A 71,774-nucleotide genomic window follows, 5' to 3' on the forward strand; every position below is an offset into this window, starting at 1 on the left:
CAAGGTTCTATTTATCATTGCCCTTATTCTGATTGTAATTATTTTATACATGTTTATTTCAAGGGCAAGACTGTTCACCCTTCTTTGTGGCTGGGTGAATGCATGTAGCTGGTGCTTGTTGAATTAACCCTTGATGCCCATGTACTGTCCTTTGTATATCAATTCTCACTGATTCTTTCTGAACACTTTCATGGTGAAGAGCACATCTCTGCCTGTTAAAATTTTAAGAGCTCAGGCTCTGAATTCAGTAGGATGTTTCAGTTGCCTCTCAGCCACAACCGAAGATCTAACTACTTCATTTCTCTAAACATGAGTTTCTGCATAATTAAAATAAGATTAATAATAGCATGCACTTCATAAGATTATTCTGAATATTAAATACAATAACATACATAAAGCTTTTAGAAAATAACAGGGTATGGAGTTGTACCATGGACCCAATAAATATTAGCCATCATCGTTGTTATTGTTGCTGTTGGTAATTACATGTCTGCCCACATGTAGGTCTTCTTTTCATCCTTTTGAGCTACTCAGAATAGGCCTCGATTGCATACCAAAAAGTTTAAAGGCAGTTCAGTTCTTTGGTTTTGAGACTTCTTTGGGCTAAACATTCTCTGTCACTTAATTGCTTTGAAAGCCTAGCACAGTACCTGGCACATTGTAGGTGCTCAATAAATGTTTGTTAAATAGATGTTGACTGTATTGTAGGTCAACTATATCTCAATTAAAAAAAAAAAAAGGAATAGACCATAATGTAGCCTCCCCATTGTCTTTTATGCTGAATGTGCTTGTACTTTGTTAATGTATATTTTAAAGCATATGGTCCAGAACTGAACTTGTATTGCAGAGGCTGGGGTGTTAGGATGCAGGCTGTGATAGGAGCCACTTACTCAGTGTGCATGTTTGGGTTCTTCACTGAGAGCTTTGAAAAAGAACATCATCAACAAACTCTGAGTCATTGAATACTGCAGGGGCAGAAAACATCTACAGTAACTGAATTGTCAAAATTCTCAGGGATTCCCTTACCCTAGTGAGACTTAGTGGGTCTATTGAGAGTTAATTACTCGCTTTGTTCTGGTCTCACTGGAAAAAACATAGGAATCAAAGGAATACATTTTTTCCCCATTGTTTAAGAGCCAGAGAATGTTGTGAAATGTTAAAAACAACTTCTCAGTTCACAGAAGTGTAAGTCTAATTATGCCACTTAGCACTGGAGACCATGTAGTTAGTTCTCAATTGTTGATTCTGAGCATTGAAACATGTATTTTTCAGAGAATAAATATGACATCATCTCATTAAAGAAAAATTAGAAAAAAACCCCAGGGGGCTTCTGGGAAGATGGTGGCGTAGAAGGACGCTGAGCTCACCACATCCTGCGGATCACTTAGATTCCACCCACACCTGCCTAAATAACCCAGAAAATCGCCAGAAGACTAGCAGAAGATTCTCCAGAGCCAAGCGTAGACGAGAGGTCCACGGAAGAGGGGCCCTTCCCGAAGCAGATCTCCAAAGGAAAAGCGAGCTGAGCCTGCCCCTCCCACCCCTGTGCACCTTGCCGATCCACCCCAGCTAATATGCCAGATCCCCAGCACCACAAGCCTGGCAGTGTGCAAGTAGCCCAGACAGGCCAGCCACCCCACAGTGAATCCCGCCCCTAGGAGAGGGAAAGAGAAGGCACACACCAGTCTGACTGTGGCCCCAGAGGTGGGCTGGGGGCAGACATCAGGTCTGACTGCGGCCCCGCCCACCAACACAAGTTATTCAAGACAGCTGAGGGGAAGTGCCCCGCAGTCCTGCACCACTCCAGGGACTATCCAAAATGACGAAACAGAAGAATTCCCCTCAAAAAAACGTCCAGGAAATAACGACAGCTAACGAACTGATCAAAAACGATTTAAACAATATAACAGAAAGTGAATTTAGAATAATAGTCATAAAATTAATCGCTGGGCTTGAAAACAGTATGAAGGACAGCAGAGAATCTATTGCTACAGAGATTAAGGGACTAAGGAACAGCCAGGAGGAGCTAAAAAAAATGCTATTAATGAGCTGCAAAATAAAATGGAGACAACCACGGCTTGGATTGAAGAGGCAGAGGAGAGAATAGGTGAACTAGAAGATAAAATTATGGAAAAAGAAGAAGCTGAGAAAAAAGATAAAAAAAATCCAGGAGTATAAGGGGAAAATTAGAGAACTAAGTAATGCGCTAAAGAGAAATAATCTATGCATAATTGGTATTCCAGAGGAGGAAGAGAGAGGGAAAGGTGCTGAAGGTGTACTTGAAGAAATAATAGCTGAGAACTTCCCTGATCTGGGGAAGGAAAAAGGCACTGAAATCCAAGAGGCACAGAGAACTCCCTTCAGAGGTAACTTGAATCGATCTTCTGCACGACATATCATAGTGAAACTGGCAAAATACAAGGATAAAGATTAAATTCTGAAAGCAGCTAGGGATAAACATGCTTTAACATATAAAGGGAGACCTATAAGACTCGTGACCGATCTCTCTACTGAAACCTGGCAGGCCAGAAAGGAATGGCAGGAGATCTTCAATGTGATGAACAGAAAAAATATACAGCCGAGAATCCTTTATCCAGCAAGTCTGTCATTTAGAATAGAAGGAGAGATAAAGGTCTTCCCAAACAAACAAAAACTGAAGGAATTCATCACCACTAAACCAGCCCTACAAGAGATCCTAAGGGGGATCCTGTGAGACAAAGTACCAGAGACATTGCTACAAGCATGAAACCTACAGACATCACAATGACTCTAAACCCATATCTTTCTATAATAACACTGAATGTAAATGGACTAAATGCGCCAACCAAAAGACATAGGGTATCAGAATAGATAAAAAAACAAGACCCATCTATTTGCTGTCTACAAGAGACTCATTTTGACCTGAGGACACTTTCAGATGTAAAGTGAGGGGATGGAGAACTATTTATCATGCCACTGGAAGTCAAAAGAAAAATTAGTGTCATGAGCTTCTCTGTATATAGAATTTTGAAGTCTTTCCTCATTTATTATTTAATCTTTTTAGGTATAGGTTTGTATGTAGCAGAAAAAAATGTCAATGAAACGGAAGTACAAAAGTACAGAGGGTGAAAGTCCAGTATGGCTGTGGAAGCCTGACATATTATCAGAATTCCAGACTGTGCTGTCTTCAGCACCCAGCTTCAACCTCAAGACCTCAAAGGGCTGCTAGAGCTCTATACCACTGCTGTCCAGGCAGACTTTATGCCACATCGGAGATGTTCTGTGTCTGTGCTGAACAAATTGGGAGTGGCTGTTGAGCAGTGAAATGGGCTAGTGAGACCAAGGGACTAAAATTTAAAAATTTTTAAGTTTTAATACGTTTCAATTTAAAAAACTGCATGTGGCTAATGGATGCCCTATTGGACAATGCCACTCTTAGCATTTCCTCTATATCCCAGGAGGCAGAAAACGGGAAAAAGGAAAGATAAGCTAATCACTTTCTAATTTAGAAGATTATCCAAAAGTGCCACACGGCAATTTTGCTCTCATCTTATTTGATTGAAATTAATCACATGGTTATCCTTAATTGCAAGGGAGACCAGAAACTGTAATCTTTTATTCTAGGTGGAATTATGTTTAGCTAAGATCAGGGTTCTGTTCTGTTTCTAAGGAGATGAGTTTGGAAACAGCCCATGGGCCCATTAACTAGTGAATAGATAAGGAAGATATGTTCTGTATATACAATGGAATATTACTCACCCATAAGAAAGAATGAAATCTTGCCATTTGCAACAACATGGATGGAGCTAGAGAGTATTACACTAAGCAAAATAAGTCAATCAGAGGAAGACAGATACCATATCATTTCACTCATATGCAGAATTTAAGAAACAAAACAAACGAGCGAAGGGGGAAAAAAAAAGAGAAGCAAACCAAGGAACAGACTCTACTATTAAGAACAATCTGATGGTTACCAGAATGGAGGGGGGTGGGGGATGGGTTAAATCGGTGATGGGGATTAAAGAGTGCACTCGTGATGAGAACCAGCTATTGTATGGAAGTGTTGAATCACTACATTGTACGTAATACTACATTGTATGTTAACTAACCAGAAATTAAAGACTTAAAGAGAAAGGGGAGAATGGATGCAATAGCATATATTCTCAGGCAGTATATTACATACCAATTTCCTGAGCAATTAAAAGTTTTCACAGGGGCGCCTGGGTGGCGCAGTCGGTTAAGCGTCCGACTTCAGCCAGGTCACGATCTCGCGGTCCTTGAGTTCCAACCCCGCGTCGGGCTCTGGGCTGATGGCTCGGAGCCTGGAGACTGTTTCCGATTCTGTGTCTCCCTCTCTCTCTGCCCCTCCCCCATTCATGCTCTGTCTCTCTCTGTCCCAAAAATAAATAAACGTTGAAAAAAAAATTAAAAAAAAAAAGTTTTCACAAAGGTTGTTTATAATGGCTTGATAATATCAACAGTCTGATTGTAGCATAGTTTACTTAATCATTCACCTATTTTTTATTTATTTATTTATTTATTTATTTATTTATTTATTTTATTATATGAAATTTATTGTCAAATTGGTTTCCATACAACACCCAGTGCTCATCCCAAAAGGTGCCCTCCTCAATACCCATCACCCACCCTCTCCTCCCTCCCACCCCCCATCAACCCTCAGTTTGTTCTCAGTTTTTAATAGTCTCCCATGCTTTGGCTCTCTCCCACTCTAACCTCTTTTTTTTTTTTTTTTCTTCTTTTTCTTTTCCTTTTTTTTTTTTTTTCTTTTTTCCTCCCCCTCCCCCATGGGTTCCTGCCAAGTTTCTCAGGATCCACATAAGAGTGAAACCATATGGTATCTGTCTTTCTCTGTACGGCTTATTTCACTTAGCATCACACTCTCCAGTTCCACCCACGTTGCTACAAAAGGCCATATTTCATTTTTTCTCATTGCCACATAGTATTCCATTGTGTATATAAACCACAATTTCTTTATCCATTCATCAGTTGATGGACATTTAGGCTCTTTCCATAATTTGGCTATTGTTGAGAGTGCTGCTATGAACATTGGGGTACAAGTGCCCCTATGCATCAGTACTCCTGTATCCCTTGGATAAATTCCTAGCAGTGCTATTGCTGGGTCATAGGGTAGGTCTATTTTTAATTTTCTGAGGAACCTCCACACTGCTTTCCAGAGCGGCTGCACCAATTTGCATTCCCACCAACAGTGCAAGAGGGTTCCCATTTCTCCACATCCTCTCCAGCATCTATAGTCTCCTGATTTGTTCATTTTGGCCACTCTGACTGGCGTGAGGTGATACCTGAGTGTGGTTTTGATTTGTATTTCCCTGATAAGGAGCGACGCTGAACATCTTTTCATGTGCCTGTTGGCCATCCGGATGTCTTCTTTAGAGAAGTGTCTATTCATGTTTTCTGCCCATTTCTTCACTGGGTTATTTGGTTTTCGGGTGTGGAGTTTGGTGAGCTCTGTATAGATTTTGGATACTAGCCCTTTGTCCGATATGTCATTTGCAAATATCTTTTCCCATTCCGTTGGTTGCCTTTTAGTTTTGTTGGTTGTTTCCTTTGCTGTGCAGAAGCTTTTTATCTTCATAAGGTCCCAGTAATTCACTTTTGCTTTTAATTCCCTTGCCTTTGGGGATGTGTCGAGGAAGAGATTGCTACGGCTGAGGTCAGAGAGGTCTTTTCCTGCTTTCTCCTCTAAGGTTTTGATGGTTTCCTGTCTCACATTCAGGTCCTTTATCCATTTTGAGTTTATTTTTGTGTATGGTGTGAGAAAGTGGTCTAGTTTCAACCTTCTGCATGTTGCTGTCCAGTTCTCCCAGCACCATTTGTTAAAGAGGCTGTCTTTTTTCCATTGGATATTCTTTCCTGCTTTGTCAAAGATGAGTTAGCCATACGTTTGTGGGTCTAGTTCTGGGGTTTCTATTCTATTCCATTGGTCTATGTGTCTGTTTTTGTGCCAATACCATGCTGTCTTGATGATGACAGCTTTGTAGTAGAGGCTAAAGTCTGGGATTGTGATGCCTCCTGCTTTGGTCTTCTTCTTCAAAATTCCTTTGGCTTTCGGGGCCTTTTGTGGTTCCATATGAATTTTAGGATTGCTTGTTCTAGTTTTGAGAAGAATGCCGGTGCAATTTTGATTGGGATTGCATTGAATGTGTAGATAGCTTTGGGTAGTATTGACATTTTGACAATATTTATTTTTCCAATCCATGAGCAGGGAATGTCTTTCCATTTCTTTAAATCTTCTTCAATTACCTTCATAAGCTTTCTATAGTTTTCAGCATACAGATCTTTTACACCTTTGGTTAGATTTATTCCTAGGTATTTTATGCTTCTTGGTGCAGTTGTGAATGGGATCAGTTTCTTTATTTGTCTTTCTGTTGCTTCATTGTTAGTGTATAAGAATGCAACTGATTTCTGTACATTGATTTTGTATCCTGCAACTTTGCTGAATTCATGTATCAATTCTAGCAGACTTTTGGTGGAGTCTATCGGATTTTCCATGTATAATATCATGTCATCTGCAAAAAGCGAAAGCTAATCATTCACCTATTTCAGGCCTATTAGGTTTACTTAATAACTTATTCAGTAAGATTTAATGAGCATGTACTATGTGCTGTGCATTGTTCTAAGTGTGAGGGATATACAGCGATATATCAGATGGAGATATTTCTGCCTACATGGAGGTGAACATTCTGTTTTCTGGGGGTGCCTGGATGGCTCAGTTGGTTAAGTGTCTTACTCTTGATTTCTGCTCAGGTCATGATCCCACAGTTTGTGGGATTGAGCCCCGCATTGGTCTCTGTGTTGACAGTGTGGAACTTGCTTGGGATTCTCTCTCTCCCCCTTTCTCTCTGCCCCTCCCCCCTCTCAAAATAAATAAACGAACATTAAAAAAACATTCTGTTTTCTGAAACTGCTGTGGTCTGGATCAGCATTGCCAATAGAATTTTCTGTGATGATGGAAGTATTCTATATCTCTGCTGATATATGGTAGTCCCTAGCCATGTGGGTAATTAGTATTTGAGTATGCATAACATCCTGAAGAATTGAATGTTTAATTCTATTTAATTTTAACTGGCTTAAATTTAAATAGCTCCATGTTGCTGGTGGCTACCACATTGGATATCCCGGGTCCACACACTTCTGCTGCAAACTTGTGGCTATTTCTCCAGATCAGGGGCAAGATTGTTCCTGGGCCCCAGGACCCTGACAGATCTGTGGATGACTATTTTTAGGTCTTAACTCTCTGGAGCCAGCTCTTTTGACTGTATTGCAGTTACAGTTGTTTTCATACATTTATTTTTTAACTTCTTTTTTTTTTTCTTAATTTTTTTTCTTTCAACGTTTATTTATTTTTGGGACAGAGAGAGACAGAGCATGAATGGGGGAGGGGCAGCGAGAGAGGGAGACACAGAATCGGAAACAGGCTCCAGGCTCTGAGCCATCAGCCCAGAGCCCGACGCGGGGCTCGAACTCACGGACCGCGAGATCGTGACCTGGCTGAAGTCGGACGCTTAACCGACTGCGCCACCCAGGCGCCCCTATTTTTTAACTTCTAAACTGGACTTGTAATTGATTTATGTACCACAATTATAATATTAGAGAATCTGACTTGGACTATATTTATCTTCACCAATGAACTTTACGCAGTCATATGTTTTTATTATGTTAATTAGCATCTTTACATTTTAGCTTGTAGAATTCTCTTTAGTATTTCTTGTGAGGCATCTCTAGTAGTGATGAACTCCCTCAATTCTTCTCATTTGGGAAAGTCTTTCTCTGCTTTGTTTGTGAAGGGCACATTTGCTGGGGTTAGTATTCTTGGTTGACAGTTTTGTTCTTTCAACATTTGGAACATATCATCTAATAGCTCCTGGTCAGATGTGTCTTCAGGCTGTGCTCTCCAGTTGGAGGGTGGCACTGACCATGCTTGTGTTTGGGTTGGGTCTCAGGCTGCCTCATGAAACTGGGTGGGAATAGAGACTGTGCTCCATGGTCACATGAGGTTGCTGGTTGGCTGGGGCTGCAGGCTATGATCTGTGATTGCGCTGGATCCCTGCCTGGTCAAGGACACAGGCTGTGTTTAGCAGTCAGGTAGGCCTTTTTGCTGGACTCTTCTGCTAGGTGGGGTTGTAGGCTGGGGCTCTATGGTTGGGCAATGCTGTAGGCTGGGCTCTGAGGCTGCTCAGGGTTACTGTTCAGGTTCCCTGGTTGTGCAGGGCCAGAAACTACACTCAACAACTGGACAGGGCTTCTGGCTTGGCTCCCCGCCTGGGCAGACCATAGGATGTGCTCATGGCTGCCAGATGTCTATGCTCATGCTTCCCAGAGGGATGGGACTGGAGGTTATACTCAGTAGTTGGGCAGGACTATGAATTTGCTCCTTTTCTCTGTTGAGCTAAAGTATCTTATGGTTTGCCTTGCTGTCTGTTTTTATCTTATTTTATTTTTCCTTCCCTTCCCCTTTGTTCATCTGTTTTGTTTCTCAGATTCCACACATGTGTGAAGTCATGTGGTATTTGTCTCTGAGTGAGTTATTTTGCTTAACATAATACACTCTAGTTCCATCCATGTCATTGCAAATGGCAAGATTTCATTCTTTTTGATGGCTGAGTAATATTCTGTATATATATATGTATGTGTGTGTGTGTGTGTCTCCCCCACATAATCTTTATTTATTCGTCAGTTGATGGACATTTGGGCTCTTTCCATAATTTGGCTATTGTTGCTAATGCTGCTATAAACACTGGGGTACATGTACCCCTTCAAATCACTACTTTTGTATCCTTTGGATAAATATCTAGTGGTGCAATTGATGAGTCATAGGGTAGTTGTATTTTTAACTTTTTGAGGAACCTCCATACTGTTTTCCAGAGTGGCTGCACCAGTTTGCATTCCCATCAATAGTATAAGAGGTTCCCCTTTCTCTGCATCCTGGCTAGCATCTGTTGTTTCTTGAGTTGTTAATTTTAGCTATTCTAACAGGTATAAGGTGGTATTTCATCATGGTTTTGATTTATACTACCCTGATGATGAATGATGTTGAGCGTTTTTTCACGTGTCTCTTAGCCATTTGTATGTCTTCTTTGGAGAAATTTCTGTTCATGTTTTTTGCCCATTTCTTAACTGGATTATTTATTTTTTGGGTATTGAGTTTGATAAGTTCTTTATAGGTTTGGATACTAACCCCTTATCTGATATATCATTTGCAAATATCTTCTCCCATTCCATAGGTTGCCTTTTATTAATTAATTATTTATTGTTTCTAATGTTTATTTATTTATTTTGAGAGAGAGATAGAATGCATGTGAATGGGGGGGCAGAGAGAGAGAGAGAGAGAGAGAGAGAGAGAGAGAGAGAATCCCAAGAAGGCTCTGTGCTGTTGGTACAGAGCTCAACCCCATGAACCATGAGATCATGAACTGAGCCTAAATCAAGTCAGACACATAACCAACTGAGCCACCCAGGTGCCCCCTGTACGTTGGCTTTTAGATTTATTGATTGTTTCCTTCCCTGTGCAGAAGCTTTTTATCTGAGTGAAGTCCTAATAGTTCATTTTTGCTTTTGTTTCCCTTGCGTCTGGGGACATGTCTAGTAAGAAGTTGCTACGGCCAAGGTCAAAGAGTTGCTGCCTGTGTTCTCATCTAGGAGTTTGATGGTTTCCTCTCTCACATTTAGGTCTTTCATCCATTTTGAATTTGTTTTTGTGTGTGATGTAAGAAAAGAAAGTGGTCCAGTTTCATTCTTCTGCATGTCGCTATCCTGTTTTTCCAACAGCATTTGTTGAAAAGACTGTCGTTTTTTCCATTGAATATTCTTTCCTGCTTTGTCAAAGATGAGTTGACCATATAGTTGTGGGTCCATTTCTGGGCTCTCTATTCTGTTCCACTGATCTACGCCTCTGTTTTTGTGCCAGTACCATACTGTCTTGATGATTACAGCTTTGTAATACAGCTTGAAGTCCTGAATTATGATGTCTCCTGCTTTGCTTTTCTTTTTCAACATTATTTTGGCTATTCGAGGTCTTTTCTGGTTCCATACACATTTTAGAATTGTTTGTTCCAGTTCTGTGAAAGTGCTGGTGTTATTTTGATAAGGAGTGTATTGAATGTGTAGATTGCTTTGGGTAGTATAGACATTTTAAATGTTTGTTCTTCCAACCCATGAGCATGGAATATTTTTCTACTTCTTTGTGTCCTCTTCAGTTTCTTTCACAAGTGTTCAGTAGTTTTCAGAGTCCAGATTTTTCTTATGTCTTTGGTTAGTTTTATTCCTAGGTATCTTATGGTTTTTGGTGCAATTGTAAATGGGATTGATTCCTTGATATCTCTCTCTGCTGCTTCATTGTTAGTGTATATAAATTCAACAGATTTCTGTATATTGATTTTATACCCTATTGTGTTGCTGAATTCATGTATAAGTTCTAGCAATGTTTTGGTGGAGTCTTTTGGATTTTCTACATAGAGTATCATGTTTGTGGAGAGTGAAAGTTTGACTTCTTCCTTGCAGATTTGGAAGCCTTTTCTTTCTTTTTGTTTTCTGATTGCTGAGGCTAGGACTTCCAGTACTATGTTGAACAATAGTGGTGAGAGTGGACCTCCTTGTTGTGTTTCTGATCTCAGGGGGAAAGCTCTCTATTTTTCCCCATTGAGGATGATCTTAGCTGTGGGTGTTTCATGTATGGCCTTTATGATGTTGAGGTATGTTCCTTCTATCCCTACTTTCTTGAGGGTTTTTACCAAAAAAGGATTCTATATTTTGTCAAATGCTTTTTCTGCGTCTATTGAGAGGATCATATGGTTCTTATCCTTTCTTATATTAATGTGGTGTATCTTATTGATTGATTTGTGGATATTGAATCATGCTTGCAGCCCAGGAATAAATCCCACTTGATCGTGGTGAATAATTCTCTTAATGTACTATTGGATTCTATGTGTTAATGTCTTTTTGAGAATTTTTGCATCCATATTCCCCAGGGATATTGGTCTGTAATTTTCCTTTTTAGTGTGATCTTGGTCTGGTTTTGGAATCAAGATAATTCTGGCCTCATAGAATGGGTTTGGGAATTTTCCTTCCATTTCTCTCTTTTTTTTTTGAACACTTTCTGAAGAATAGGTATTAACTCTGATTTAAATGTCTGGTATAATTCCCCTGGGAAGCCACTTAGCCCTGGACACTTGTTCATTGGGAGATTTTTGAACGCAGATTCAATTTCTTTGCTGGTTATGGTTCTATTCAAAATTTCTATTTATTCCTGTTTCAGTTTTGGTAGTGTATATGATTCTAGGAATTTATCCATTTTTTTCCAGATTGCTTAATTTGTTGGCATATAAATGCTCATACTATCCTCTTCTAATTGTAATTCTATGGTGTTGGTTGTGATCTCTCCTCTTTCCTTTGTGATTTTATCTGTTTTGGGTCCTTTCTCTTTTCTTTTTGATAAGTCTGTCTAGAGGTTATCATTTTTGTTAATTCTTTCAAAGAATCAGTGCCTACTTTGTTGATCTGTTCTACTGTTTTTTTAAAAATTTCGATATCACTTATTTCTGCTTTAATCTATATTATTTACCTTCTTCTGCTGGTTTGGGGCTTTATTTGTTCTTTTTCCAGCTCCTTTAGGTGTAAGGTTAGGTTGTGTATTTGAGACTTTCCTTACTTCTTGAGTAAGGCCTGTATTGCTATATACGTCCCTCTTATGACTGCCTTTGCTGCATTCCAGAGGTTTTGTACTGTCATGTTTTCATTTTCATTTGCTTCCATATATTTTTCATTTTTTCTTTTACTTCCTTGTTGACCAGTTCATTCTTTAGTAGGATGTTCTTTAATCTCCATGTATTTGTAGTCTTTCCAATTTTTTTCTTGTGGTTGACTTCAAGTTTCATAGTGTTGTGGTCTGAAAATATGCATGGTATGTCTCAATATTTTTGTATTTGTTGAGGCTTGATTTGTGACCCAGTATGTAATCTGTTCTGGAGAATGTTCCATGTACACTTGAAAAAAAATATGTGTTCTACTGCTTTAGGATGAAATGTTCTGAATATGTCTGTTAAGTCTATCTGGTCCAGTGTGTCATTCAAAGCCATTGTTTCCTTGTTGATCTTCTGCTTAGATGATCTGTCCGTTGATGTCAGTGGGATGTTAATGTCCCCTACTATTATTGTATCATTATCAATTAATTTATTTTGTTATTAATTGATTTGTATATTTGGCTGTTTCTAGTTGGGGCATAAATAGTTACAATTGTTGCATCATCTTGTTAGATAGACCCTTTTATTATGATATAGTGCCCTTCTTCATCTCTTGTTGCAGTCTTTGGTTTAAAGTATAGTTTGTATGATATAAGTATAGCTACTCTGGCTTATTTATTTTTATTTTTTTGGTGTCTGTTAGCATGATAGATGGTCCTCCATCCCCTCACTTTCAATCTACAGGTGTCTTTGGGTCTAAAAGGAGTCTGTGATGGGCAGCATATGGGTGGGTCTTGTTTTTTCATCCATTTTAATACCCTATATCTTTTTATTGGAGCATTTAGTCCATTTACATTCAGAGTGATTATTGATAGATATGAATTTAGTGCCATTGTATTATCTGCAATGTTGCTGTTCCTGTAGATTGTTTCTGTTCCTTTCTAGTCTTTGTTGCTTTTGGTCTCTCTTTCTTTCTCAAAGAGTCCCCTTTAATATTTCTTGCAGAGCTGATTTAGTATTCACAAACGCCTTTAGTTTTTGCTTTTCTAGGAAACTCTTTTTTTTTTTTTTTTTTTTTTTTTTTTTTTTAATTTTTTTTTTTCAACGTTTATTTATTTTTGGGACAGAGAGAGACAGAGCATGAATGGGGGAGGGGCAGAGAGAGAGAGGGAGACACAGAATCAGAAACAGGCTCCAGGCTCCGAGCCATCAGCCCAGAGCCCGACGCGGGGCTCGAACTCACGGACCGCGAGATCGTGACCTGGCTGAAGTCGGACGCTTAACCGACTGCGCCACCCAGGCACCCCTCTAGGAAACTCTTTATCTCTCCTTCTGTTCTGAATGACAGCCTTGCTGGATAAAATATACTTGGCTGCATATTTTCCCCACTTAGCATGTTAAATATATCCTGCCACTCTTTTCTGGCCTGTCAAGATTCTGTGGGCAGGTCTGCTGCTAACCTTACATGTCTACCCTTGTAGATTAAGGACCTTTTGTCCCTAGCTGCTTTCAGAATTCCCTATTTTTGTATTTTGCAAGTTTTGCTGGTATGTCTTGATGTTGACCTGTTTTTGTTGATTTTGAAGGAAGTTCTCTGTGCCTCTTGGACTTGATTGAATCTTTCCTTCCCCATATTAGGGAAGTTCTCAGTTATAATTTGTTCAAGTAATCTTTCTGCCTGTTTTTCCTACTCTTCTTCTTCTGGGATTCCTATGATATGGATATTATTGAGCTTTATGGAATGACTGAGTTTCCTAAGTCTATATTTGTGATCTAATAGTTTTCTTTTCCTTTCCTTTTCACCTTCATTATTTTCTATAATTTTATCTTCTATGTCACCTATTTGTTCCTCTGCTTCTTCCATCCTCATTGTGATCACATCCAGTCTGTTTTACATCCCAGTTATAACATTTTTTATTTCAGCCTGACTAGTTTAAGGTATTTTATCTCTGAAAGGTTTCTCTGGTGTCATCTATGCTTCTTTCAAGCCCATGTAGTATTCTTATGACTGTTTTTCTAAATGATTATTCAGATAATATTGCTTATATCTGTTTTTAGTAAATCCGTGACTGTGGCTGTGATTTCTTCTTGTCTTTCTTCTGGGGAGAAGTCCTCCATCTCATCATTTTGTCTAGGTTCCTGTCTTTTGCACGTTGAAGTGTTGTTTCCTGCTCCCGAGGGTAATGCTATATTAAGAAGGGGTCATACACTGTCCAGGGCCTCGAGCTTCAAGAAGTGTTTTTGGTGTATGCTGTGTGCACACTCTGCTGTTGTGCTGTGGCTGCTCTTTCCCACAGGTCAGTCCCCTGCAGAGTTCCTCCTTGCCTACAGTGGGGACTGTTTGGACCTTTAACTAGGTGTGTTTTGATTTGTTTGTTAAAATAAGCCTGATTGAAAAAAAAAAGGGCTGGGGATGCCTGGGTAGTTCAGTCAGCTAAGCATCTGACTTTGGCTCAGATCATGATCTCATCGTTCATGAGTTCAGACCATGGAGGGGTTTTCTGCTGTCAGCACAGAGCCTGCTTCAGATCCTCTGTTCCCCTCTGTGCCCCTCCCCTGGTTGTGTATTCTGTCTCTCAAAAATAAGTAAACATTAAAAAAAAAAAGCCTGATCCAAAAAAGAGAAAAGGAAAAGGAACAAAAACCCAAGCAAACAGACAAAAAACAATAAGCCTGATTCCAAAGAAAAATGAAGAAAGAAGAAAAAAGAAGCCTGATCCAAAAAAATGAGAAAAGGTAACAGACAAACAAAAAACTCTAATGCTGATTTCAAAGGAAAAAAAAAAAAAAAAAAAAAAAAAAAGCCTGGTCCTATCTTCACCAGAAGTGAAGCTTACACTTTGGAACACTCCATGATCAGTAGATTTGGTGCATGGGTGCGGCCTATGCTGGTCCTCTGGGGGAGACGCCTGCTGTGTTGGCTCACAGTCAGACCTGCCCCCTGTCGATTACATTGTTATCACCACCATCATTATTGAAGGAGAGGGTGAGGCACTGGGGACCCTAAGTGACTTATACATGAATCCATGAATGTTAGAATTGGAAGGTACGATGGGGGTGATCTAGCTTAACTCTGTCATCTTATATAGAGGAAGAACCAGGGGAGAGCAGGAAGTGGAGAGGTGAGTGGCATACTCAGATTAGTAGTTAATCAGTTATGACCAGAGCTAGTGCCCAAGTGTCCTGACCCCTGTCCAGTCCTCACTTTCCTCTATCTTCATTCTCCTTTCCATTCTTAGTCGTTCAGTCTGGAAAAAAGTTCCCTTTATGTCCTTCCTTTAACTTTCTTCTCTTACTGCCTCATTGTTGGGTGTCAAAACTTTATAGAAATGTCGCTAATGGAAGCAGATTTTGAACCTTTCTGAAGTCAAGTTTAATTGACAGTTTCACCCGAGAGAAAAGAAATTCCATGGGGAAGTTGTTCCCTTGATTATAGTGTGTGGCTTAGTTTATTTTAAATAGTTCAAGGATCTAAGCATTTAATCAGAACCCTTCGACTCAGTGGGTGGGTATGTTTTCTACATAAAACACAGCATCTTAAATTCTCTGAGTTTGCTGATTCCTGTGGCTTTTATTTGTTTCTTAGATATTATCCAAATATCAACGCAGATCCAGATCCTCTGAACTTTGCTCTTCTGTGATTCATCATAGATGCCATCATTTGTTTTCTGAAAGCCCCCAGGAACATGGTGTTTTGTTACTGGGGACAAGACCTGATTCTCGAATTGCAGTAGCAACAACCATCCAGAGCCATCAGAAGGTAGCTTAGTGATTTCCAAGTTATTAACCTGGCAAGTATCTAGTGTGTGGCTTTGGGAAGCAATTAACCTCTGTCAGCCTCTGTTGCCTCATTTGTAAATAGAGGAGGTTTGAGTAAAAGGTCTAAATATTTTCAGCACCACTCTCAAGGGCTTAGTTGAGTGTGACCTGAACTTTGCTCACTGGACCCTTCAGTGAGAAATCAGCTAGGTGGGGAATATTAGCCAAAGCACCTTACTTTTCCAGGGACCAGGATTCCTAGAGAGGAAAATAATGCTGCACACTATCCTAGCATCTCCAACCAGATCGTCACCTTGAAAACTGTCTATTCCAACAGAGTGACTACCTTCATGCTGAGCTAGAGGCAATTGAGTACACTTGAGATCCATCTGACCCAATTCCTCGTTCCAAGGTAGAATGAAGCCACACCAGATTTTGTGACTTCAAGGTGGGTGATATGGCTGGAAATAAGGTGCAAAGTCTTTAAGCAACCATAGGATATTGGGTAAGTCAGGCTCTTTAAGCCACAGGTGTTCATTTATAAATGAGGTAGTTTGCTTTGAAGATTTTTTGGGGAAGGGGGATAATGAATTCCATTTACGTATTTATTTTTATTGTGGTGAAATTATCTAAAATGTAAAATTTGACAGTTTAATGTCCTTTACAGTTTTGGGATCTAGTTACAGAGCTACCAATATAAAGAATCTATTAATTGCTAAAAAAGAAATATGATAAGTTACTGTAAGAGCACAGAGGAATGGATACATTATTCTTACTGTAGTGAGATTCGTCTTGCAATTAGAAAGAAGGAATACTAAACACAGAGAAGGAAGAAAGGATCTCTTTGGTTTGGAAATAGCTGTGTAATAGTCATTTGGGAATGACAATAAGGGTGCAAAGCAGACAATGGCCAGTTCAAACAGGACCTGGACTCCATGCTAAGAATATTATAATTTAGGCTGTGGGCAATAGGGAGATACTGATAGATTTTTATGTAGAGAAGTATCATGACCAGATTTACACTGAAGGATAATCACCAAAGTATTTTCCAACGCTCAGGGAAGAGAAGGTACAGATGGGTTGGAGTATTGCTGAACACACCGGAACTGGGTTGGAAGGTGGATAGTGTTGGAAGAATGAGGAGAGGGTGAAGGGGAGCTCCGTGGTGGGAATAGCAGGGTGGTCTGTGGGACGGGGAGAGGGTGTGAACAGAGATGAGTCAAAGTTTGGTGGGTAAAAAGGTGATTGCTGAGGTGGCTCAGTCTGTGAAAGTCTTTAAGTCAGAGGAGTCCAGGTTTCCCCCCAGCTATTGCCATGCCTGGGGAGGATCTGAGGAAAGAAGGATCTAGGACATAATTTTCTGGCTGCAGTGTGCAGGATGGATAGGCAGGAGCATCTGAAGACGAAGAGGTGTTGGTAATTTGGGCATCTGCTGACAGTGTGTGAGAAGGGGTGGCGGGAAGAATGGAGAGAAAGGGCACACAGGGGGATGGTTTAATGAGAAATGAATGGGCTGTGATGATGACTGGTATGGGCATGAGGGAAGGCATGGGTCAAATGTGATCTCAGCTACAGCCTGAGCAGCATGGAGGGTGAGGGTGTGATCAGAGTGTCTTCCAGGTCACACTTGCCTGTAGGTCTCCTGTTTCTCCATAGTTAGTCTTATCAACTGCAACCCTAATCTCTGTTCAAATCCTTTTCTTGGGCTTGTGAGTGAGGCTGTGGTAAAAGGTGAGTCTCACACTCTTGTCTCACACTCTTGGGGAGTCTCACACTCTTGTCTTCTAACCATCCATTCACTTGATTTTCCAGGGTGCTGAGATGGTTTTAGATATTCCTAATGCTTCTAGGTGCTTGGTTTTCCCAGCACTGCACCTGTTGTCAAGGGCCCTGCACTGATGAATTTAGCAATACTGCCTATGCTTAGCATAGGTATCAATGTAATTTCTCTGCTGTACCTATATTCCTGGAAACTTTAGCTCTTGGATGGGCAGGTTTTATTTTATCTGTCTATCTATCTATCTATCTATCTATCTATCTATCTATCTATCTATTTTGCTTTGGTGGATGTCTGATCACCTTTTCCTGGCTTTTTTCCTCCTGTAGATGGACTTTAGTGTAATTATATAAATTACAAAGAAAAATTCCATTGGAAATGATTAAGATTGCTTAAATTTGTAGATAAATTTAGGGAGAGTTGAAATCTTTATGTTGAATTTTATTATTTAAACTTGAGTTTATAAAAATCACTTTGGGTGGATATATTTTGTCGTTTATACATGAATTTTTTGATGTTACGTTAGTATTTTTATGGTTTTCTCTGCATAACTTCTTTGTAAAGGGAATATTTTTCAGTTCTTTCTAACTCATAACTATATTTTGAACTTTCTTAATATTGCTATGGTTTTCAGTTTTTTCCTTTTTCTTTTTAAATGTTTATTTATTTATTTTGAGAGAGGGAGAGAGAGAGAGAGAGAGAGAGAGAGAGAGAGAGAGAGAGAGAGAGAATGTGTGCAAGTGGAGGGGAGGGGCAGGGAGAGAGGGAGAGAGAATCCAAGACAGGCTCTGTGCCTCCATGGGGCTTGAACTCACGAATCATGCGATCATTACTTGAGCCAAAATCAAGAGTTGGACGGTTAACCAACTGAGCCACCCAGGTGTCCCAACTATGCTTTTCAGATTTGTTTGTTTGTTTGTTTATGTATGTATGTATGTATTTACTTATCTATTTATTTTCCTAGGTTCCTATCTTAGGAGGTTTTGCTTCCGAGAAACAAAAACCCATCAAACTAGTTTAAGCAAAGAGGGGAATTTATTTGAGGAATAAGGGACTCAATCAGAGCCCGATGTCAAGGATCAAGGATACTCTGCATCTCTGAAATGCCACGGTCTATTTTTCTACTATTTTCTTGCTCTTGAATACTAGTTTCTCAATGTTTTCAGGTTTGATGACTTTATTTAATCTTAAACATTTTCTTTCTTTGATGAAAATGGTATCTATTTAATATTTACAACTTGATGTTCTGATATACATAATGAAATGATCACTGCAGTTAAGCTGATTAACATATTCATCTCCTCAGACACTTTTTTTTTTTTTTAAATGAGAAGTCCTGTATCTGTTCTCTTAGGATATTTCACACATCACCATGTCCTTACCTGATGATTTTCGACACACACGGCTCTGTTCCCATCTGTCTACATCACTGGCTGTTGTTTCTTTCTGTTGATTTAGGTCCTTGCTGTTTAGGTACACTTTTACTTTTTCAAAAGAGTATTTCTTGAAAATTTCAGGGATAAGGGGACATGCAAGGAGGATAAATTTTAGAGCAGAGAAACAAGATGTTCATACTATTTATCCCTTATTTCTCATGGTTCGTATGTGGTGAAAATATTCTGAATATGGCACCTTAATCTGAAGAATATTGTTTTGCATCATATGACATTGTTAGCATGAGTGTATTCTGTGATCCATACTTCTGCATAGTCTGAATAGATAGATGTAGGTGTGGAAAAGGTCCCCTGTTCCAGGGGATGACTCTTGTTATGATAGGTTGAAGACTGGTATAACTGAATGAAGAAAACTGTACTTGATCTTTTGGGAAGAGAAAAATTATCAGTGGGAAGATGTTTCCCAGGGCAGAGATGAAGGAAACAAGGAATTTGGGAGCACAAGCGTGTCACAGGGATCCCTAGAGAGCTTCACTGAAGATAGTAAAAGTGCATGCTATGAACCTGAATGGCCCCTCAAATTCACATCAACTGGTGGTGAACTCGAAAGAGCCCTGGCTGAAGTCTGAAAGCCAGAATTCACCACTTTCTGTGTGATTCTGGTTAAATAACCATCTCCCTGAGCCTTAATTTTCTATTATGCAATTGTTGTTAGGTTGCTAATATTTAATGCTGAGTGAGTACATGTGGGCTAAATGAATGGATTGGTGATTAGTGTATTGTAAAGTAGTTTACACTGTCTAACGTGCTATAAATGAGGAGAATTGGTTACCATCTATGTTTGTTTTATTGCAGGTCTCTCATTACCTGTGCCCAGAACACCTGATTAGATTCCATGGCGAGTACAAATAACGTGACCGAGTTAATTATCGTCGGTCTTTTCCAGGATCCAGAGGTGCAGAGAGGGTGCTTTGTGGTGTTTCTTCTGGTGTACCTGGCCACAGTGGTGGGCAATGGTCTCATTGTTCTGACAGTCAATGTCAGTAAGAGTCTGCGTTCCCCCATGTACTTCTTCCTTAGCTACTTGTCCCTGGTGGAGATCACTTACTCCTCCACTGTTGTCCCTAAATTCATGACAGACTTACTTGCCAAGATTAAAACCATCTCCCTGGAGGGCTGTGTGGCTCAGATATTCTTCTTCCACTTCTTTGGAGTTACTGAGATCTTCCTGCTGACGGTAATGGCCTATGACCGCTACGTGGCCATTTGCAAACCCCTTCACTACACAACTATCATGAGCCGGTCTGTGTGTCGCCTTCTGGTGGCTGGATCCTGGCTCGGGGGCTTTTTTCATTCCATGGTCCAGATTATTATCACTCTCCAGTTGTCTTTCTGTGGTCCCAATGTGATTGACCACTACTTCTGTGACCTCCATCCGTTATTCAAGCTTTCCTGCACTGACACTTCTGTGGAGGGGGTTATTGTGTTGGCCAACAGTGGATTATTTTCTATCTTCTCCTTCCTCCTCCTGGTGTCCTCCTATATTGTCATCCTGTACAACCTGAGGAACCATTCTGCAGAGGGGAGGCGCAAAGCCCTCTCCACCTGTGCCTCTCACATCACAGTGGTCCTCTTGTTCTTTGGACCTGCCATCTTCCTCTACATGCGGCCTCCCTCTACTTTCACTGAGGACAAACTGGTGGCCGTGTTCTACACAGTTGTCACCCCCATGCTGAACCCCATCATCTACACACTCAGGAATGCAGAGGTGAAAAATGCCATGAGGAAGCTGTGGGGGAAGAGAATGAATTCAGGGAGGGACTAAAAATGAAAACATGAAAAAATTATCATGTCTAGGGGGTGACCAAATATGCATTCTGATTTCAGTCAAGTCTGAGGGATTGAGGAAAAGTTAACCTGTTTGTCTATATATACATATATAGATTTATATATTTATATTTTGTATTTAGATGAGCCCCTTATATTCCATTGCAGTAATCACAGCTGCACAAATTCATTGCTGTCTGTAGTTTGGAGAATGTTTTGGAGAAGAGCTTCATCTCTTCTCTTCTTCTGTTGCCCATTGTTGGAAGCACCACAGCCTTCAGGGAGGGATTACCTAGACTGTGAATTCCCACCCTGTTGTTTTCTACCAGTGCAACCTTGGGTTCATTCACTTTGCCTCTTGGTGTTAGCATGCTGTGGGGTGTGGAAAGTCTGTGGCACTTGGACACAGAAGTTTATGTTTTGCTTTGTCCTTCTCTGATAGTGTTGTGAGATCTTGCGGGAGTCCCACGGAGGCTTTTATACTTCATTTGGTACCCCTGCTTTATTTACCTGATTCTAATGCCTGAAATTCCTCATTATGAGCCTTATTTCACAGGAATAAGATATTTTTAGAATGGAAATGTCTCTTGGATGTGAAATACAGTGAAGGTATTGTTAACCATTAATTTAGACAATTTTAGAGGACCTTTTTCTTTCTAGACAGTTGCTGTCTGGGCACTGGGGTGTTGCTTAAGCCAGATACAGCTCATTGCCTGTTTTTGTATGGCCTAAAAACCAACGTGGTTTTTATACTTAAAAAAAAATCAAAGTCGAAAAATATTTGTTGATATATGAATATTATAGGAATATAAGGTTTTAGTGTTCATAAATAGGTTACTGGGCTATGGTCATGCCAATTACTTTTTCTCTATGGTAGCCTTTGTGATATAGTAGCATGGTTGAGTGGTTGTCATGGAGACTGTATGGTCTGCAAGGCCTAAAATATGTCACTCTTTTCAGGAAAAGTTTGGCAACCCCTGACTTAAATCATATAACATGTATTGCTTACTCGACAAAAAGTTTGGGGGCCAGCAATTCTAGGGTTGTTTTCTTAATTCTGTGATGCCAGAGCACCTGGTTTGTGTGTCTTGAATTCTCTTGGCTGCCCCCCTGCCCCCTGGCAGCAGGACGGCTACAGCACATCTAGGTATTATATGCTAATGTGAGGGGAAGGAGGGGCTCTCATTTTATTTGGGAAATATTTCCAGAGACCCCTCAGAACAATTCTTACATATTTTTTTATTGGCTAGAACGGAAAATTGTCTTATTTCTTACCGCGTGTCCATGCCTAGATGCGAGGGAGGCTGGGAGAGTGAATGGTGGTAAAGAGGAATGGGATTATGTTACCAGTTTAGATTAGACACTGTGTTTCTCCTGGGCTGGGCATATCGGTGCTTGAACAAGGTCAGTGTTGTCATTAGGAAGAGATGTCTGCCATGGGGAGTGTTGGTAGATGTGATATCTGGGAGGGTAGTGCCCCTGGACATAGTGGATGGATTTGAATTGGTGCCAGAGTGACTGACCAAAATCCAGCTCAATCACTTGGTGGCTCAGCCTCAGGCACGTGACCAAAACTCTTGATCCAGGGTCCTTGGCATGCACGCGTGGGTCAAGCGCAAGAAACCTTTTCCATAATGTAACAGTTTTCCTGTGAATGCATCTGCTTTAATTTCCCTCTAGGGAATGAAGGAATGAAGCCCTGGGCTGAGTGCCTGAGGGTTGTGAATAGAAGCCAAACGATCCTACTATAGGTCAAAATAAATTCTATCATTTAAGGTCTGTATATCCTGAGATGAGTATTCCTAGTAAATAAATCGTATTTTTATGCATGGAAGAGACATTTGATAGCATATGGAGATTTGAGTGTTTGGGATACATAGTGAGGTACTAAAAACATTTTTAAATCTAACATCTTGCATTATTCTTTTTCTTCCAATTACATATCTCTGCAAGGCTGAATTTTCTCCATATGTTTCAACAAAGACAACATACCCAGCAGATTGAATACACAAGCCAATGTGAGAATTCAGCTGTATCTCTTAAGCCAAATATTAAGGGTATTTGCAAAAACTCAAACAATGCCATTTTGCATTAATTATTACCATTTGCATTAATTATTTTGTCATAATTATTTTCCACAAAAGACATTATGTGATTGTAAGCAGAAAGAAAGAAAGAAAAAGAAAGAAAGAAAAAGAAAGAAAAACCAGACCACCTGCAGGTCTTGATGGCAAGGATGAGTCTCGTTTGCATATATAGCTCTACATGCAGAGTTCTGGGCCAATTCACTGCAAATAAAGTCACCAAGCAGCAAGTTGCTAAAAATTCGCTACTTCACTAATTGGCAATTTGCTAATTCCCCAAGCATAAATTTGCTAACACTGAACTTCTGATTAATCGGACATATATATCGATTAAGCCTTTATAAAATTCATGGCACTTATGTTTTGCTGCAGCCTGTGATGAGCAATATATTTGGGGGAAATTTTTGTGTGTGTTGAATTTCAGCTTTTTTGGAAATAATAAATATCAAGAATTTTATGTATCTTTGTTTCTCTCTTCCAACTAACTGAGTTTTCAGTCTGGTCAACTGCCTTTGCTACATGTCTTCATTTTCGGTTTACCTTCTTGAGAAAGGGACACAGGTACAGGGAGCAGATGAGGGGATGTTTTCACATGTGTTAGCCAAGCCTTCCTGTTTCAGGTTGAGTTATTCACCCTAGTGTTTTACTCCTTCTTGTGTCTATGCCCTTTTCCATGTAATCTTGAAGTTCTTTCCACTACATGTGGAATGTACTTTTCTATCCCTTGACTTTGGCCTCAACCGTATGACTTGCTCTGGCTGATGGAATATGAATGGACACGACAGCTTGCTGGTTAGAGCCTAAAACTTAAGGGGCCTCATGTGTCTCTTGCCTCTTGTGTCCCTTTCGCCATCATGAGATGATGTCCCTATCACCTGGGCTGTAGAATGACACACGTGGAGCAGAACTTCATCTGCCCCCCCCGAATTGCAGCCTGACACAGAGCTGCCCAGCCAGCCTGCAGACACACTGCACTGATGTGGGAATGAATCCTCACTGTTGCACACCTACTGAGGGTTTGTGTTTATTCCGTTTCAGCAGAAACTCACTAGAGTTGAATGGCAAATACACATATCAAAGAAGAGCACAAAAGTCATGCTTACGGCACATTCTTTGTTTTCTTGAGAATGCGCATGGACACGTCCTTCCCTGCTGCCTTGGAGGTTTTACTCTTGATTTGAACTATTTGGAAATAGTGTCTGCAAATTTTTGCCAGTTTGGCATAACTCTATTTCTCAACTTCTGTTTTATGGATTTGTTGATCTAGATTCATTGAATGTTGATTTTCTGTGTGTTTTACAATTCAGATTTTCCAAGGCTGCTGCTTTTTTTTTTTTTAAAGTTTATTTATTTATTTTGGGAGAGAGAGAGAGAAAGAGGCATGAGCTGGGAGGGACAGAGAGAGAGAGAGGGAGACAGAATCCTAGGCAGGCACTACTGACAGTACGGAGCCTGACTTGGGACCATAAAATCATGACCTGAACTGAAATCAGGAGTCAGGAGCTTAACTGACTGAGCCACCCAGGCGCCTCCAGATTTTCCAAAGCTTCATTGATAGTAAATGCAGTAGAGTAGATCAGAGGTGAAGCATGTGTTTGATAAATTAGTAGTTCAGTGAATTGGTCATTTGCCTAATACCTAAATCTTTGAATTGGTTAATTATCTGAATTAGCTGTTGGTAATTCAGTTAGTGGCAAACTTCTAGATGCTGAAAGATTTTAGAATTACTCTGCTTTAGTACCTAGTGTGATGAATGAAGAGGATAGGCACTCAATAACTACTGAGTGGATAAAAGATGTCAAAGTTGTGTCAACACTATCTATCTTTATTGTTTTGGAAAGGCTTGAACTAGATGTGAGATGATTTGGAGCCAGAGAAGCTCTGTCTTGTGAATTACTTTTAGTTGCAGTATAGAAGGGATGTTAATCTATTACCTTGCAATGAAAATATAACAACTTTTCAAATGCATGAAAATACCCTAGAGCCATATTTAGGATTATTATAGAGCAATTGATATATTTTATATCTGCATGACATCTTGTGTATAATTCACAGCCCTTACATATCAATTATTTCATCAGAGTCTCTTAGTAATCCTGTGAGGTCAATGAAATCTGAATCATTCCCAGTGTACATTTTTGGAGTTTGAAACATCATTTGGATTAGGATTTATCTGCTAGGAACAGAATCTGAAACAAGGTAGAAGTCAAGAGGTAGACAATTCAGGATGGAAATGGTCTCTCTTGTTTCTCCATCCTTGAGTCATCTCGCGACCCAAGACGGCGCTGTAGATGCAGCCATAATGACAGCATTCCTGGCATCAGGAAAGAGAAAGGGACAACATAAGTGCATCATGTCCCCTTTGTTAAAGTTGCAGGGGCACCAACTGGGTGGCTCAGTTGGTTAAGCAGCTGACTTCGGCTGAGGTCATGGTTTTCACGGTTCATAGACTCGAGCCCTGCATCTGGCTCTGTGCTGACAGCTTGGATCCTGGAGCCTGCTTCAGATTCTGTGTCTCCCTCTTCTCTCTGCCCCTCCCCAGCTCATACTCCATCTGTCTCTCTCTCTCAAAAATAAATAAACATTAAAAAAAATGAAGTTGCAAGGGAGGCTGGGTAATGTAATTTTTCATTCCACCTGGGTATGTGCCCAGATAAAAATTCAGAGTTTGTAAAACTATAGAAAGAAGAAAGAGAAAACAAATGTTGTGGGACACCAGCAATCTCTGCTTCTGAATAAATCAGGCACAAAACTTGAGCACAAACTCAAGTATACTGACACTGGGATCAGATGTTCCTTCCATTGTAGTTACCCATCCCAGCTAGTTTTTTTCTTTTTAATTGAGATATAACTTATATTCCGTGGAATGCTCAGACCTTAAGTGTACAACCCAATGAATTTTGATAGATTTATATAACTGTGTAACCTAAGTCCTAACCAAGGTGTAGAGTATTTCCATTACCCCAGAAGCTTCTTTCATGACCCCTTCCAAGCAATCTCCACTTCCCATAAGCAACTGCTGATCTAATTTCTATCATCATGGAAGTTTAGCCCCTTCTTAAACTCAGAAAGCAGAATCATAAAGCACGTACTCTACTGTGTCTGGTTTCTTTTCACTCAACATAATGTTTTTAAATAGTCATTGTGTTGTGGGTTACAGTAGTTTGTTCTTTTTGTTTGGTGAATAGTATTCCACTGTATACATATACTACAACAGAACAAAATGTATTCCCCTGTTGGCGGACATTTGATTTGATTTCTGCTTTTGGCCATTGTGAATAAAAGCTGCTATAAACATTCTTTGACATTCCCATTTTTATAAAAGCATAAACCAATAGAGCCATGTATTTATTTTTCTTGTAAAATACCTTTTTGGAAGAAGGACTATATATATATTCCTAATTCTGAATAAATCTGTACATCATTTATAATGGTCGGGTTTGATTAGAACTGGAGAGGTGAGGGATTAACCCATAGACAATGGGCGAATCTTTATCAGGTTATGAAATGAAATGAACCCCTTACAACAAATGCAATTTAGGTGAACAAACAGTTTTATACCACAAACATTTTTTTTTTTTTTCAACGTTTATTCATTTTTGGGACAGAGAGAGACAGAGCATGAACGGGGGAGGGTCAGAGAGAGGGAGACACAGAATCGGAAGCAGGCTCCAGGCTCTGAGCTGCCAGCACAGAGCCCGACGCGGGGCTCGAACTCACGGACCGCGAGATCGTGACCTGGCTGAAGTCGGACGCCCAACCGACTGCGCCACCCAGGCGCCCCATACCACAAACATTTTTAACAAATGTGTTTCTTATAACAAATATTCATAGATCACATTAAAAAATTATCTCCCTTAGATTTTTTAAACTGAATATTTCAATATGGAATATATTTTTTCTGATAAAGACTTTCACAGAAAGTCAACTTCATGATGACCCATGAGAGAATAAATACACGTTTTACTTCAATATTTGGAGCTTCATGTAATTGTTTCCTATTAGAGCCCCATTTGGAGTAAATACCTAGTGAAAATTAGGTAAATTTATTTTTTTTACATTTCCTATTGATTCCAAAGTTATGCTACCAACAAGGAAGTCTGAGGTTTTATTATCCAAGTCCTGCTTCCCATGGGGTTGTCTGCCTGATTGGGAAGGGGAAAGGTATAGCTCTTTGGGAGCAGCCTTCTCTCACTTGATCATGATGACTTCCCCTCTGGTATCTCTCACACATGGTGACCTCAAGGCTGAGATGCCAGAATTCAAGAATACCTGGGAGGCAAGTTTACTTTACTCTTGTTTTAAATCGGGTGCAATTGAGACTCTGTGGCTTAGTCTCAGCATTTCCAAGTCTGAGACCAAAGGGTGAGCAGATCCTCTGTCTGGAGTCTCCTGTAAGATATGAGCTCTGGTTGGTAGCTGGGTCTTAATTCTTTCTGAATGGCTAACTGAGGAACCTGCAGGAACTGACTCTTCTCCGGACATTATTTAAATCTCTGTGTTCAGTACAAAAGGAGGAACCTTTGGTGAGAATAGCAGAGCCACAGAAGCGTTGGGGTGAGTTTTGTTTTGTGAGCATGTGCTTCTTTGCATGTCATGATTATAATTCCACTTTGGAAGCAAAGGGAATGTTACCATGAGGTGCATGGCATTTTATGAAGTGCTTTCATATTGGTCTGGTCTTTTCGTGAGGCAATCACAGTGCTAGGTATTGGGATTCAGAGATGGAGAGGCTGTGGTCTCGGCCCTTGGAGATCTTTATTCTTTAGATATTTTCTGAATACCTACAGAGTACCAAATACTGTGCTAAAAAGGAGAGAGGCTATGGAATATCTCTACCCACTGTTAATTCCAGTTTTTATTTTATTTTTTTATTTTATTTTTTAAGGGATATTTCATTTCTATCTTTATTTTTCTTTTTTTTTCAATATATGAAGTTTATTGTCAAATTGGTTTCCATACAACACCCAGTACTCATCCCAAAAGGTGCCCTCCTCAATACCCATCACCCACCCTCCCCTTCCTCCCACCCCCCATCAACCCTCAGTTTGTTCTCAGTTTTTAAGAGTCTCTTATGCTTTGGCTCTCTTCCACTCTAACCTCTTTTTTTTTTCTCCTTCCCCTCCCCCATGGGTTCCTGTTAAGTTTCTCAGGATTCACATAAGAGTGAAACCATATGGTATCTGTCTTTCTCTGTATGGCTTATTTCACTTAGCATAACACTCTCCAGTTCCATCCATGTTGCTACAAAGGGCCATATTTCATTCTTTCTCATTGCCACATAGTACTCCATTGTGTATATAAACCACAATTTCTTTATCCATTCATCAGTTGATGGACATTTAGGCTCTTTCCATAATTTGGCTATTGTTGAGAGTGCTGCTATAAACATTGGGGTACAAGTGCCCCTATGCATCAATACTCCTAATTCCAGTTTTTAAAAAGTACTCCCTACCCCCAGTGTGGGACTAAAACTCATGACCCCAAGATCAAGAGTCACACGCTGTACTGACTAAGACAGCCAGATGCCTCCCCCTCCGCTCCCCTGTATATTCACTGAATGCTATCTCATGGCAGGTGCTTCAGTTGGCACTGGAGATGGAGTGGTGAGTAAGATACAATCTGTGCCTCCAGGAAGTTCACAATTTACTGGGGGCAGATGGTCACATAAAACAATTACATTTTAGTGTGGAAAGTGCTGTAATTTGAAAATGTCCTGTGAGAAGAGGACCACTGATTGTGAATTTGGAAGATGGATTTCCTATCTCAGAAGAATTCAAGGCAACACAGAGGATGGGAACTTAAGTTCTCTTGGGATGGGCTGGGGGTGGGATCTATCTCTAAGTCAGGTAGTATCTTCATGCTACAGTTTAGACATTGGGTCTCTGAGGGGTTAAAGAACTCTATCATCTATCTATCTATCTATCTATCTATCTATCTATCTATCTATCTATCTATCATCTATTTATCCATCCCTCCATCCACCCATCCACCCACTTATTTTTAATAACCGTTTAGACATCACATAGATACCACCTGAAGAAACCTGATGTAAACTTACGAGTCTGGACTGATAGCAGTGCTTCCTTTCATAAATGGCTTCTTGGTAAAATACCCCAGCTAGGCTGAGAGTTTGGTGCTGGCCTCTTCTCTCTTTGTCTCTGAAGGCATAAACTCTATCAGTGATTTCCTTCTGGCTCATGGTGGTCCTTCACCAGCTGAGCCTACCCCACTTGCTAGAGGAAGGAAGCTTTGTGGCATGAGTGGATGTCATGTGACTCCTAATCTCAGAACCCCAGAACCTCACTGTATGAGGGGCCGTATTGATACACACAGATCTCAGCCACTTTGAACAAAGTCCAGCATGGATGAGGACAGTGTACAAATCAGTCAGTGCACAATCTTGCTGAAGCCCTGGGGTGTTGAAAGGCTGGAATTAGAGAAGGTTGTGTCAGAGCACGAGTAGACGCTGTGGGCAGAGGGTGTTTATACTTCTCTTGCTCCTGGGGGGGGGCATATGATAGGAGGTATCAGTGAAGAGAGGAGTTGTGTATGGGTTGAGCTGGACCTTTGGAAAGGGATGAGGTCACCAAGTGACCAAGTGTAGAAGGAGGGAAAGGAGGAGAAGCAGAAATAAGAATGCTGAGTGTCAAGAGGTATATTTTCTGAAGAGTCTGAAGGGTAAGTGGAGAGGTGAGAATCATGTTCTGCAAACCAAGGATGGAAAGGGGACAAGAGGAAGTGGTATAAAGAAAAACTGCAGGCAAAAGACAACTGAAATCATTCACAGGCCATAGAGAGACCTTTAAAACAGAGACAGCAACACTGTCCTTACTGCCACCATCATCTGAGGGGACATTCATCTCCTAATAGGTGCCCCCTCCTCTGGTCTCCTCCCATTAGTCCAACCTCAATATACAAAGGGATTTTACTCTCCAGCTGATGAACATTCCTGAAGATTTCCCGTTGTCTGCAGGATAAACCCCCAAGTGCACAACAGTCCTTCAGGAACTAGTGCTAGACTCTGTCTCCAGTTTTATTTTTTATATTCTGCCCTTTACTCCAGCCACACGTGGGTGGATTTTCATGACTTTGTACACTCTTCTTTTTTGGACTGTTCTTTCCTTCCGTACATAACTAACTAAAGTCTACTCATCTTTCAATATCCAGCTCACAGATTGGCAAGGGATTAATACGTAATCCATGCACTTAATGAGTCTTTTGTATCATTTCAGATCACCCCACACAAATTACTGCCTCCTGTGGCAACTTCATGGCTCGCATACACAATGTGACTGAATTCATTTTCCTAGGACTTTCTCCCAGCCGGGAGGTGCAGAAAGTTTGTTTTGTGCTATTTCTGCTTTTGTACACAGCAGTTGTGCTGGGGAATTCCCTCATTGTGCTCACTGTCATGACCAGCAGAAGTCTTGGTTCTCCCATGTACTTCTTCCTCAGCTGCCTGTCCTTTGTGGAGATCTGCTACTCCTCTACTACAGCCCCCAAACTCATCTCAGATTTGCTGGCTGAAAGGAAAGCAATATCACTGTGGGGCTGCATGACACAGCTTTTCTTTATGCACTTCTTCGGTGGTGCTGAGATCTTCCTGCTCACTGTGATGGCCTATGACCGCTATGTGGCCATCTGTAGGCCCCTCAACTACAGGACTATCATGAACCGGCAAGTGTGTGCTGTCCTGGTGGGAGTAGCATGGGCGGGGGGCTTTGTGCATTCCTTTGCCCAAATCCTCCTGCTCTTCCACTTGCCCTTCTGTGGCCCCAATGTGATTGACCACTATTTCTGTGACCTGCTTCCCCTGCTCAAACTTGCCTGCTCTGACACCTTCCTCGTCGGTCTGCTGATTGTTGCCAACGGGGGGACCTTGTCTGTGATCAGCTTTGGGATCATCTTAGCCTCCTATGTGGTCATTTTACTCCATCTGAGGACTCGAAGCTCTGAGGGGCGGAGTAAAGCCCTCTCCACCTGTGGGTCCCACATCACCGTGGTTACCTTATTCTTTGGGCCCTGCATCTTCATCTATATGAGGCCTTCCACCACCTTGTCTGTAGACAAGATGGTGGCCGTGTTCTACACTGTCATCACACCGCTCCTCAACCCTGTCATCTACTCCCTGAGAAATGCTCAAGTGAAGAAGGCCATGAAGAAACTGTGGATCAGGACAATGAAGCGAGATGAGAAATAGAGGCTGACTCTTGGTATTGATCCTTGGGTTTAGAATGATGCTGCGTCCAAACTGAAGGGGCAGAATGGGGTGAAGGAAAGGTCACAGCACTTGTTATTTCTGGAGTAATTCTAATGGTCTCATCTCCAAACACTGTATTCAAATGACCTGTGAGATAGTTCCTCTTATGGATATATCTATAACTTGATTGCCCATTTTCTGTTAGATGTTTAGATTGTTTCTAATTTTTTTATTGCTATAAATAACACTGTGTTAAGTATTCTTGAATGGAAATCTTTATACTTCTGAAATTCCGTTTGACTCACTTGCTATAATGAATTTACTGTGTTAAAAGGGATAATGACCTTGATGTATAGTGTTAAATTGATTCTTAGAAAGATTGTAGGGGCATCTGGGTGGCTCAGTTGGCTGAGTGTCCAACTCTTGATTTAAGCTCAGATCATGTTCTCACAGTTCGTGAGTCCCAGCCCTGCCTGGGGCTCTATGCAGTCAGTACAGAGTCTGCTTGGGATTCTCTCTCTCTCTCTCTCTCTCTCTGCCCCTATCCTGCTTGCGTGTGCTCTTTTTCACTCAAAATAAATAAACTTTAAAAGGGTTGCAATAACCTTTCTTGTGAAAGTACTCTTGACAAATTAAACACTGTCATTAAGCATTTTCTTGATGGCAAACAAGATTTTACATAGTCTCAAAGTATCTCCCCATAAGATACTTCTTAATTGCAAAAGACAAACATGACTCTACAGTCGAGAAAACTGGAAGACATTCCCTTAAACATTTACTCAAGTAAACATCATCAGTATTGAGACTGGAGAGGCACAGGATAACATTGCTGTGGTATTCTTGCCACAAATACACAATCTGAGTCTAACCATGACAAAATATCAGGCAAACCCCAACTGAAAAATATTCTGCAAAATTAACAGCCTGCATTCTTCAAAATATGAATAAGAGATTACAGAAATTTTCCAGATACAGACATAGGTAATTAGATGCAACCTGTGATCCTTGATGGGATTCTGTACTGGATGAAGGTCATTAGTGAGCACAAGCTGTGTTGAGGGGACGATAGAATTGTATCAGAGTTATTTCCTGATTCTGATAATTGTAGTGTGTTTATGTCAGACAATGTCCTTGGATTGGGGAATTATTTAGTAAGGTATCTAAAGGTAAGTGGGCATTATGTCATCAACTTTGAAACATTTCAGAAAAATTTGTTTGCCTACCTGTCTATCTAGTGAGAGAATGAATGGTAAAGAAAGTGTGGCAAAATGGTAATATTTGGGAAATTTGGATTAAGTGTATACAAGAGTTCTTCGTATTATTGCAACTTTTTTGTAAATCAAATTATTTTAAAATATAAAATTAAAATTCTTTGCAAATTAGATAGCTTATGTGTGTCTATGTGTGTGTGTGTGTGTGTGTGTGTGTAGGGACTTTTTAAATGATTTTTTTCATAAGTTTATTGTTTATTTTGAGAGAGAGAGAAAAAGAGAGAGTGCACAGGGGAAGGGCAGAGAGAGAGGGAGAGAGAGAATCTCAAGCACGCTCCACACTGTCAGCACAGAGCTCCCTTGGGGCTTGATCTCATGGAAACATGATTCTGACCTGAGCTGAAATCAAAAGTTGAACGCTTAACCACTTAACCGCTTAACCAGCTGAGCCATCCGGACACCCTTCCCTTAGCATTTTGAATATACCATTCCACTCTTCCCGGGCCTGGAAGGCTTCTGCTGAGAGAGTCAGTGATGGTCTTGGAGGTCTCTTGTGTGAGAGAATTTTTTTTCTCTTGCTGCTTTTAAAATTCTATCTTTGCTTTTAAACAGTTGCATTATAATGGTCTTGGAGAAGATCAATTTTGCATTGAAATTTTGGGGTGATCTGTTAGTTTCATGAAGTTGGATGTCCAAACAACTCCCCGGATTTGGGAAGTATGCAGCCATTATTTCTTTAAATAAGATTTGTGCCCTCTTGTCTCCTTCTTGGACTGCAGTCATTCTAGACTGTTTCTTTTAATGATATCCCACTGCTCATACAGGCTTTCTACACCCTTTTATTTATTTATTTATTTATTTATTTATTTATTTATTTATTTATTTTTTCTGTGTTCTCCTTTGGATAAATTCAGAAGTCCTTTTACTCATAGATTTCTTTCTTCTGATCAATCGATTCTGATGCCAGTGTTCTCTTGCATTTTGAACTCTTCACTTGGTTAGCTTGCCTGTGCTAATCATTTCACAATGTGTATTATATACCAGAACAGCATGTTGTACATCTTGAATACACACAATTTTTACTTGTCAACCCTACTTCAATAAAGCTGGAAAAATTAAACCAAATATTAGTTATCTGTATTACTATTCTAAGCAGATGATGTGTGCGTGTGTGTGTGTGCATGTGCATACCTGTGTGGTTGTGAGGCAAGGAGGTGTGATGTAAGGTAGGAAAGAAGTGCTCTCTCTGTACAACCTTTAGGCCAGCAGAAATGCACGCACAGGCCACTATTTATGTTTCTCCATTCTGTTCCACCAGCCTCTGGGACTCCCAGAAGTTCTTCACAGGTTCTGACTGTAAGCCAGATGTGAATGATATTGAGAGTTTTCAACATTATTTTCTTCTCCAGAGGTTTTTTGGTTTTTCGTTTTGTTTTGTTTTGTTTTGTTTTGTTTTTTAGTGAGAGGTTGAGAAAGGCTGAGCCCATGACAGTAGCCAATGCCATTTAGTATGCAAATAATAAATTAGGAAGTTACTGATGTATATGCAAAAGGATTTAACATAGGTTTCTTTTTAAAAAATTTTTTAAAAATGTTTATTTATTTTGGAGACAGAGCATGAGTGGGGGAGGGGCAGAGAGAGAGGGAGACACAGAATCCGAAGCAGGCTCCAGGCTCTGAGCTGTCAGCACAGAGCCTGACGCGGGGCTCGAACTCACAAACCGTGGGATCGGGACCTGAGCCCAAGTCGGTCGCTCAACCGACTGAGCCACCCAGGTGCCCCTTTAACATAGGTTTCTTAAAACAGTGATAATTCCTGGAGCTTTAGAAAGAGGAGTTTGAGTTTTTGTGGTGTTTCAGGTGGATTATGGTTAGGAGGAAGAAAATGTATGTGTACTGCTGATTCATAATTTGTCCCAAGCCAGAATTTGTTGGAGCAGCCTTACTACCCAGAGCAGAAACAGATGGGGCACATTTCCTACTTTGGTTTCCCACTACCTGTTCGTTTCTTAATGGGGCACCAGTGGCTGGTGACATATTCTGTTTGGGCAGGAAATGTTACGTGTAGACATTTGACCCAGATGGACAGTTTATTAGTTGTGTAATTTTGAACAATTCTCCTGGTCTTTCTGAGCCTCAGTTACCTAATCTGTTGAATGGCAATAGTAGCTACTATAGTAGAGTGTTTCTTTGACTATCTGAGGTGTTAGAAAGAAAGAAAGGTTGAAAGACACAATACTGCCCAACACAAGTGTGATGTGTTGTTCCTAGGAGACTAGCCTTAGCGGTTAGGGAGCTCTAGTCTTCCTGAAGCCCTTGAACATGAAAATCATATGCTGACAATTTGTGGTAAAACACTTAGGGCTTTAAGATTGAGCAGTTGGAAGACTCTTGTGCTAGGAGTCAGGAAGGAGCTGGGTTAGCCAGTCTACCAGTGCATGGGGCAACTGCACAATAATTTTTCCTCTTTGGCTGTCTTCCCACCTTTAAAGTGAATAATGTGGACAAGGTGATCTGCCAGGCCCTTCCATGTCTAGCATTCTCTGATCAGGTGACATGTTGGAGTATGTGTGAGAAGTGGTCCAGGTCCACTGGGTTAAAGTCTCCCTGGCATCATTGGTCCCATGAGGGGTGAGGTCAGAACAGGCCACCCAAGAGCCTCTTGAGAAAGTCTGTGGTGGGGTCAGAGGGCTATTGTTGATATTGAGTTCTTCTCTGCCACTTGCTTGAGGATGCACTTGCCACTTGCTAGAGGGAAACCTCTAGGGGGCAGGACAAGAGGGGGTTAATCATGTGGGGCAAGTAGACGTACCAACCTTATAATTGGATTAATTAGAGCTATGTTCCCTAACCTCTGAAGGAAGCAATTGGGACGTTGACTTTTGCTCTTCTCAGAAACTCCCCAGACAGGAGATGCTACAAAGTTCAGGGAATTCAATTCTCTGATGGAAGTCTACATCTCCTACACCTTAAATGCTCCCAGCACACATTTTCCCCAAACCTCATTCTAGTGGATTTTAGGGTGGACTGGCCCTGTTCCATTCCCCCTGTAGCTGTTTTAGTGAGAAAGTTATCAAGTGCTGGAGGTGGTGGCGTTGATGGCACCTGGTGAGTCCATAGGGGAAGATCAGAATTTAGTGGTGCCTCTATGTGTGGAACAGATTCAGAATCAGCTCATTCACTGAACCCTTACCACAGATGGGCAGACCCTCAGGCAGAGTCTTTCACACACACATCGGCACCATGCTGGTGTTACTCTGGCGTCCACACACTTTCACGTATGGGGAGGCTTTCTTAGATTTGCTCACTCAGCTGGTGGGCAGACCTTGGACATCACCCTGTTAAAGTCTTTCCTGCCTGCTTAAATGACAGGGTGAGAACATAACTCTCTAGCATGGCTGAGAGCAGGTGTTATAGTGATTCTCACCAGAGCTGCTGGTAACATGGCCAACGTGGAATGGTTTGCCAAGCTAGTTTTTAATTCACTACTGACTCATGCATTTTTGAGAAATTTTTTTGAAAAATTCGAGGGGCCTGGCTAAGACATTCTCACATCTGGTCTTCTCTTGTAGAAATGAAGGCATTAGCCCATTTGAGCCTGGATGGAGATTAGGCTATACAGAAGCCTACCTTTTCCTGAGGACCATCTTGAGTCAAGATTTCCAAGTTTTAGATCAATGAGTGCTAATATAAACCTTTTGTTTCTCTGATCAGTTTATCTATAGAGGTTGTTAGTGAAACAAATCTGTTTTCCTTGGGTGTCTTATGGATATGAATGTCTTCTGACTACAAAAGATTGAGAAGATAAAATTAAGAATCAAGACAACAAACAGTATTCAAGGTGGGTTCATTCACTTAATCTCTGTGAGGCAGGCTTTGGAATTATTTTCAAAAAGAGACCTTATTTTTTATACTAGATATTGCTACATATCCTGTAGCCTCTGTGCTGTTACAGGACACCCACAGTGATCCCTTCGTTTTGAAATAGATGTAGTAGCAGATCGAGGATTCAGGGATCAAATAAAAACTCATATTAACATCTGAGTTCCAAGCCCTGGACAAGGTGCAATATAGGTCATAAACCTATGGGTAATCTAATCCTTGGTGACAAAGTGCCGGAGCCAAGATCTCAAGTCACCAAGGCATGTCTGGCATGAGCTTCTTTCCCCGGCAGCCCAGTTTGGCCGACTCTGGAAACATCCTCTCCCGGCCTGGGCTTCTGAGCTCTGCTCAGGCTGTCTGCACAGAAATTACATCCCAGGAAGATGGAGAACTGAGTCGGACCACGTTATTGTTCATTTTCTCGCCGGTGTATCGTTTTAGATCTTGCTCCTCAGGTTTGCTCTGCTTGTGTTATGAACAGGAATCTCCTCTCTCTGTGTGACCCCCACTCCCATTCTGGAAGCCGGCCATGGGTGGGCAGCAGGGGAGGAGCTGGTGGGTGAGAGGAGAGTGATGCAGGTGTTGGGAGGAAGCCCTGGAGCCTGGTCTAGTCCAAGCTCCGCCCAAAGGGCCGTGTGATTCTGGGTCCAGATTCCTCTTCTGTGGAAGGAGGCTTCCATGAGCTTCCTTCCAAATCAAACAGCTGATGGTGGCTCAGTGAGGGAGCTAGCAGGAGAGGCCCGACTTGACGCCTCTGGTGAGGGCTATTGTTGGAGGAAAAGTGGGAGAAAAGGATGCTGGAAAAGGCTGGTCAGAGCAATATTATTTGTCAGAATCCACAGAAGGAGGAGTTCCATGGCAGAAAGGTATAATGAGAACTCATGAAGTAAGACAGATTTATTGTGGTTTATTGTGAAGATTTGAAAAATGTTCACTGAAGTTGCTTATTGGGGCCACTGTGTTCAGGCTTCTAAGTGCGTCACTATTTAGGATTTCTGAACCACAAAACTTGGAAATGTGCAGTTACTTGCTGTTTGAGAAGAACACATTTACCTTTTGGAGTCTCTTCCTTGGCCCTGCCAGTTAAAGAGTCAGAATTAAAGTCACCCCACAGGTGACACATCACTGCACTGTCAACGGTTTACTGGTCTGATGACCTCTTTGTGAAATTGTCTCTCAGATGTTTTCCATTTCTGCTCAGAGTTTTGAAAATGTTAATTTCCTTCTCTCTCTGCCATGGTAAAGACTTAGCATTTTTTAACTTTTTAGAGAATAATTTGATGGTTATCTTGCTCTGTTACCTTCAACAACTTTGGAAAGAAAAACACAACAATTTTTTTGAAAATCTGAAATCTAACGTGGTCTCTGCCAATCCTCTGAGAGGAACTCTCTGATATGCGAACTTGGGAACGGTTGTAGAATCAGAGAACAATTACCTTCAGATCTAATTCAGAGATTATTTGGCTCGTAATAGAGCCATTTTTACCATTGGGGTGAAGCACGCCCATCTATGGTTCTTGCTCTCTGCGTAAACATCTGAGTGTGAGTATTGGCACATGGCAGGTGGATCAGGTGGATACAGAGGAGCCTGTGGGGAAGAGAGGGAACGGCACAACAGTGAGAGGATAGTCTATGCCTATTTTATTGATAAGGAAGCAGGCTCAGAGAGGTTGAGTCGCTTGTCCAAGGCCACACAGCTCATATTTGAACTGAGGTCGGTACTTTGCAAAATGTAGCTGCTTCCACACTCTTACTCCTGAAGAGTGACTTATGTTGATTGCCTACCAAGGTTGTCATATCTATCTTGCCTTACCCTATAACACGGAATGGATTTTCTACAGTAAATGTCAGAGTTTCTCAGTTATTGCATATCTTGGGAAACTAACTGGGCTCCCTAGTGGGCATAACTCAGAAGCTAAGTTACAGGGGCGGGGAACAAAGTTGCCAAGCTTCAACCATTGCCCTTGGAGGTGGGTATGGAGAAGGGGAAATGTGAGAGTCACCTGAGTTTGTTTAATTAATTAATTAATAGTGGTAAAACATAAAATAAAAATTTACCACCGAAGCCACTTTTTAAGAATACAGTTCCATGGTCTTAAAGCACATTCACATTGTTGTGCCTCCATTGATCCAACCTGAAGCTCTGTACCCATTAACTCCACATCCCCTCCCCCTCCCCCTCCCCCTGGCCACCACCCTTCTACCTTCTGTGTCTATGAACTTACTACCCTAGGGACCTCGTATAAGTGGACGCACACAGCATTTCTCTTTTTTTGTGGGAAAAGAAAAAGAAGAAGCGTTACGCCTTTTTTGTGTCAGGTTTCGTATGCCACTTAGCACATTCGGTCCTGTTTCATTACGTAGGCCACTGTTTTGTAGGCTCGTTGTAAGATGCGTAAATCAGAACCCGGCCTGCTGCAAGTCTGCACAAGCAAAGGTGGGTGTCAGGGCCTGCCTTGTGAAGCGGGGGCCCTTCCTGTATCCCCATCGCCCGCTGCACTGACGAGGTGACAAGCATACTCAGTTATATTCTGACACTCTCACGCTATCCTCATTTGCTTTTGAACTTGAGAGCTCTTTCAACCCTCAAAACAGCACCGTGGAAAGATAGTATTATTTCTGGTTTTCAGACGAACATTACAGGCTCAGAGGGCTTTTTGTATGTGTTTAATGTCAGCTAGTAAGCAGCTGTGTTAGGATTGTACTCCTCTGACTCCAAGCTCTGTGTTCCTGTCACCTGGTCACAATGCCACAGCTGCTGTCCCACACGCGGAAGGCTGGCCTGGAGGGCTTGTTTCTCCCTGCGGGAATGACCGCTTCAGAGGCCATGACCGTGGATCGTCTGTGTCTGATCCCCCTCTGTCAGTCTTCAGAGCTCTCTGCAGTGTGTCGGGCTCTTTCTAACATGCCTTCGCTTGGAGAGACAGTCCTGGTACCCACCTCAGCATCTTTCCCTGTGTGGACTCGCTGTGCTCTGAGACCCTGAGTTAGCAAGCTGGGATGATAGGCTGTTAGGAAGCGGGATTTAAGAGACTTTTGAATTGTTTCTTAGCCAGTGGCCCCAGGACTATTGAGGCAGTCTGCATGTGACACCTTGCAGACACCTCCCTTCTTTATCTCTCCCTTTATGGATGGTGGCTGAAGTTGGTGACTGTCCTTCCCCCTTTCGACTTCTTAAAAATGCCTCTTGGGGAGCCTGGTTAGTTCCACAGGTTGTGGTATCATGGAGGTTGAGAAGGTCTACTGCTCCCTGCAAAAAATTGGTTCCACATGAGGGTGTTAAGACTCGAGACAAATCTGAAATGTAAATCCTACAACGAGTATAAAGCTCACTTCAGGAGCATAAGACGTAGTGGAAGCTTAGTCTTGGAGGAATCAGATCTCAGGTCAGATACGAGCTGTGAGGCCTTCAAGTAGTGACTGAATCTCCGAGGCTCAATTTTCTTAGATATAAAATATCTTCTCATTTTTGTTGTGAGGATTCACTGATTAACATATGTGCCTGCTTTAGAGAAAAACACTTCCAGGCAGTGTTATTACAAAGTCCTATTTGGGGGCCGGTAGCAAACATTTGATGATGTTTTGTCCACTTGTCTTAAGGAGAACATGTTTCGGAGAAGCCCAAAGAGGAGAATGACAATTGTCCTCAAGGCCTGAGGAGGATGTTTCTAATCGTTGAAGGAGAGTTCTTTGATTTCTTGACTCCAGTCTGCTAGGCTTTAAAACATGGCAACTACGAACAATGTGACTGAACTCATTCTCTTGGGGTTTTCCCCCAATCAGGATGTGCAGAAGACCATTTCTGTGATGTTTCTCCTCATGTACACGGCCATTGTGCTGGGTAACGGCCTCATTGTGGTGACAATCATGGGCAACAAAGGGCTCACCTCCCCCATGTATTTCTTCCTCGGCTACTTGTCCTTTGTGGAGATCTGTTACTGCTCTGTCACAGCCCCCAAGCTCATCCTTGACTCTTTTATTGAAAGGAAAATCATTTCCCTCAAAGGCTGCATCACACAGATCTTTTTCCTCCATTTCTTTGGTGGCACTGAGATCTTTCTCCTGACAGTGATGGCCTATGACCGCTATGTGGCCATCTGCAAGCCCCTGCACTACACTGTCATCATGAACCGGCGTGCTTGTGGCCTCCTGGTGGGGGCAGCATGGGGTGGGGGCTTGCTGCATTCTGTCGGGCAAACATTCCTTATTTCCCAGCTGCCCTTCTGTGGCCCCAAGGTCCTTGACCACTACTTCTGTGATGTCCACCCTGTGCTGAAGCTGGCCTGCTCAGACACCTTCCTCATTGGTGTGCTAATCATCGCCAATGGCGGCTCCATTTCAGTGATCAGCTTCACGGTACTGCTTGCTTCCTACGTGGTCATCCTGCACGCCCTGAGCACCCAGACCTCAGAAGGTCGGCGCAAAGCTCTGTCCACCTGTGCCTCTCATGTTGCAGTTGTGGGCCTGTTCTTCATACCCTGTTCCTTTGTCTACATGAGGCCCTGTGTCACCCTCCCTGCAGACAAGATAGTCGCTGTGTTTTACACAGTGGTCACACCTCTCTTAAACCCCATCATTTACTCCTTCAGGAATGCTGAAGTGAAAAACGCCATGAGGAGACTGATAGGGAGGAAAGTGATCTGGGAAGAGAAATAGATGACTTAGTTAGGGAAAATAAAGAGGAGCAAGGGATGGGAAGTCGGGGCAGATCTCACTTTGCCTCTACCTTTAATTGATGGGCTAACCTTGGGCCTATCACCTTTTTCTTTAAATTTCAATTTCCTCATCTTTATGGGATTGGACAGGATTGAAGGAGGCTCTAGAATGAGGTCTAGCAGGGGTCTTCTAATGCTGCACTTCCACATTTCACAGTGACCTTGAGGCCGCTTGGCTGGTTTTGAGAGAATGAACCCTTCCAGAAAACCGGGGTGTTTCTGGGAATAATGAGGGGGTTGATGGAAGAGGAGGAAGGCTTCCTTGGGGATTAGTGGCCATGTGGCTTTTGTGTTGGAGGAGTCTGAACCTTTGGATTTGGAGAGGAGGAAGGTAGGCAGAGAAATAGAAGTCACTCAAGTGCTTAGAAATTCTGTTAACTCAATAAACTAAAATTTGCCCAGTGGGCTCTGGTCAGGCCAGCTGACCTAGAAGGGTCTAGTCCACAGAGCAGAAGGCATTTTGACTCTTGCCAGCAGACTCATATGAACTCACATTAGCATTAGACTCATGTTTTCGAAGAATCAAGTGGAACCACAGGAGATTTTAAGTGACTTGAAAGCCCTAGACAGTGATACCTAATTGTAGGCACAAGCTTTATTTTTCACATATCAGTAACATTTTAGTGTCTAACATTCTTTTCTGTTTACACCTGTCTGTCCTTTTTTTTTCTTGTTTTCCCCCTTATACCTTGGCTGTTTGGGCTATTCATTTTCTCTGTCTTCAGCCTCTTGACTTCTTGCACTTCTTGGCCATTCCCACCAAGCACCTTGATAACCTGCTGTCCTGTACCGCCATATTACTTTGCCATTCTCCATCCATGAGCCCCCACTCCTTCCCAGGCTCCATTCTGGGGCTGCCTGTGGATTAATGGTTTAAATGTCCTTGAGTCTTCACTGTTTGTCTTATGATATTTTAATCCTCTTGTTGTTGTTTTTTTTTTTTTTTTTAATTTTTTTTTTCAACGTTTATTTACTTTTGGGGACAGAGAGAGACAGAGCATGAACGGGGGAGGGGCAGAGAGAGAGGGAGACACAGAATCGGAAACAGGCTCCAGGCTCTGAGCCATCAGCCCAGAGCCTGACGCGGGGCTCGAACTCACGGACCGCGAGATCGTGACCTGGCTGAAGTCGGACGCTTAACCGACTGCGCCACCCAGGCGCCCCAATCCTCTTGTTTTTGAGTCAGACCATATGCCCACAAACTGTAACCCCAACAGTGACCCTTATTCACAGTAGATGATTCTCCCCCACCTGAGTGCTTTCGGATTATCCACTTGGAAGTAATTCTCTTATTTTATCTTATTTTCCCTCAAAAATTTTCAGTGACTCCTCATTGTCTTCTGAGTCAACCATGAACTCCTTCTTGACACGCAGCACCTTCAAGGCATGGCCCTCTCTTAATGTTCTTTACTTATTTTCAGTGGCACTTTGGTAGAGTTCACTGATTCCTGAACACTCATTGCCTTGTGCCTTCCACCTAAAATAGTTTTCATTTCTCTACCTGTTAACATCCCACCTACCTTCCAATACCCATCTAAAATGCTGCTTCCTTTAGGAAGCTTCCATGACGATCCTATTCAGATATGGCCTTTGCCTTTTTTTTTTTTTTTGAGTCCCCACAGCACTCAGCTAGATAGAGTCCTTTAAAGCCTTTACTACTTGTATTTCAGTGCTTAATCCCCCTCACCCGACTGTCACTCTCTTGAGACTATGGCCTGAATTGTACTTACCTTTGAATCTTTTGTAAGTGACATGTAGCAAAACTCAACAAACATTTGGTCAATTAAATTTCTGTAAGTCATCAGTGCTTCAGATGTAAAAATGGTTGTTATATTTCTCTTTCCAATTATTGAAGTGAGATAGCAATGTTATATCACCGAAGACAAATAATGACTCTTGATATCATTTCTGAGAATAATATTTATAAATAAACAAGGAACAAGTACGTATGTGTATATTTTACTATTAACCAAGAGATGTCATATATTTTATCTCATTTAATGTTAAAACACTGTGGTGAGGTGTGTATGACTCTCCTGTATTATAGATGGAGAGACTGAATCTTGGGGAGATCAATATTTTGATCAAGGCCACACAGCCTGAGTTCAAACCCTGGTCTGCCTAATTTCTGAGGCTTTGCTCTCTGTGTGCATTCCTCTGCCTCTCTTTAAAGACCACCAGAACAAAACTACATTCCAAGTCTCTGAATTCCAAATCTGAGGGCTTAAAACCTCCTTATTGTCAAGTATTTCCCCCTGGAATCCCTTCAGAGTAAATAAAAAGTGTTTTTAAAAACTATGCAGCACGAATTGCCTTGTGAGTGTTCACAGGTATTTCTGGGTCCACAGAAAACCAGTGCCTGAGATGCCGGATCTGGAAGCAGGAAGATATGATGCTTCAGTCAGTTAACGCTCCTCTTCTCTCTCATCAGGCCAAACTTAGGCATTGAGCTGCAAGAGTTACCTAATGCGTAGGGTCCAAACTCAATATGTTGGCCAAAGAGAGATTTTTTTTTTCTAGTGACGTAATGCTAAAAATGGCATCATTCTTGAGAACACCATACAGATTGGAGAATGAGAAATAGGAATCAAAAAAACTATAGGAATTGAGAACTCACAAATAAGTTTCCTAAAATTAAATCTCAGGAGAATGCTGCCCCATAGGTGACACAATGTTCACCTTGCAGTGGAAGAAACTGGAGGTCAAAGAGGGCTTTGGAAGACCAAAGCCCTTGATGTTTTGTCTACGTGAGTTGTCAACTATATTTCAGAGTCCAGAATTCTTCAGAGGTGAGTTCGGGATCTTCCTGTGCTGCTGTCTTGAACCGCCTCTCTGATTTTTAAATATTAAAACAACCTTGTTTTCCTAAGATAAACAAACCCCACTTGGTCATGATCTGTTATCCCTTGCATACATTCCTGCATTTGATTTAAATATGCTTTACTGAGGATTTTTTGCCTCTATGTTCACGAGTGATGTTTGTGATTTTCTTTTTTTAATTTTTTTTTTTTTGGCCTGGTTTTGGTGGTAGAGTTATGCTGGTGTCATAAATAACTTGGGAAGTTTTCTAATTTTGAAAACATTTCTGTAGATTTGTGTAAATTTCACAAATTTGTGAAAAAATTTGTGTAAATTTGTAAACATTTGTGTAAAACATTGTGTAAATTTGTGAAAACATTGTGTACATTTTAAGTCATTTTAAGTGACTTAAAAACACTTTTTTTAAAAGTGTTTGATGAAACTAATGAATTCATCTTGGCTTGGAACTTTTTTGGTGTGTGTAACGTATGTAAAGTGTGAATTCAATTTATTTAACAGATATAGGGCTATTCAGATTTTCTGTTGATTTTGGGTCAGTTATATAAATTATATATATATATATATATATATATATATATATATTAGGAATTTATACATTTAACCTAAGTCATAGAATTTGATGACTTTAGATCAACAAATGACATTGCTTTAAAACTTAAGGTTATTCATAATATTCTATTACCGTTTATTTTCAGCAAAATCTGTGTGCTAACCATTTTCTTCCCCAAATTAAATTTTTTTACTTTCTCTGTTTTTTGTTTTTTTTTTTTTGTTTTTTGTCTTTTTTTTTAAAAATTCTGCAGCCTATTTAGGGATTCGTTAATTTTCTTGATATGTTCAAAGAATCATTGTCTGGCTCTTATCAAAAATTCTTCTGTTTTTGTTTTCTATGTGGTTAATATCTGTTATATTTCTTCTTTCCTTCCACTTTGTATCTAAATTTGCTCATTTCTTTTCTCTCTCAAGGTATAGACTTATTCACAGATTTTATACCTTTCTTCATTAGAAAAGTTTTTTTAATGTTTATTTATTTTTGAGAGAGCGACAGAGAGACAGAGTGTGAGTGGGGAGGGACAGAGGGAGACACAGAATCTGAAGGAGGCTCCAGGCTCTGAGCTGTTAGCACAGAGTCTGATGTGGAGCTTGAACTCACGAGCTGTGAGATCATGACCTGAGCCAAAGTTGGACGCTTAACTGAGCCACCCAGGTGGCTTTTTTCATTTTTAATATTAAGAATTTAAAACTGTTAAGTTTCTTTAAGCAACGTGTCCCATAAAATTTCTCATGTATTTTCATTAATATTCAGTCAAAATGCATTCTAATTTTTAAAAGTGATTTCGTCTTTGACTAGTGGATTATTTAAAGTACGTAGTTTATTTTCCAAATAGTTATTTTTTCCTTGATATCTTGTTGTTACTTATTTCTGATTTAATTCCATTGTGAATGACATCGTTCTTTTTACATTTATTGAAGCTTGTTTCATGGCCCGACATAAGGTCTATCTTGGTAAATGTGCCATGTATGCTTCAAAGAGTATGTATTCGGTTTTAGGGTGTCATGCTCTACAAATATCAGTAAGATTAAGGTGGTTCATATGTTGTTCAGATCTATGTTTTTACTGATTTTTATTTATTTAATTTTTAATTATTATTTATTTTATTCTCAAGTTAATTAACTTCCAGTATAGTCCTGGCTTCAGGAGTAGAACCCCGTGATTGATCTGTTACATATGACACCCAGTGCTTACTTTTGTGTGTGTGTGTGTGTGTGTGTGTGTGTTTTAGAGAGAGACAGAATGATAGAAAGATCACAAGTGGGGAAGAGAGAGAAAGAGGGAGAGAGAGAGAGAGAGAGAGAGAGAAAATCTCAGGCTCAACACGGGGCTCGATCCCACAACACTGGGATCATGACTTGAGCCCAAATCAAGAGTTGGACACTCAACTGACTGAGCCACCCAGGCGCCCCTGTTTTTACTGATTTTTAAAATTGAATCCTACTCCCACTTGCTGGGGGGTGGTGGCAGTGGTATTACATCTCCAATTATTGTGGAATTGTATCCTTATTTCTTTAAGTCTGAGAAAGAAAACATTGCAGATGAGAAAATGGCATACCAGCGATGTTAAGCCACTTGTTAATGGTTATGTATCCTCCAGGTGGCAAAGGCAGTCTTTAAACAAGGCAACTTGACTCCTTGGTTCGTGCTTTTGAGCACCCCTATTACACTGCCCCTTGTCTGTGTTACCCTCCTCACAGGGTAGAAATACTTTTCAAAATGCTATGTTAACATAAGGCAAGAGTCAAAGGGCTAATTTAGGTCAAACTTGTCCCTGTTATTTAAAAAACAACAATAGAAAACATAGATCAGTTCATATTTACTACCGGCTATTTATATTTATATATTGATATGTAATATATATTATATTCAATACTTCTCTAAATAGCATAAACCATGTCCTCTATATGGTAACTACTTAATAACTACTGTTGAATGAATGAATTCAGGATGATTCACCATAAAAATCCAAAGTCAGGATGAAAACAGTGGCTCCCTTCGCTTCTAAAGTTTGTCTGAACCACTGAGTTAATGTGACAAAGGGGATGGCTGTCTCTATGGCCCACTCCTCTAATTGGGATGCAGTGCCCCTGGGGTCTCATTAGCAAGCCTCAGGTTTCTCTTGCTAACCATGAATGTGCTATGGCTTCCAAAGGAGAGGTGCTAAAGCAAAGCCAATGGCTTTGGCTGGGGTGATTCCCTATGAGCTTCCCTTAACCTTCTGTGCTTAAAAGTTTACTGCAGCCTTTCACTTACTTTGGCAGACTTCTTGACATCTACTGTTCCACCGAGGAGAGTGGAGCTCACTAAGGTCAGTTATCATGGAGTCTTGGTCATTAGGTGACTCAATGGCTGCAATAAACCTGAACTGATCAAGGATCCTTACAGAAAACAGATATCCTCACTGACTTTGCTCTCACTGTTTTGTTCTCAATGTCCAGGCGACAGTCCTGCTGCACAGTATCTGAGTATTTCTCAGACTCTGCCTTCAAATGCACCAAGTATGAGTTGATCTATCTATCTATCTATCTATCTATCTATCTATCTATCTATATCTCAGATTCTCGTGCATCCTTAGATTCCTTCTCCTTTAGCCATTTTCTTGTTTACCCTTTAGCTGAACTGCTGAGGACTGTCTTCTTTGGGTGATCAGATGCCCCCATTTCCTTAGTCAGGAGTGTTGTATAGTGACTAAGAAGGTACCTTTGAAGCCAGGCACCTTGGGTTGCATTGCTGGCTCTCCCTTACTAGTGTGGGAACATGGCCAAGTCACTCATTCACTCTAATCCCCATTTTCCTCATTTGAAAAAATAGGGACAATCATGGTAGTTTCTCAGAGTGATGCTGGGTTGAGATGTGAATGATGCCTTTAAAGTGCTCTGGGGGTGCCTGGGTGGCTCAGTCAGTTAAGCATCCAACTTCGGCTCGGGTCATGATCTCACGGCTCGTGAGTGCTGCAGCTCAGAGCCTGGAGCCTACTTGGGATTCTGTGTCTCTCTGTCTGCCTCTCCCCCCCTGTCAAAAATAAACATTAAAATTATAAAGTGCTCTGTTCGATATATACAGCCCTGTTTGATAAATGCAAGCACATGTTATACCACTATGGTTACTATTCCCTCTGCTTGTGGGCAGTTCAAGCTCAGAGAATGCCTCCACACAAATCTTATTCTGTAGAGGCTTGCTCTCTACCAGACCATGGTGGGGGGTACTTCTCACAGCATAGGAGGTGGAGGGGTCAGAATTCACAGAGCTGGCTGGCTTCCCCAGTCTTTCAAACGGGCTCTCTCGGTATGTGGTCCCCAAAGCCACTTCACTTTTTGGAAATTAGAGCAATTCCAGAGTGTGTTTCACTGAGGTGCAGTCTTGGCACCCTTTTCCTAAAGCCCAGGCCCACCTGACAAGGTGTTCTTCCCTGTAAATGAATCCTCTGATACCTGAAGCTTGAAGCACTCTTAAAAGACTTATTTACATTTTAATCTTTTAAAATAGAAATGTTTCTTGATTGCATTGCAAATTTCCTTTCTCTTTCAAGACATGTGTCTGGAAATGCATGTGGGATCATATTCAGGGCAAGGCATGGCAGACGTGTGACGTGGACCTCTATCCCCCAACAGTCCCCAGGCGAGACAGGAGAGGAATTATTAATGATGGGAAGCTACTTACTCGCTTTCTAGTTTTTTTTTTTAACTCCTCAAATACTGACTATTATTATCTTGAAGTGAATTTTTTTTTGGTGTATTTCCACTTTTCCAGTATAGAATCACAGCACTTAATTCAGCTGTTTTAGGTCCAGATGGGGAAATTGAGCACCAAGCAGAGGGAGGGTGTTGTTTGGTGAGACAGAGCTGGGACTGAAGCTGAGATCTGTCTTTTGGCTTCTAGACCAGTGCTTTTTTTATGGTGTCATGCTACCTCCTTTGGGCAAAGTTAGTCCAATGTGAATCTCTGAAGTTTTTCAGTAGTAGGAGGCTAGGGAAGGAAGGAGGGTGTAGCACACAAGCCTTGCAGGGGGAGGGGGTTGGAGGAGAGCACTGCAGGAGGGAGAGCTCTCTGGCAAGAAGATCTGAGATGTCTCCCAGACTGCGTTGTGATTCCTGTGGGTGCTTGTTGTTGGTCTTGCAACTTAAACACTAATTTTTTTGAGCTTCCTTTTTCTCAGCTCTAAAGTGAACATATTAATAGTTATCTTAAAGGGTTGTGCCGAGAATGAACTAGGAGAATGTATGAAGCTCATGGACTGAGCCTGGCCCACAGCAGCTCCTCAGTGGTGATGGTGACATGATGCAGGAGAGGGGAGCCCCTTTCACTCTCTGTCGGCCTCATTCACGTCCTCACCTACTATGAGGTCCAAGTGTGTGTTGATGGTGTAAGGATGGCATAAAGGATTCAGTAGGAGAGAGGAGGAAACGAGGACAGAAAGGAGTCCTTGGAGGAGAGGCTGAGGTGTTTGAAGATGTTCAGGTTGGAGAAGAGTAGTTGGGGTCGGGAGTTAATGACAGTTTTATGAGTGTGTTTTCTAATTTCTAAAGGAGCAAGTGACATTGTCTTCATGTTGCATGAGATTCTATCTGGACCCTAAATTTTAAGGAAAATTGTCTAGAGATTTACAGAAAAAGGTCATTTAATATAGTACAAATAGGGAATTAACACAAAAGCTTATAAATAGAGAAATGGTTAAATAAATTATGGTGGTTTTTTTATAATGCACCTTTAAAAAACATCTTTTTGTTTGTTTATTTTCGAGAGAGAGAGAGTGTGTGTGTGAGCTATGGAAGGGCATAGAGAAAGGGAGACACAGAATCCAAAGCAGGCTCTGAGCTGTCAGCACAGAGCCTGATTTGGGGCTTGAACTCGCAAACCATGAGATCATGACCATAGCCGAAGTTGGACGCTTAACCGACTGAGCCACCCAGGTGACCCTAAAAAACATCTTCTGAAGAATATCATCCTGGGGAGATGCTTTTTTTTAATATGAAATTTATTGTTAAATTGGTTTCCGTACAACACCCAGTGCTCATCCCAACAGGTGCCCTCCTTAATGCCCATCACCCCCCCCACCCTCCCACCCCCCATCGACCCTTAGTTTATTCTCAGTTTTTGAGAGTCTCTTATGTCATTTGCAAATGTCTTTTTCCCATTCCGTTGGTTGCCTTTTAGTTTTGTTGATTGTTTCCTTTGCAGTGCAGAAGCTTTTTATCTTCATGAGGTCCCAATAGTTCATTTTTGCTTTTAATTCCCTTGCCTTTGGGGATGTGTCAAGTAAGAAATGCTGCAGCTGAGGTCAGAGAGGTTTTTTCCTGCTTTCTCCTCTAGGGTTTTGATGGTTTCCTGTCTCACATTCAAGTCCTTTATCCATTTTGAGTTAATTTTTGTGAATGGTGTAAGAAAGTGGTCTAGTTTCATCCTTGGCATGTTGCTGTCCAGTTCTCCCAGCACCATTTGTTCCATTGGATATTCTTTCCTGCTTTGTCAAAGACCCATACTTTTGTGGGTCTAATTCTGGGGTTTCTATTCTATTCCATTGGTCTATGTGTCTGTTTTTGTACCAATACCATGCTGTCTTGATGATTACAGCTTTGTAGTAGAGGCTAAAGTTCTGGGATTGTGATGCTTCCTGCTTTGGTCTTCTTCTTCAAAATTACTTTGGCTATTCAGGGTCTTTTGTGGTTCCATACAAATTTTAGGATTGCTTGTTCTAGCTTCGAGAAGAATGCCGGTGCAATTTTGATTGGGATTGCATTGAATGTGTAGATAGCTTTGGGTAGTATTGACATTTTCACAATATTTATTCTTCCAATCCATGAGCAGGGAATGTCTTTCCATTTCTTTATATCTTCTTCAATTTCCTTCATAAGCTTTCTATAGTTTTCAGCATACAGATCTTTTCCATCCTTGGTTAGGTTTATTCCTAGGTATTTTATGCTTCTTGGTGCAATTGTGAATGGGATCAGTTTCTTTATTTGTCTTTCCGTTGCTTCATTATTAGTGTATAAGAATGCAACTGATTTCTGTACGTTGATTTTGTATCCTGCAACTTTGCTGAATTCATGTATCAGTTCTAGCAGACTTCTGGTGGAGTCTTTAGGGTTTTCTATGTATAATATCATGTCATCTGCAAAAAGTGAAAGCTTGACTTCATCTTTGCCAATTTTGATGCCTTTGATTTCCTTTTATTGTCTGATTGCTGATGCTAGCACTTCCAACACTATGTTAAACAACAGCGGTGAGAGTGGACATCCCTGTTGTGTTCCTGATCTCAGGGGGAAAGCTCTCAGTTTTTCCCCATTGAGGATGATATTAGCTGGGGGCTTTTCATAAATGGCTAGTATCCAAAATCTATAAAGAGCTTACCAAAGTCCACAACCGAAAAACAAATAATCCAGTGAAGAAATGGGCAGAAAACATGAATAGACACTTCTCTAAAGAAGACATCCAGATGGCCAACAGGCACATGAAAAGATGCTCAATGTTGCTCCTCATCAGGGAAATACAAATCAAAACCACACTCAGATACCACCTCACGCCAGTCAGAGTGGCTAAAATGAACAAATCAGGAGACTATAGATGCTGGCAAGGATGTGGAGAAACAGGAACCCTCTTGCACTGTTGATGGGAATGCAAATTGGTGCAGCCTCTCTGGAAAACAGTGTGGAGGTTCCTCAAAAAATTAAAAATAGACCTACCCTATGACCCAGCAGTAGCCCTTCTAGGAATTTACCCAAGGGATACAGGAGTGCTGATGCATAGGGGCACTTGTACCCCAAAGTTTATAGCAGCACTTTCAACAATAGCCAAATTATGGAAAGAGCCTAAATGTCCATCAACTGATGAATGGATAAAGAAGATGTGGTTTATATATACAATGAAATACTACTTGGCAATGAGAAACAATGAAATATGGCCATTTGTAGCAACTTGGATGGATATGGAGAGTGTTATGCTAAGTGAAATAAGTCAGGCAGAGAAAGATACCATATGTTTTCACTCATATGTGGATCCTGAGAAACTCAACAGGAGACTGGGGGGAGGAGAAGGGGGAAAAAAGTTACAGAGAGGGAAGGAGGCAAAACATAAGAGACTCTTAAATACTGTGAACCAACTGAAAGTTGATGGGGGGTGGCGAGGGGAAAGTGGGTGATGGGCATTGAGGAGGTCACCTGTTGGGATGAGCACTTGGTGTTGTACAGAAACCAATCTGACAATAAATTTCATATTAAAAAAAAAGAGTCTCTTATGGTTTTGCTCTCTCCCTCTCTAACTTTTTAAATGAAGTGTTAAGGGAAAAAAAGCTGAAAGCTGAATATAAAATTATGTATACATTTCATTCAAATTTATAAAGAATCTTTACATAATTGAGAGACATCTGGGTGGCTCAGTCGGTTAAGTGACTGACATCAGCTCAGGTCATGGTCTCACAGTTCGTGAGTTTGAGCCCCACGTTGGGCTCTGTGCTGACAGCTCAGAGCCTGGAGCCTGCTTCAGATTCTGTGTCTCCCTCTCTCTCTTTCTCTTCCCCACTTACACTCTGTCTCTCTCTCTCTCTTTCAAAAATAAATATTAAACAAAATTTTAAAAAGTTTACATAATTGAAAAAACCAGAAGAAATTCACAGTAATATTAATAAGTTCATTGTATTTTCTCTACTTTCCAAAGTATCTCTAATGAGTATAAACTTGGGCACATTATTTAATCTCTCTGAGCCTCGCTTTCCTTATTTGTAAAATGGGGCAAAGAATAGTAAATACATAAGAATGTTTTGAGGATTAAATAACAGAAGCTGTGTATTATTTTATATTTTTATAATACAAATCATGAAAGTGAAATACAGATAATGATGATGATTTTCTCTGGGAGAGTCTGGGTCGGAATAGAATCTCTTGAATAGAAGGGAAGGGAGAATAAATCTTGCCTTGGACCTCCCAAGCATGTTGCATGCTCTTTATCCTTGGAGGGACTGTCTTTAAGAGTCAGTGGCTGACCACCTTGCCCATTTGGTGTCCCTAGTTTTATGATTCTTATACTTTAATAAAAACTGTTTTGAAGTAAATGGAAATGAATATGAACCTTGGAAATATATCCTGTGGCATTGCCCTTGTAAACCAGTCTCCCACCTGAGTCTGACCAGCAACCATTGAGATCTAGTAATGCTTGATATGTAGGGAGCACCTACTAAATGCCAGGCACTATGCTAAATATTTCTACATTGTCTTACAATCGTCATCCTAGATGATATGTGTTACTGTCTGCATCTGACATATGAGGAAATTATGTTTCTTTTTGTAAACGTTTTTTTAAATATTTCATTTATTTTTAAGAGAGAGACAGAGACAGAGAGACAGAGTATGAGTGGGGGAGGACCAGAGAGAGAGGAAGACACAGAATTTGAAGCAGGCTCCAGGCTCTGAGCTGTCAGCACAGAGCCTGTCACCGGGCATGAATTCATGAACTGCGACATCATGACCTGACCCGAGGTTGGACGCTCAACTGACTGAGCCACCCAGGCTCTCTGGAAATTATATTTCTGAGAGGTCAGATAACTTGCCCAATGTCATTTGTTTATGCATCCACTTACGTATTCACTTATTTATTTGTTCTGCATGTTTTCATGATTTTCCAGGTTTGCCTTTGGTCTGTGTTACAACACTATGCACGTTCCAGGGTAGACATGCGCATGGGACCTCACAGTTTCTAGATAACAAAGTGCGTTCCACAGATGGTATTTTAGCTATGGCATAAAGAAAGGGTTATGGGTGTTAGTTATGACAATGAGTGACCTTGAGAAAAAAACTGTGCGTTTTAGACCCTGCCCATGTAAAATGAAGGAATAAATAAAATGCATTTTCAAAGGTAGTTGTATTGATTTGAGATATACAAGGAGCTAAATATGTGTCTGGCACATATTAGTGTCAGTTTATATCAGGTCAGTGAAATAAGATCACGTGCAGTTGTAAAGTCCTACACATGTATAGTTTGTTACCATAATTTTTGACCTCCATAGCTATCATTTTTTATTCACTTAATGAAAAAAATATCAATTTAGCATCTACCAAGTGCCAGGCATCTTCTAGGCTCTTGGGACATATCAGAGAACCAAACAGACAATAAACCCTGCATCATGAAACTCATGTTCCAGTAGAGGAGGCAGACAATAAAATATAAATATAATAAATAATTTGTATGGTATGTTTGATAGTAATATGTGCTATAGAAAGAAGAAAAAGGTGAACAGGATAAGGAAGATGGGGAGAGTCGAGACATTGCAATTAAAAAAATTTTTTTTAATGTTTGTTTTTTTGAGAGAGAGTGAGAAAGTGCAAGCAGGAGAGGGGCAGAAAGAGAGGGAGACACAGAATCTGAAACAGGCTCCAGGCTCTGAGCCATCAGCACAGACCCCAGCACGGGGCTCAAGCCTAAGAACTGTGAGATCATGACCTGAGCTGAAGTCAGACATTCAACTGACATTACAGTTTTTTTGTTTTTTGTTTTCAGTTCACACCATTTAATGTTTATTTATTTTTAAAAGAGAGAGCACAATTGGGGGAGGGGCAGAGAGAGAGGGAGACACAGAATCCGAAGCAGGCTCCAGGCTCTGAGCCTTCAGCACAGAACCTGATGCAGGACTCTAACCCATGAACTGCGAGAACATGACCTGAGCCGAAGTTGGACGCCCAACCGACCGAGCCACGCAGGCACCCCTGACATTACAGTTTTAAATAGAATGATCAAATAGCTGCCTTGAGAAAGTGATATGCACGAAGACTTCAGGGATATGAAGAGTTCACCAATAAATATCTAGGGAAAGAATGTTCCAGGCAGAAGGAAGCCTATAGCAAAGATCCCAAGGTGACAGTATGCCTGATGAGTTTGATGAATATTACAGAGACCAGTGTGCTTGAAGGAGGGAACAAGAGGGGAAACTGGAGGGAGATGAGGTCAGAGAGGCAGTGGGGATGGGACCATGCAGGACCCTGTGCATGAGAGGTTCTGGATTTTACTCTGAATGGAAGGGCTTGGAGAGAGTGCTCCAGCTGTCATGAGGAGAGCAGACCAGGGGTGGAGGAGAATTAAAGAAACCAGCTAGGAAGCAAGGGAGAGGTGGTTGTGGCTCAGAACAGGCAGCAAGCTGTGGACATGGTAGAGGTAAATTCTCATTACATTGTGAAGGTTATAACAAAACGAGTCTTAACTGATTAGGTGTGAGATGTGAGAAAAGAGGAATCAAGGATGACTCCAAGATTTTTAGGCTGACCATTCAGAAAGGCATAGTTGCATCAACTGAGATAGAATGTTACCAGAAGAATATGTTTTGTGGGAAGGGGCTGGAGTTCATTGTTGGACATATTGTGGTAGACCCAGCAGATATTTATTCATTCCTTTATTTTACAAGCACACACTGAAAGCGTACTATGTAAATATATTGTATACTATGTGAGGCATACTATGTGCAGCTCTTGAACACTATCTAGACATGGAATTATTGGATCAAATGTTATTTCTATTTTTAATTTTTTGAGGAATCCCCATACTTTTTCCACAGTGGCTGTACCAATTTACATTTTTACCAAGAGTCCATGAGGGTTCCTTTTTCTCCACATCCTCACCAACATTTGTTGTTTCTTATCTTTTTGATTTTAGCTATTCTAACATGTGTGAGGCGATATCTCATGGTGCTTGTGATTGCATTTCCCTGATGATTAGTGGTGTTGGGCATCTTTTCATGTATCTGATGGGTATCTGTATGTCTTCTTGGGAAAAATGTCTATTCAGGTCCTCTGCCCATTTTTTTAATTGGATTGTTTGTTTTTTTGGTGTTGAGTTGTAGAAGTTTTTTACATATTTTGGCTATTAACCCCTTTTTGGGTATATCATTTGCAAATGTCTTCTTACATTCAGTAGGTTTTTTTTTTCTTTTTTTTGTTGATGGTTTCTTTCACAGTACAAATATTTTTGTTTTTGTTTGTTTTAAGTAAGCTTCACAGCCAGTGCAGATCCCAGAGTGGGATTGAACTCATGACCTCGAGATAAAGACCTGACCTGAGATCTAGAGTTAGACACTCAACTGGCTGAGCCACCCAGGTGCCCCAGCAAATGCTTTTTATTTTGATGTAGTCCCACTAGTTTATTTTTGCTTTTCTTTCCATTGCCTTAGGAGACATATCTAGAGAAGTGTCAATGTCGGAGAAATTACTGCCTGTGTGCTCTTCTAGGATTTTTATGCTTTCAGGTCTCATGTCTAGGTCTTTAATCCATTTACAGTTTATTTTTGTGTATGGTGTTAGCAAGTAGTCCAGTTTCATTCTTTTACACATAGTTGTCCAGTTTTCCCAGTACTATTTATTGAAAAGTCTGTCTTTTCTCCATTGTATATTCTAGCCTTCTTTGTCATAGATAAATTGACCATATAAATGTGGGTTTATTTCTGGGCTCTCTGTCCTGTTCTATTGATTTCTGTGTCTGTTTCTGTGTCTGATCTCTGTGTCTGTTTCTTTCTTTTTTTTTTTTAATTTTTTTTCAACGTTTATTTATTTTTGGGACAGAGAGAGACAGAGCATGAACGGGGGGAGGAGCAGAGAGAGAGGGAGACACAGAATCGGAAACAGGCTCCAGGCTCTGAGCCATCAGCCCAGAGCCCGACGCGGGGCTCGAACTCACGGACCGCGAGATCGTGACCTGGCTGAAGTCGGACGCTTAACCGACTGCGCCACCCAGGCGCCCCCTCTGTGTCTGTTTCATAGTGTTTTGATTACTACAGCTTTGTAGTATGTATTATAATCTGGAATTGTGATACCACCAGCTTTGTTGCTCTTTCTCAGGATTGCTTTGGCTATTCAGGGTCTTTTGTGGTTCCATACAAATTTTAGCATTATTTGTTCTAGTTTTGTGAAAAATGCATTGGTATTTTGAGAGGGACTGCGTTGAATCTGTAGATTGCTTTGGGTAATATGGACACTTTACCAATATTAATTCTTCCAATCCATGAGCATGGAATATTTCTCCATTTGTTTTTGTCATCTTAAGTTTCTTTCACCAGTGTTTTATAGTTTTCAGAGTACAGGTCTTTCACTTCTTTGTTTAAGTTTATTCCTAGGTATTTTATTTTTTCAGGTGCAATTGTAAATGGCATTTTTAAAATTTCTCTTTCTGCAACTTCGTTGTTAGTGTATAGAAATGACACTGATTTCTGGGTATTAATTTTGTATCCTGCCACCTTGCTGAATTTGTTTATTACTTATAGTAGTTTTTTGGTGAAGTCTTTAGGATTTTCTATGCATAGCATCAAATAGTGCATCATAGCACTTGCAAATAGTGATAGTTTAACTTCTTCTTTACCAATGTGGATGCCTCTTATTTCTTTTTCTTTTCTAATTGCTGTGGCTAGGACTTCCCGTACTATATTGAATAAAAATGGTGAGAGTGGACATCTTTGTCTTGTTTCTGACCTTAGAGAGTAAGCTCTCAGTTTTTGACCATTGAATATGATGTTAGTTGTGGGTTTTTCATAAATGGCTTTTATTATGTTGAGGTATAATCCCTCTATCCCTATTTTGCTGAGTGTTTGTTTTTATCATGAATGATGTTGAATTTTGCCAGATGCTTTTCTGATGTCTATTGAGATGATAATATGATTTTTATCCTTTGTTTTGTTGATGTGGTGTATGATGTTGATTGTTTTGCAAATATTGAACCATCTTTGCATCCCAGGAATAAATCTCACCTGATCATGATGAATGATATTTTTAATATATTGCAGATTTGGTTTGCTAATATTTTGCCTCTGTGTTCATTAGGGATATTGGCCTGTAGTTTTCTTTTTTTGTGGTGTCTTTGTCTGGTTGTGGTATCAGGGTAATGTTGACCTCATAGTATTTGGAAGCTTTCCTTCCTCTTCTATTTTTTGAAATCGTAGGAGAATAGATATTAACTCTCTCTTTTTTTTTTATTTAAAAAAAATTTTTTTAATGTTTATTTTATTATTTTTGAGACAGAGAGAGACAGAACATGAACGGGGAAGGGGCAGAGAGAGAGAGGGAGACACAGAATCGGAAGCAGGCTCCAGGCTCTGAGCCATCAGCCCAGAGCCCGACGCGGGGCTCGAACTCACGGACTGCGAGATCGTGACCTGAGCCGAAGTCGGATGCTTAACCGACTGAGCCACCCAGGCGCCCCTTAACTCTCTTTTTAATATTTCGTAGAATTTACCTGTGAATCCATCTGACTCTGGACTTTTACTTTTTGGTAATTTTTGATTTCCAATTCAGTTTTGTTACTTACAGTTGGTCTGTTCTGATTTTTCTATTTCTTCCTGATACAGTTTTGGAAGAGTGTATGTTTCTAGGAATTTATCAATTTTTTCTAGGTTGTCCAGTTTGTTGGCATGTAGTTTTTCATAGTATTCTCTTATAATTATCTTTCTTTGGTGTCGGTTGTTACTTCTTCTCTCTTCTTTCTGATTTTATTTATTTGGGTACTTTCTCTTTTTTCTTGATGAGTCTGTCTAAGGGTTTGTCAGTTTTTTTGTTATTTCGTTTTTTTTAATCTTTCAAAGAACCAGATCTTGGTCTCACTGATCTTTTTTCTTTTTTCTTCTTGGTCTCTATGTCATTTATTTCTGCTCTGATTTTCCTTTCTTCTACTCACCTTGAGTTTTGTTTGTTCTTATTTTTCTAGTTCCCTCAGGTGTAAGGTTATTTATTTGAGGTTTTTCTTGTTTCTTGAGGTAGAGCTGTATTGCTATATACTTCCCTCTTAGAACTGCTTTCACTGTGTCCCAGAGATTTTGGACTGTTGTGGTTTCATTTTCATTTGTCTCCATGTATTTTTTAAATTTGTTCTTTGATTGCTTCAATGACCCACTGATTTTTTAGTATAATGTTGTTTAGTCCTCAGGCTTTTGTGTTTTTTCTTTTCTTGTGATATTTTAGTTTAATAAGTGTTTTGGTTGGAAAAGATGCATGGTATGATTTCAATCTGATTAAATTTATTGGCTTGTTTTATGGCCTAATATATGATTTATTCTAGAGAATGTTCCCCGTGTACTTCAAAAGATGTGTATTCTGTTGTTTTTGGATAGAACGTTCTGTATGTATCTGTTATGTCCATCTGATCCAACGTGTCAAAGACACATTTGTTTCCTTATTATCTCTCTAGATGATCTGTCCATTGATGTAAGTGAAGTATTAAAGTTCCCTATTATTATTGTATTACTGTCAATTTCTCTCCTTATATCTGTTAATATTTTCTTTATGCACTTAGGTGCTATAGTAATGGGTGTGTAGATAGTTACAATTGTTGTACCCTCTTGTTGGATTGATCCCTTTATCATTATGTAATGTTCTTCTTTTCCTCTTGTTACAGTCACTGTTTTAAAGTCTATTTTGTCTGAAAGAAGTATTGCCTCCCTGGCATTTTTTTTTTTCATTTTCATTTGCATGGTGAATATTTTTCCATCCCTTCACTTTCAGTCTGTATGCATCTTTAGGTCTGAGGTGAGTTTCTTGTAGTCAGCATATAGATGTGTCTTTTTTTTTTCTTAATCCATTCTGCCACTCTATGTCTTTTGATTGGAGCATTTAGGCCATTTACATTTAAAGTAATTATTGATAGGTATGTAATTAGTGCCATTTAAAAATTTTGTTTTCATAGCTCTTTGTTTCTTTTTTCTCTTGCTCTCTTTCTTTATGATTGATGAATACCTATGGTGTTTTGTTTGGTTTTCTTTTTCTTTATTTTTTGTGTATCTATCATAAATTTTAGGTCTTTGGTTCACATGTAACATCCTAAGAAAATAGCAGTGTATATGAATTTGACAGTCATTTAAATTCAAACACATTCTAAATTTAAAAAAATACAAAAAAAGATACAAAAAAGATAAATCTTTCTTTTTATCTTTTCTCTTTTCCCTTTTTACTTCCTTCTTCACATTTTATGTATATGTTGTCATATTTGATATCTTTTTATTCATAGTTTTTTTAATATCTAATTATGGCCATTTCTTTTCCACTTAAAGAAGCCCCTTTAACATTTCTTGTAAGGCTGGTTTAGTGGTGATAAACTCTTTATCTTTTGTTTGTCTGAGAAACTCTTTCTCTTGGGTGAGCCTGGTTTGATTTGGCTTCTTGTGGCTTTGTTTTGGAATGCTGCCAATGGGCCTCTAACTTTCCCAATGGCTGCACAGGACTGCTTCGCTGGCCTCCAGGCATCCTGCTAGAACCTAATGAACGTCCTCTAACACTAGTTACTCTTTTAAACCAAGGCTATTTTTCTGTGTCCAAGACAGAGGGATGTGTTCCCTGGTCCTCAGTACTGTCTCTTCCCATTCCCATTCAGAGCGTCAGGGGTGGAGTTCTCTTTGTTACCATGTCTCTGCCTCTATTGCTGTTCTCTTGCCATTCTCTCTATCTTTGATTCAGTGGCCGTTTAGTCAGCCCTCAGTTCTTCAGGAGGAATTGTTCTATTAATAGGTATAATTTAGTGTGTTCCATGTAGGAGGTGGGTTCAGTCTTCCTACATCATCATCTTGAACTGGAACTCTGCCTATCTTTTAAAACATTGACAGTGAGGTCCTGAAAAGTTAATTGATTAGCAAAAGTTCACAGTTAGTATATAGCATAGCTGGGACCTTGTGATATTCTGGTTTGCAATTAGAAATATGTATTTGGTCTTCGTCCCCATTTGTAGCACAGAGCTTCTTAAACCCTTGAATTTCCTGAGTAATGAGAGAGACAGAAATGTTTTTCATTATGTAAATGAGGTGACCTTTGATATGCTCCTAGGTCAACTAAGGATGGGGGCTGGTTGCCAAGAAAACCAAACTTGTGATTGCAGGGTGGGTACTTTCATTTCCACCCCTGGAGCCTGGGGGAGCAAAGAGATACTGATGGTTGAATGATGCCCAGTGGCCACTGATTTAATTAATCATGCCCAAGTAATAAAGCCTCCATAAAAACCCAAGTTTGGAGAACTTCCAGGTTAGTGAACAGGTGGAGATTTGGGGAGATTAATGCATTCAGAGAGCATGGAAGCTCCATGCTCTTACCACAAACCTTACCTTATGCATCTCTTCCATCTGGCTGTTCCTGGATTATATCCTTTTATAATAAATCTTTCATTGAATTTTGTGAGCTGTTCTAGTAAATTAATCAAACCCAAGGAGGGCGGTGGTCATTGGAGTCTCAGATCTATAGCCATTAGGTTAGGAACACAGGTGATAACTTGGGTTGCAAGTGGCATCAGAAATGGGGGGTGGTGCCAGTCTTCCAGGACTGAACCCTTAACCTGTGGGATCTGAAACGGTTCTCAGGTAGACAGTGTCAGAATTGAGTTGAATTGTAGGACACCCAGTTGGTTTCTGAGAATTGCTTGTAGGTGTGGGGAACTCTTCTCCCTCAGTTGCAGTTTTGTTTTAGATTTATTTATTTATTTATTTGTTTATTTATTTATTTATTTCTAAATTTTATTTATTTATTCATTGCTAAATCTTATTTATTTATTTCTTTATTTAAAAATTTACTACTAAGTTAGCGTATAGTATAACAATGATTTCAGAAGTAGATTCCAGTGATTCCTCCTCTATGTATAACACCCAGTGCTCATCCCAACAAGTGTCTTCCTTAGTGCCCCTTACCCATTTAGCCCTCCCCCCACCCATAACCCCTCCAGCAATCAGTTTGTTCTCTGTATTTGAGTCTCTTATGTTTTGTCCCCCTCCTTGTTTTTATATTATTCTTGCTTCCCTTCCCTAATGATCATGTTTTGTACTTAAATTCCACATACAAATGAAGTCACATGATATTTGTCTTTCTCTGACTAATTTCACTTAGCATAATACCCTCTAGTTCCATCCACGTTGTTGCAAATGGCAACGTTTCATTCTTTTTTATTACCAAGTAATATTCCATTGTATACACGTATACCACATCTTCTTTATTCATTCAGCTGTTGATGGACATTTGGGCTGTTTCCATACTGTGGCTACCATTGATAGCGCTGCTATAAACATTGGGGTGCATGTGCCTCTTTGAAACAGCACACCTGTATCCCTTGCATAAATACCTAGTAGTGCAATTGCTGGGTTGTAGGGGAGTTCTATTTTTAACTTTTTGAGGAAACTCCATACTGTTTTAGAGAGTGGCTGCACCAATTTGCATTCCCACCAGCAGTGCAAAAGAGATCCTCTTTTTCCACATCCTCGCCAACATCTGTGTTGCCTGAGTTGTTAATTTTAGCCATTTTGTTAAGTGTGAGGTGGTATCTCATTGTGGTCTCATTCCCTGATGATGAGTGAGGCTGAGCATTTTTTTCATGTGTCTCTTAGCCATTTGGATGTCTTCTTTGGAGAAGTGTTTCATGTCTTTTGCCCTTTCTTCATTGGATTATTCATTTTTTGGGTGTTGGGTTTGATAAGTTCTTAATATATTTTGGATAATAACACTTCCTCTGATATGTCATTTGCAAAATCTTCTCCCATTTGGTTGTTTGCCTTTTAGTTTTGTTGATTGTTTCCTTTGCTATGCAGAAGCTTTTTATCTTGATGAGGTCCCAGTTGTTCATTTTGCTTTTATTTCCCTTGCCTCTGGAGATGTGTTGAGTAAGAAGTTGCTGCTGCTGAGGTCTAAGGGATTGTTGCCTGCTTTCTCCTCTAGGATTTTGATGGCTTTCTGTCTTACATTTAGGTCTTTCATCCATTTTGAGTTTATTTTTGTGTATGGTGTAAGAAAGTGGTCCAGGTTAATTTTCTGCATGTGCTGTCCAGTTTTCCCAGCACCATTTGCTGAAGATACTATCTTTATTCCATTGGATATTCTTTCCTGCTTTGTCAAAGATTAGTTGGCCATAGGTTTCTGGTTCCATTTCTGGGTTCTGTATTCTGTTCCATTGATCTAAGTGTCTGTTTTTGTGCCATTAGTATACTGTCTGGATGATTACAGGTTTGTAATACATCTTGAAGTCTGGGAATGTGATGCCTCTAGCTTTGGTATTCTTTTTCAGGATTGCTTTAACTATTCGGGGTCTTTTATGGTTCCATACAAATTTTAGGATTGTTTGTTCTAGCTCTATGGAGAATGCTGGAGTTATTTTGATAGGTATTGCATTGAATATATAGATTGCTTTGGGTAGTGTAAACATTTTAACGATATTTGTTCTTCCTATCCAGAAGCATGAAATAGTTTTCCATTTTTTTTGTGTTTCCTTTAATTTCTTTCATAAGATTTCTATAGTTTTCAGTGTATAGATTTTTCACCTCTTTGGTTTTATTTATTCCTAGGTATTTTATGGGTTTTGGTGCAATTGTAAATGGGATCGATTCCTTGATTTCTCTTTCTGTTGCTTCATTATTGGTGTATAGAAATGCAACCAATCTCTGTGTATTGATTTTATATCCTTCAACTTTGCTGAATGCATGGATCAGTTCTAGCAGTTTTTTTGGTGGAATCTTTTGGGTTTTCCATATAAAGTATCATGTCATCTGTGAAGGGAGAAAATTTGACTTCCTCCTTGCTGATTTGGATGCCTTTTATTCCTTTGTTTGTCTGATTGCTGAGGCTAAGACGTCCAGTACTATGTTGAATAACAGTGGCAAGAGTGGACATCCTTGTTGTGTTCCTGACCTTAGGGGAAAAGCTGTCAGTTTTTCCCCTGTGAGGATGATAATAGTGGTGGGTCTTTAATATATAGCTTTTATGATCTTAAGGTATGATCCTTCTATCCCTACTTTCTTGAGGGTTTTTATCAAGAAAGGATGCTGTATTTTGTCAAATGCTTTCTCTGCATCTATTGAGAGGATCATGTGGTTCTTATCCTTTCTTTTATTGATATGATGTATCACATTGTTTTGCAGATATTGAACCAGCCCTGCATCCCAGGAATAAATCCCACTTGTCCATGGTGAATAATTATTTTAATGTATTGTTGGATCCGGTTAGTTAGTATCTTGTTGAGGATTTTTGCATCCATGTTCATCAGGGAAATTGGTCTGTAGTTCTCCTTTTTAGTGGGATCTTTGTCTGGTTTTGGAATCAAGGTAATGCTGGCTTCACAGAATAAGTTTGGAAGTTTTCCTTCCATTTCTATTTTTTGGAACAGCTTCAAAAGAATAGGTGTTAACTCTTCTTTAAATGTCCATCTGGCCCTGGACTCTTGTTTTTTGGGAGATTTTTGATTACTAATTTGATTTTATTTTTACTGTTTATGGGTCTGTTCAAATTTTCTATTTCTTCTTGTTTCAGTTTTGGTAGTTTATATGTTTCTAGGAATTTGTCGAATTCTTCCAGACTGCCTAATTTATTTGCATATAATTGCTCATAATATTCTCTTACTATTGTTTGTATTTCTGCAGTGTTGGTTGTGATCTCCCCTCTTTAATTCTTGATTATATTTATTTGGGTCCTTTCCATTTTCTTTTTGACCAAACTGGCTAGGGGTTTATCAATTTTGTTAATTCTTTCAAAGAACCAGATCCTGGTTTCATTGATCTGTTCTATTGTTCTTTTGATTTTGATTGCCTTGATTTCTGTTCTAATCTTTATTATTTCCTGTCTTCTGCTGGTTTTGGGTTTTATTTGCTGTTCTTTTCCCAGGTCTTTAAGGTGTAAAGTTAAGTTGTGTATCTGAGACATTTTTTCCTTGTTTAGGAAGGCCTGGATTGCTATGTTCTTCCTTCTTATGACTGCCTCCCAGAGGTTTGGGGTGTCGTGTTTTCATTTTCATTAACTTCCATGTACTTTTTAATTTACTCTTTAACTTCTTGGTTAGCCTATTTTTTCTTTAGTAGGATGGTCTTTAGTCTCCAGGTATTTGTTGTCTTTCCAAATTTTTTCTTGTGGTTGATTTCAAGTTTCATAGCATTGTGGTCTCAAAATATGCATAGTATGATCTCGATCGTTTTGTATTTGTTGAGGGCTGATTTGTGTCCCAGTATGGGATCTATTCTGGAGAACGTTCCATGTGCATTTGAAAAGAATGTGTATTGTGCTGCTTTAGGATGAAATGTTCTGAATATATCTGTTAAGTCCATCCAGTACAGTGTGTCATTCAAAGCCATCGTTTCCTTGCTGATTTTCTGTCTGTTGCTGTAAGTGGGATGTTGAAATCCCCTACTATTATGGTATTATTACCAATGAGTTTCTGTATGTTGGTGATTAATTGATTGATATATTTGGGTGTTCAAGTTTGGGACATAAATGTTTACAATTATTAGATCTTCTTGGTGGATAGACCCCTTAATTATGATATAATTCCCTTCTTCATCTCTTGTTACAGTCTTGATTTTAAAATCTAGATTGTCTGATATAAGTATGACAAATCTGGCTTTCTTTTAGGTACCATTAGCATAATCCCCATACTTTCTCCATCCCCATACTTTCATGCTGAAGGTGTCTGTAGGTCTAAAATGTGTCTGTTGTAAACAGCATATAGATGGATCTTGTTTTCTTTCTTTCTTTCTTTTTTTGGTATTTTTATTTGATTAATTTTTTTAGTTTACATCCAAGTTAATTAGCATATAGTGCAGCAATGATTTCAGGAGTAGATTCCTTAATGCCCCTTACCCATTTATCCCATCCCCCCTCCCACAGCTCCTCCAGTAATCCTCTATTTGTTTTCCATATTTAAGAGTCTCTTATGTTTGTTCTTATCCTGTTTTTATATTATTTTTGCTTCCCTCCCCTTATGTTTATCTGTTTTGTATCTTAAAGTCCTCATATGAGTGAAGTCATATGATATTTGTCTTTCTCTGATTAATTTCGCTTAGCATAATACCCTCTAGATGGATCTTGTTTTCCTATCCATTATATTACCCTGTTTCTTTTGATTGTAGCATTTAGTTCATTGATGTTTTTTTTTTTTTTCAATGTTTTATTTATTTTTGGGACAGAGAGAGACAGAGCATGACCGGGGGAGGGGCAGAGAGAGAGGGAGACACAGAATCGGAAACAGGCTCCAGGCTCTGAGCCATCAGCCCAGAGCCTGACGCGGGGCTCGAACTCCCGGACTGCGAGATCGTGACCTGGCTGAAGTCGGACGCTTAACCGACTGCGCCGCCCAGGCGCCCCAGTTCATTGATGTTTAGAGTGAGCCATGAAAGATATGAATTTAGCACCAGGGTGGCTTATAGAGTTGAAGTTTCTGGTGGTGTTCTTTGGTCCTTTCTAGTCTTTGTTGCTTTTGGTCTTTTGGTTTTGTTTCGTCTTTTCTTCCCTCAGAGAGTCCGCCTTAAAATTTCTTGCAGGGCTGGTTTAGTGGTCACAAACTCCTTTAGTTTTTGTTTGTCTGGAAAACTCTTTATCTCTCCTTCTATTTTGAATGACAGCTTTGCTGGATAAAGAATTCTTGGCTGCATATTTTTCCTCTTCAACACATTGAATACATCCTGTCACTTCTTTCTGGCTTGCCAAGTTTCTGTGGATAGGTCTGCTGTGAATCTGATCTGTTTTCCCGTATAGGTTAAGGACTTTTTTTCCCCTTGCTGCTTTCATGATTCTTTCCTTGCCTGAGTTTTTGTGAAGTTGACTTTGATATGCCTTGGTGGTGGTCAGTTTTTGTTGAATCTAATGCGAGTTCTCTGTGCGTCCTGGATTTTGATATCTGTGTCTTTCCCCAGGTTAGGAAAGTTTTCTGCTATCATTTGCTCACATAGCCCTTCTACCCCTTTTTCTCCCTCTTCATCTTCTGGGGCCCCTATGATTCGGATGTTGTTCCTTTTTAATGAGTCATTAAGTTCTCTAATTCTTATATTGTGCTCTTTTGCCTTAGTTACCATCTTTTTTTCTGCTTCATTATTCTCCTAATTTGTCCTCTATAGTGCTGATTTGCTGCTCTGCTTCATCCAGCCTTGTCACCATGGCATCCATTCACAATTGCATCTTGGTTATAGCAATTTTACTTTCATCTTGACTAGATTTTATTTCTTATATCACTGCAGAAGGGGATTCTATGCTTTTTTCACTCGAGCTAGTATTCTTATTATCAGGCTTCTAAATTCTGGTTCAGACATCTTGCTTGTATCTTTGTTGATTAAGTCCCTGGCTGTCATTTCTTCCTGTTCTTTCTTTTGGGGTGAATTCCTTCATTTCGTCATTTTGGAGGAAGAAAAATAATTAATAAAATTAAAAAAAAATTAAAATTAAAAACAACACAAAAAATCAAATACAACTTTGATTCTAGGTCCTATGCGTGCTTTGGTTGAAGCTTGGTAGAATACAGAAAAAAGGGAAAGAAAAGAAAAGGAAAAAAAAAAAAAGGAAAACATTTGATAATTTAAAAAGATGAATACAATAAAATAGAATAAAATTAAATGATGAAAGTAAAATAGAATAAAAAAGATTTACAAAAGTAAAAAAAATAGTGGAAACAAAAATATTTTTTATAAAAACAGAAAATAAAAATAAATTTTTTCTCTTTCTATATTCAGGATTAATAAAAAGTAAAAAAGTTGAATAGATGGACCAGCAAACAGAATGAAATATGGTTGAAATTATGTCATTTCCCCTAGAAATAAAACAATGAAGCACTTTATAGTCCATAAACTAAGCCGGTGGAGAGGCTTGTGCTGTTCTTCTAGAGTGTGGTTGGTGAAGTTGAATGGGGCTTGGTGTAATGGCTCCATTCTCTACTTGATGGCACTGCTTAGCTTACTGGGGTTGATCACTGTGGCCCTGTTGTGTACCTGTGTATGTGCATGCATGGGAGAGGTGAAAATGGCATCTCAGCTACCCAGTCTCTAGTATCAGAACTCTCTGCTCTTACCCACTGGCAATTGTGCAACCCTCCTTTATCTCTGGCTTCCATCCACTCCTTGCTTCCACACTGCCTGCAACTAAGCCATCAGCCTGCCAGGCAGCACCTCCTTCCCGAGTTTTATCTTAGATGGGGCTGTGTTTCCAAACCCCTCACTTCTCAGGACCCTGCAGATTTGACCTGCTCACATCCTCTGGGGGAGGGTCTTGCCAAGCAATGGCTAGGTGCCAGCTTGCCCCAGGAACGTTTGAGTGACTGCACTGGTACAGTTGCCCAGTGATTGCCACCCCACCCCAGGAAAAAGTTCATGGGATCATGTAGCAGCAGTGTTTCAGGGATTATGTTAAATCACAACACACATCTGGCGACAGGCTTCATTGGCTTTTAATGTCCGTGTTTGCACACCAGCAAACATGGCTGTTATCTGAGGTCTGCTGAGACCTTTGCCTGTTGGGAGCAGCCACAGCCTCTACCAAATGTCCTCTCAGCAGGTGAACTGCCTCTCCCCATGTGGCCTGAGGACCCCTTGGCCCATGCTGTCTGCTCCTGGGGATTTGCCCTTCCCACCAGAGCTCTTCCAGGTATCGAGCTGCAGAGTTTCAGACTCTCTGCTCCTCTGTTTATAGAGTCTTAATGGTATTTAAACCTTCTCCTTTCTCCTTTCTCTTTTCTCCCTTTCTTGTTAAGTCCCTTATGGGTGCTTCCACTCCTTCTCTTACTCTCCATCTGCTTTCAGGGTGAGTGTTTTTCCTGTACTGCTCCCCCCCAGCCCCCACCCTGTCTCGGTATTCTCTCCGCAAGCAAAAATAGCTCCCTATTCTCCATGGCTTCTCTCTCCCCAAGTTTACCTCTCTTTGTTGTGTACCTGCCAAGTTCAAGTTGTGCAGAATGTCGTGTTACTCCTCAGATCAATTTTCTAGGTGTGCAAGATGGTTTGGTGTTGATCTAGCTGCATTTCAGGGCAAAAAACTTCCATGCTCCTCTGCCATCTTGGACCCTCCCCTCAAACAGGTCCAGTGTTAGAATCATTTAGACCTGAAAACAGTTTTCTGATTCCCTGGATTGTCGAAACTTTCTTATATCACATAATTTGTGTTCTTGCAGAGCTAACTACTTTTTTTGTGCTCAGAGAAGCCATGGGAACCAAGAACAACGTGACTGAATTTGTGTTGTTCGGCCTTTTCCAGAGCAGGGAGATGCAGTATGTGTGCTTTGTGGTCTTCTCCCTCTTCCATGTACTCACTATCCTGGGGAACCTTCTGGTCATCATCACCATCAATGCAAGCAAGACCCTGAAGGCTCCCATGTATTTCTTCCTCAGCCACCTCTCTTTTGCCGACATGTGCTATCCATCTGCTACCACACCCAAGATGATCGCAGACACTTTTGTGGAGCGCAAGACCATCTCCTTCAATGGCTGCATGACCCAGCTCTTTTCTGCCCACTTCTTTGGTGGCACTGAGATATTCCTTCTCACAGCCATGGCCTATGACCGCTATGTGGCCATCTGTAGACCCCTGCACTACACAACCATCATGGGTCAGTGGAAGTGTGGCTTGCTGGCCGGGGCCTCCTGGGTGGCTGGCTTCCTGCATTCCATCCTACAGACACTCCTGACAGTCCAGCTGCCCTTTTGTGGGCCCAATGAGATTGACAACTTCTTCTGTGATGTTCATCCCTTGCTGAAGCTGGCCTGTGCAGACACCTATGTGGTGGGGCTCATTGTGGTGGCCAACAGTGGCATGATCTCTTTGGTGTCCTTTATCATCCTTATCATCTCCTATGTGGTCATCTTGTTGAACCTGAGACGCCAGTCATCTGAGGGCCGGCGCAAGGCTCTGTCCACATGTGGCTCACACATCATCACGGTCATTTTGGTCCTCGTGCCCCCCATGTTCATGTACATTCGTCCTTCCACCACCCTGGCTGCTGACAAACTTGTCATCCTCTTTAACATCGTCATGCCACCTTTGCTGAACCCTCTGATCTACACGTTGAGGAATAATGAGGTGAAAAATGCCATGAGGAAACTGTTTAGGGTACAAGGGAGTACAGGGGAGAAGTGACAGTCCAGGGAATCTCATTAAGCCTGGAACTTGGGAGACTTCCCATCTTGTAATATCTCCAATTTAATGCTTGTAATGAAAACTGTGTAATAATAATAATCCCACATATTCCTTCAACCTTTCATTCATTAAGTATTTATTGTCTGCAGTCAGTGAGGCATTGGGGATACGAATAAAAGTAAGATGTAACCTCTACCCCACAAGAGGATCACAGTCCAGGAGGCTCTTAGTGATACCGAAGGGCTCATTCAGGAAACCTGTGAGGTCTATAATTGAGGGAACCTCCAGGAAGGCTGAGTAGCTCATCTACAACCATGGAGAATACTACTACATAATTCCTTTATTGTGGTAACATAGTGCTCAATGACATTTATTCTCTCATGACCTCCAAGTCACTTTATTTGTGGTCCTTCATTTCATGCTCTCAGCAGGCAGATGAATAAATAAGTGTAGAGAGGTTATAGGATTGACCCCAAGTCACCAAATAGACCCTGAGCCAGGTAGAGACCAGAATGTAGGTCCCCTAAGACCACTTTCAGGGCACTCCTCACCTCAGAACATCTTGACAAAGACCGTGTGAAAATTAATACAGGAGGTCCTCACTGAAATGGAGTCAGGAGGCCAGCAGGGGGAGCACTCATGCCCTACCACCACGGTCCTCAAAAGCAGAGTCCACAGGAAAAGAGGACGTTAGAAGGCCATACAGCTTTACTATCCCTGCAGGAGGAAGAAAGTCCGCTCTGCTCCAGGCAGCAGCCCAGCAAATGAGAGACAGCCACAGCTGTCTCAGCCAATGAAAAGACACTATGCTGAGAACTCCCAGTTTACTCCAATGAATTTTGTGTTTAGAACAGCCACTGCCCCCCACCCCCCCTTCCTCTATAAAAGAGTGTTCCTTTCCTTAATTTCAGGGATTTGTCTGTGGTTTCCCATGGTTATCTAATTCTGGGTTGCAATTCTGTGCTATTCCCCTTTAAACCGGTTTTTGCTGGTAAGATAATGGGCAGTTTTATTTTTAAGCTTAACAACTGAGTGAATGGACACTGGGTAGGATGGACCAGGAAGTTTTGAAGGACCAAGGATTGGTGGTGACCAGTGAGGATGGAGAACAGAGCCAGGGAAGGCTAGTTGTCAGCACTTTTCTCTCTCCAGCAGAGCAGGGACTGTGGCCCCTGATGAGGGCAACAAAGACAAGAAAAATGTAGTTTAAATTAAATCTCCTTACAGCTTGCATTGCACTGATACCAGAGACCTACAGTGAATAACTGCCTCAAGGAGTTTCTTGCTGCCTTAATGTCTACATTTCATTAAAAATTAAAGGCAACCTTACCTTGACAATAGCTAAATCTTCAGGGTCTTGTAAGACCCTGCTTTCACCATACAGAAATTCCTTTGAAACTATCTCTATCCTCCTCCTTCCCTCCACAAACTTAAAAGTCTGTGAGTCACTCCTCATAACCCCAGTGCAGCTCTTTCTGCCCAGGGGTCCTGTCCCTGTGCTATAATAAAATCACCTTTTTGCACCAAAATGTCTCAAGAATTCTTTCTTAGCCGTTTGCTCATGAACCCCAGTTCGTAATTTCATCAGCTCCCATTTATCCCCCTCTGTCTTCCTTCGTTTCGCTGCTAGAGGGAAAGTTTATGCAGAATGGATTAGGAGGGCTGCACTGGACATCTTGCTTAATTAATGTTGGTTTGCAAACTGCCCTTCAGGCAGGGAGAGGCCAAAGAAAGAGGCAGCCCGTTCCAGATCAGTAGGGGCAGGTTTAATGAGCAGGTTTAATAGGAGGCTGTCTTACGTGGGACCCAGACCAGTAGATTTCCGCACCTGCTGCCAGAATCTTAAAAGGTTATACAGAGACCATTAGTCCAGATGGTTTCAATAACTCCTTACACTCTCAAGGTGAGTGCTGGGAAGCGGCTGAGGGAAGGTGGGCAGAGAGAACGTTCATTGGAGAGGGGCTGGTGGGGATCCTCCAATTCTTTGGATACAGCTTGAGGGCTAACCAGCAGTCATGACCTCTCAATGACCTCCTGCAACAATTAACCATTCACGGGTCATTCGCCCCTGTTGGGTGTCAATTTCCTCATTTCCAAATGGAGACAGTAACAATACAGCTTCCAGCGTCTTGGGAAAGTTGCTTTGTGAAGTCCTATATGAAAGTCTGTTGTGCAGAGGTCGCTCCCACACTGTTTATGCTGTGGTCCTGTTGTCCTAAAACCCTGACTACTCTCCTAAATGCCAGGTGGATTAATTCGCTTCTCAAATGTTTATCGATGACTTAACATGTGGTAAGTACATTCTTTTATTTTTATTTTTTTCCATCTGGCTTTGAGTTTATTCAATGCAGGCCACCCAGCCCTTCTTCAGAGCGGTGGCTGAATTTGGGGAACAAAACAAAGGCCTCTGAGGTGAGAGTGTGGATTAGGGTGGAGCCTGGGGTGAGGTGAAGGTGTACGGAGACTGTGGCCCTCAGCATTGGCTGTCCTCCCCGACCCCCTATTTTCAGCAGGCTGCGGTGGGTTTGGGGGGCAGGTCCACAAGGAACAGGTCCTGGGCTTTTTGCTACTTCCAGTCCCCCTTCCTTTCTGCCCTGTGTCCTTTGGAGGTTCAGAGACTAAACTTTCCACCTGGCTGGGAAGGTGGGGGAAGGACGGACGGACGGAAGGAAGGAGGAGCCCAGGCCCCAGACCATGGCCCTGGTGCCTTTCCTGGGTAGGAGCTAGAGGGACAGCAGAAAAGCAGCAGACAAAATCTTTGCATTCATGAAACTTACATTTACGTGGGTGATAAAAGTTACTGTTACTGAATTCTTTCCGTATGCCAGACACTAAGTGTTTTTAGTGAGTCTCTGTCTCCGACTGTGAACTTCACAAGAGTTTCGCAGTTTTGTTTTCTCTCCCCTCAGAGAGGGTGTCTGCAGCTGACAGGAGCTGGGTGTTCCCCCTTCCCCCGGGTTAGTGCTGGTTAACTAGTTTCCCCTGAGCGCGGGCCTTGTGAAGAATAGCAGTTCTGGTACATTTAAACACGGTTCCTTTTCTTTTCCGCTCCC

The 71,774-nt window shown here is 40.7% G+C and overlaps 4 protein-coding genes across 4 annotated transcripts; all 4 read left to right on the forward strand.

The window, feature by feature from the left end:
* Positions 1 to 19,507: 19,507 nt before the first annotated feature.
* Positions 19,508 to 20,451, forward strand: LOC123602607 (olfactory receptor 4B1-like). The gene has a single exon (XM_045487061.1). The coding sequence runs from the start codon at positions 19,522 to 19,524 to the stop codon at positions 20,449 to 20,451; it is 930 nt and encodes a 309-aa protein (XP_045343017.1). The 5' UTR covers positions 19,508 to 19,521.
* Positions 20,452 to 29,810: 9,359 nt separating this feature from the next.
* LOC123602608 (olfactory receptor 4X2-like) lies at positions 29,811 to 31,119 on the forward strand. Its single transcript, XM_045487063.1, has one exon. It carries the CDS (start codon positions 29,811 to 29,813, stop codon positions 30,738 to 30,740), a length of 930 nt encoding a protein of 309 aa, XP_045343019.1. The 3' UTR covers positions 30,741 to 31,119.
* An 8,440-nt stretch (positions 31,120 to 39,559) lies between these two features.
* On the forward strand, positions 39,560 to 40,489 carry LOC123602609 (olfactory receptor 4X1). The gene has a single exon (XM_045487064.1). The coding sequence runs from the start codon at positions 39,560 to 39,562 to the stop codon at positions 40,487 to 40,489; it is 930 nt and encodes a 309-aa protein (XP_045343020.1).
* Positions 40,490 to 67,791: 27,302 nt separating this feature from the next.
* LOC123602610 (olfactory receptor 4S1) lies at positions 67,792 to 68,721 on the forward strand. The gene has a single exon (XM_045487065.1). It carries the CDS (start codon positions 67,792 to 67,794, stop codon positions 68,719 to 68,721), a length of 930 nt encoding a protein of 309 aa, XP_045343021.1.
* Positions 68,722 to 71,774: the final 3,053 nt, after the last annotated feature.

The sequence above is a fragment of the Leopardus geoffroyi genome, chromosome D1 (assembly GCF_018350155.1).
Source record: "Leopardus geoffroyi isolate Oge1 chromosome D1, O.geoffroyi_Oge1_pat1.0, whole genome shotgun sequence".
Taxonomy (NCBI): domain Eukaryota; kingdom Metazoa; phylum Chordata; class Mammalia; order Carnivora; family Felidae; genus Leopardus; species Leopardus geoffroyi.

What these genes read in the sequence shown, in the direction of transcription:
- LOC123602607 (XM_045487061.1), top strand. Translation starts at nt 19,522, where the DNA reads ATGGCGAGTACAAATAACGTGACCGAGTTAATTATCGTCGGTCTTTTC.
- LOC123602610 (XM_045487065.1), top strand. Translation starts at nt 67,792, where the DNA reads ATGGGAACCAAGAACAACGTGACTGAATTTGTGTTGTTCGGCCTTTTC.
- LOC123602609 (XM_045487064.1), top strand. Translation starts at nt 39,560, where the DNA reads ATGGCAACTACGAACAATGTGACTGAACTCATTCTCTTGGGGTTTTCC.
- LOC123602608 (XM_045487063.1), top strand. Translation starts at nt 29,811, where the DNA reads ATGGCTCGCATACACAATGTGACTGAATTCATTTTCCTAGGACTTTCT.